General features: G+C 36.6%; 3 protein-coding genes across 3 annotated transcripts in view; 1 reads left to right on the forward strand and 2 right to left on the reverse strand.

The window, feature by feature from the left end:
* The first annotated feature begins 8,103 nt into the window (after positions 1-8,103).
* LOC139128582 (vascular endothelial growth factor receptor 2-like) lies at positions 8,104-16,560 on the forward strand. Its single transcript, XM_070694332.1, has 9 exons — positions 8,104-8,194; positions 8,816-9,090; positions 10,225-10,281; positions 10,763-10,819; positions 12,728-12,959; positions 13,969-14,079; positions 14,461-14,648; positions 15,592-15,709; positions 16,547-16,560. The coding sequence occupies exons 1-9, from the start codon at positions 8,104-8,106 to the stop codon at positions 16,558-16,560; spliced, it is 1,143 nt and encodes a 380-aa protein (XP_070550433.1).
* Positions 16,561-27,742: 11,182 nt separating this feature from the next.
* Positions 27,743-36,216, reverse strand: LOC139128583 (uncharacterized). The gene is made up of 8 exons (XM_070694333.1): positions 36,171-36,216; positions 35,808-35,900; positions 35,348-35,437; positions 34,929-35,057; positions 33,691-33,777; positions 32,865-33,273; positions 31,529-31,713; positions 27,743-28,353 (listed from the first exon to the last, which is right to left on the reverse strand). The coding sequence occupies exons 1-8, from the start codon at positions 36,214-36,216 to the stop codon at positions 27,743-27,745; spliced, it is 1,650 nt and encodes a 549-aa protein (XP_070550434.1).
* Positions 36,217-60,642: 24,426 nt separating this feature from the next.
* Positions 60,643-72,089, reverse strand: part of LOC139128569 (tripartite motif-containing protein 2-like) — a 13,054-nt gene continuing 1,607 nt past the window's right edge. The window contains exon 2 of the mRNA XM_070694325.1: positions 60,643-61,566. Within this exon, the coding sequence (XP_070550426.1) occupies positions 60,779-61,330 (552 nt within the window). The 5' untranslated portion in view covers positions 61,331-61,566 and the 3' untranslated portion in view covers positions 60,643-60,778. The remainder of the gene's footprint in view (positions 61,567-72,089) is intronic.

Here is a 72,089-nt window from a genome sequence, read left to right on the forward strand (position 1 = left end):
TTTCAGCATTCATAACCGGCATTTTAGCAAAAAAAGATGAACAAGAGAAAAATGATAAGGATGATATGTTGTCAGGGAAGACTGAAGTATTGCTAGAACCAGGACCAAATTTTTGCATTGTACATCAATTGAAGAAGGTAAAGAGCTGTTGTCATATGTCATGGAGAATCATCGTAATGATAATGTACTGCAAAGATTGTTTAGTCGGGGAATCTTGATTGGTGCAAAAAAATACAGAGAAATTACAGAGAGAGAGGGGATAGATTTAAAGAGACGATTGCAAATCAACACATACGATGTTGATCTTCCTGCATACTGTATCACTGGTTGGTCAGTTTTATTGTGGAGGGAATGTTCGCCAACCTTATTTCATGTAGGGGAAATATGCATTATAGACAGCAGAGAGAACAATGAATGGTACATGGAATTGGAAAGTATATTTATGTATGGCCCAATCAGTAACAAATACCATTTGTTTATCAATGGCAGTTATTATGTACCACAGTTGAGAAACAGCAGGCAAATTCTGCATGATTGGGTAAAGGTGCCTCAACTGGAAAAGAGAAACTATATCAGAGACTGTGTCCAAGCAGCTAGTCAAATAAAAAGAAAAATTATGTTGTATCCTGATCCAGTTAATCCTACAAACCCAACTTACTATCTTCCAATAGACTCTGAGGCATTTTGGAAAACTGCAGAGCATCAGGTACCATGCTTCCCTGTTGAAGGAGATTTTGTTGAAATTAAGGGCAGTCGGAACACTAGTTGGTATGGCAAAGTTAGGGCCACTGGGGAGAGAATTAAAGTACAGTATGTTCGAAAGCTTCGAAGTAGCAACAGTTTCCAGCTTAGCAATCATACTTTCCTCATTCAATTATGCAGTATCATGAAAATAGTGCACATGAGACAAAACAGAAATAGGTTTTATCAATTGGAAGATTAATGTTAAACATTCCTCTCTATGTATACTCTGAATTATGGCAACACTGTTTATTTGACCTAACACCTCCCTTCAGTACTGAGTATGACTTGCTGGTGCAAATATCATCTATGAATATGTGGAAATTGCATTAATGGTTAATTTATTTTAAAAAATGTACTGTGAGTTACAAATGGCCAATTTTTCTCTCCGACCTTGAGTTCTGTTACACAATATTCTTCAAACAACGCGCACTGTTAAACCTATCAACAGTTTATGTGCTCTGGGTGGGAAATTCTGGCTCTTATATTGCAACGTTGTACAGATTTATAATGTTATAATGATGGCCTATAAAAACAATGATTAGTATTATTGGTGATGAGCACATGTGTAAAAGTTAGGCTTTTCATTGTTACATAACAAGGCATTTGTTTTATTATTATTATTATATTATTATTTATTCTTGTTTTTCTTTATCTTAATTTTGATTTTTCTTGTCAATGACCATTGTGTATAACTCTTCAGCACAAACAAATATGATAAACATTCTTGTTCTAAACTGCTGTGAATTTCATAGTGCTTTTAACAATGAAAAAATTGATTTTGAGAAATGAATGAATTATTAATTGCGTTAGATAATGACCTGCATGTGTATATGTGAATATCTTGTTTGAAAAACTATCGGATGATTTACTTGTGCCAGGCACTCGAGAATATTTATGGATTCTTCTAAATTAGACACACATTCAATCCATTCAGTTATTTGTATAAAATAGGGTGGCCAGAGTAAAGTCTTTGTTTTTGCATCATAATGTACGAACAACAAGAACCAGGAAGGATGGATAGTCACGTGTACATTACGTTTACTTTTTTGTACATGGCACACAAGTTTTGTAGATTACATTGCAGATAAAAAGAAACAACTCATTTGAGTGTCTGGATAGAACACACAGGGGAAGTGCTAAATTACTTGCTCGTTGAGACTGAAGTTAATTTTAAGTAATGTGTATGAGAGTCCACCCTTCCTGGTTTTTGGTTTAGGTTTTGTAAAGAAGGAAACACACTGTGCATTTGAATAGGAAATTACTGCATAGCTCCTTTCCTGAACTCACACCTTTTGCTACAAATTATAATGTACTATAAAACTTTTGTGATTAATTTTCTGTTTGTTTTTTTCAACCACCTAGTGGCATAGTGGATGCAAAACACAGAATTTACTTACTTTGTCAAGAGTTTACAGTAGTAGTACCATACTTAAGTATAGATATTTGATCCTTTTATAAAACATAACACTCAGAGATAGAGATTAATAAGTGTTCATGATTTGTATTTCAAACTCGCCTAATTTTGTAAGCATTTCCTGTATTTTAAGTTTTTTTCTTTCGAAGCAGTATTTTAAGAATTGAATATTTTATCATTGGCATAAGTCCATTTAAACTTTCACTGTAACTTTTAAATTAGTTTCAGTAATAAAGATAGGCTAACTATAACATGGCTTGTGTGTATCATGTCATTGACATCTTAAGTAGAATTATTTGAATGATGTGACATATCAGCAAATTGCGAAACACTCTGTTGGTAGAAATGATTTGCTTGTATGAACACTTGATGAGTGAGCATTCTAGTCCTTGTACTAAATTTCTTGTTGTGTCTGAATCATTTGTACAGAGAGCAACATGACTTTGTGATCTGTTATGATATTCTACACGAAATTTTCCCATTATTTAAAGAAGGCATTTTCCAACTCTATCAGATCAGCTGTAAATTTTGTCTATTTTCCTTACCAGTACTTTTGTTCACATCAGCCACAATTTTGTTCAATAATTTCAAGTGTAATGAAATTTCTTGTACTTGGCCTAACATAGTCTATCCTTGTTGGAAATTTTCTCGTTGAAAATTGAATTCAATGTTAATTAACTTTTCACTGGCTTTTCATGTTTTTTTCTTGAACGCTGATCAATGATTGGTTGTAACTTTTCAACTTGGGGGCTTTTACTTGGGACATCAACATGAATAATTTCAATTTAAATTTTGGTAGATTCCAGAAATTCTGTTAAAGTAGTCATCCCATCTTACGGCAATTATCTTTTCAGAGAATACTGAATACCCAATTAGTATATGACACTTGGCCACAATATCATGAATCATGTGAAATGTTGTGAAAATCATGTGTTACTTTACTTTTGTAACACCACACAACATTTACCCATTCATTGGGAAATGGACCCAATATATATGATGGGCAACATTGGGACAACTAGTAACATACAACATTTCCCATGGTTTCCCAAGTTTCTCATTTGCTATTGAATGTACACATGATATCAACATCATGGGAAACAATGGGTATAAACAAGGTGTAACATGATTTCCCATGGTCTACCAAGATGTCACATTGTTTCACAAACATTGTAACTTGCAAATTTTTTCCTGTGTGTATATATATATATATATATATATATATATATATATATATATATATATATATATATATATATATATATATATATATATATATATATATATATGACCGCAATTGCAGTCGGCTTAGTCCTCCAGACTTACAGTCTGTATCATCTAAATGTAACTATTCAAAGTAAGATATCGATAATGATACAGTGGCAATATTAACAACGTGAACAAGCAAAAACCAATAACTTTTCATGCAAGTAACGACCCCAGGAAGTGTCCGGCTAAAGACCCTTTCAACCCGTGAAAATTGAGGGTGACCATCTCATTTCATGTCCATTTATGCAAGGATTTGCCGTGACGCGATCAGCTTTGATGCAAAGGGGTGAATAAAAAGCCGTCACTCTTGTGAGTGATTATTAACTTTGATGACAAAAATAGACAAGTATCAGTGATAAGGACCAAACTGACGCAAAATTCCTCTCCTTACTAAACCCTTCATGTAAAAAATGCATTGATTACACAAAAAACAACATGAAGGATGAGCGAAACACACCTCTAAACCGAAGCTATCCTATTGTTTCGTATCGCAGGCACATTCTTTTAATTTCGCCGGTATGTAAAATTTTCGAATTTATCACGCACTGCACAACGATTTTAAAGCTTTTGTTCAGCGTCTTGTAAGCAAACGCGGACATTGGATATTTAAGAAATCCTGCCGGTTGTCAGATTATTGATTATTCATCGGAGTTGACGTCATTAGTGTGAAATCAATGTGATAACGATTTAACTATTAAGTTTACAGTACTCTTTTTGGAGGAGGTGGTGGCCCTGAGAAGATACGTTTTGCTAGATTTTCATGGTTTACTCTCGGTTTCTTCGAAGAAAACATCGGACGATGTAAACATATTGCCATCGGAACTGGCGATTCTTAATTTTACGTCTTTTTGAAGTTTCATCATGAGAACTATATCCCAAAACGACATAGCCATACTGTCGCTTCGGCTGCTGGACTTGTTTCCTTCGATTCTCTAAACGAAAACGTCGTTGACCAGAGCATGTGACCGCACGATGCAAGTGAATCTGAGAAACGGGGTAAATTCAATAACAATTATATTGCATACACAAATCAGGGGTAAGCGAATCCCCCTGTCAACGGTTACCGTGACTAGTCTGAGCTCACTAAATAACATTTTTCATTCACCGCCGGGTATGTAATTTTAGTGTCTACTGGCCCAAGATACATTTAAATAAGGCTAGTCCCCAAATCAATCAGCATCGAACGAAATTATAGAGAATCGCAATGACTAAAAGCAAAGCTAAAACTGGGACGGTTAATGAACCCAGCTGACAAAAATACTTTACCAAGGTTCAATATCAAATTACGAATGAAAAGAAGGTAAGAGTTAAGAGAAATTACGGTCTGAATTTAACACGGAAAAAAAGGAAAACAACTATCAAAGAGAACGTTATGCATCTACGTAAATATTAAACGGATTTTGCTCTTGTATTGTGCCGTCCCAGTACGCCTTTCCCGAACGCCTTTGCAGCTTGCAAACACAGAAGACTTTTTTCAAAGATCAAAATAGAAACGATATGGCTGTGAAATCCGTAGCAGTCATCAGTGAAATGTATTGTTATTTGAAGCATTACTTATGAAATCGTCCGTGTTGAGCAAGAAAACGAACGTCTATCGCCATTAAGACGTCCAGTTAGCTTGACTGGCATGTCGAAGGCTAACTGTGGGTCCTCAGCTGTGGTGTTTTCAGACGGGATTCCTGCCTTTTACGGGCTTGTTTTGACTTTTATTTTTAACCCAGCCTGTGGTGGCGGGGTTAAAAGTTGTTAAGACAAGTATTAGAGTTTAAATGTAAAGAATCTTAGGCACATCGTAAAATCTCATTACTGCTTCTCAGAATTCTAAGTTTTAAAATCATTTATTTGCCTGTTAGCAAGGCATCAAAGTTATTGATTTTGTTAGATACAAACATAGAGCTCACACTACTACGTTTTTCATATTCTAATAAAAGACGAGCAACTTTTAGTTTCCTCATGACATTAACAGAATATTACTTCCAAATTGAACAACCATACAATTTATAACAATATGTTTTGAAAACAACACTCTTAACTTCAAAAGTTCATCGAGACAATTTTCTCATAAGCCTATTAGATGATAATGATAATAATCTCATTGGTCGCTCGATATCGTCATCATCATGAAAGTGATCGTTGAGAACAAAACCCAAATGTGTCTTCTTTGTGACAAATACTAATTTAACTTCATTTAGATACACAGAAGGAATGCGACGAATCATAGAAGCATCAGACGTTACACACATACAGTCGGTCTTTCTGCTATTAAATAATATCATAGCATAGTTACTACAAATATTGATCAACTTCTCAGTTCACTTGACAGAAGGACTAATCAGACAAATATCATCAGCATATACATTAAATGATTGTCAAAAATCGATATCCTCCGATATTACGACCTGTTTTGGAATTAGTATAAAACTCAAATGATAAGACAGGCAGAAGTAAAAAGAAATATATATTTCAATAATTAAAACTCACAATGAAGTATTCTAAAAAAAGAAGAGATCATATAAAACGCCATGTAAGTGAACAAGGAAATAAGCGCGTTTTTTCAACAAATATTATTGAGTAATATTATTTATTTAATTAGGTTTTGTTTTGATCGAGATACTGCCTTCCTTTATATTTGTGCAACCAAAGTTTCGGACTGGTCGCTGCGAGTGGAGAACTGTGGCATATTTTCACGTCCTATTTCTCATTCAACGTTGGTTAGATCACCCTGTCGTGGACATAGGAGAACACCGCTACCGGGAAGTGAAGACGGTTGAAGGGAGAACGTACACAGACGATTGCCACGTCGATGCCAACCCTACGGCGACGGTTGAATGGAAGCACTTTACTTCTGTGGTCAGCGATACGAGTCTGTTGGATTTACCGAACGTAAGTCGTGCACAGAGCGGACGGTATGATTGTGTTGGCAGAAACATGCTCTTCAATGGTAACCCAGGCAGCGACAGTCAATATTTTACACTAAATGTGCAGTGTAAGTATTTCTTGGAGCCTATGGAATTGGAAGGCTTTCAAAATTTCGTGTGGGATAAAATGTAATAATTTAAAGTGGGATATTATCATCGTCATGTCGGTTAAATAATACTTTAGACTACCCTAAAGGCAGAGAGGTAGATGCGTTAGCAATTTAAAAGCTCCATAAGTTGTATCTTTTGTTTGAAGGTTTCCCTACACTTTCTTTATTAAATCCCTAAACTGTTATTTAATGCAAAATATTTAGCATATCAACACAACCTGTATGAGTATAATCATTGTTATTGTTGAAATTGTATTCAAGTCCAGACTAGAATTTATTTGTAAACAATAAACAATGATCACTACACACTTACAAGCTGTGTTGACAAAAAGAATACTTGAAATTTCAGCATGACAAACGGATTAGCGTCAGACACGGTATTTGATATACAGAAGCAGAATACTGAAAAACTTGCCACAAGTTACAGCTTATGTCCATTTAAAGTTTATCCCGTTGACAACGTTTATACTCGCGATGTAGATAGAATTTAATTTAGTAATTACTGAAAGTCGTCGTTCAAAGCAGGTGAAGATGGTTTTGATATGTAATTAACCCACATCCTCGATTTAGGTGCGAAAGAGATTAATAAAATCTCATATCCCACACAAGAGGGTATTTTGTCATACAGGAGCTGAAAAAGAGTGTGAGACAAAATATCCGAGTGTGATGAACCTGATGCCATGCAGTTCCTTATTGTGTGACATTCTTTTATAACATGGCCACAAAATGCGTTAATTCACACTGCAAACATTGAATGATTATTGTAACTACATCAATGACTATATCCTACTTTGTGTGCTCCGTCATTAACCTGTATTCCGAGGTTCACTGCTGATACCTGAACTTCTTCTCCCGACAAGGCATTCACCAAAAAAACTGGCGATAACTAGAGTCTTGTTGTTCATTAGTTAGCTTGACAAGTCAATTATTTCGCGTCTTTTGTAAGTCTGCAAACAACGATATACATCGTCGAAACCGACACAGACAAATATGAAATATGTTTAACAGTGATAATGGCAACGCCTTTTGCCACTGTAATTGCACTGAGACCTACTTAGTTTGTAGCTACTCGTCATGCCATTGAATATCATTTTGCGCGTGGAGCGAAAGACCGTTTATTATTCAACCACGGTTATTTTAAAGATATACTGTCACCTGTTCAAATTTTGCCACAGTTACTATGAAAGAGAAAATGTAACCAATCAGAGAGTTTAAGCCGATGACGCTTTTTTAAAACAGCGCCCTTACATGGGCATTTTGAATGCCAAGGAACGTCCCTTTGATCATATATGGGCATATTTAGCTTACAGGAGACTGTAAACCTTTAATGCATACCGCTTTAGTGCATTCGCATTTATACATAGTGCAAGACGATTTCTTACAGAGTAGGGTCGATTTTTTCTCGCACTGTCGATCCGACACTCCGAGTAACTTGGAACGTGACCCGATAACATGATGTGTGTGATTTCACGTAGATCCGCCAACGGTAAGCACAGAGAAGCGTGCAGAAATCGTAGTAGGTCGGAGCTTGACTCTCTCGTGTAGTGTGGCAAGCGGCAATCCAGCCAATGCCAACATCCATTGGATTTTGCTAAACGGTGACAGGCAGCCTGGTACAACCCTTCCACTAACCGATGTTACAAGAGATATGGCCGGAAACTACACCTGCGAGGCGACAAACACCTTCTATGACAACACCCAAGGTGTTGGTAAAAGCACCACCTACCTAGAGGTACACTGTAAGTAATAAATCGAAAACACGGTCATTGCGGCCGTGTACTGTGAACATATGCTCAGGTAAAATCAGATGCCAAAATTAGCATCAGCAGCTTAAACAGATACATTTCTAAATGATTAATATTAGTTTTTGATGAACTTTGAATTGGGTAATCCATAGACTCTCGAGAAAAAACACGAGGGTCTATGGATAATTCTTGTGAATGATAGTCTATCATTATTTCATATTTTGTCCTCAAAGGGACGGCGAAATATTAAGTCTCCCGCCTATTAATTAAACCACAAAACTAAAAGGAAATATTAATCCAAAACGGAGAGTCACAAAAACGTTTTTGTAGGAGAATTTCGATTATGTCAATGGTTACTTACAAGCTATTGTTGCTCAATGGATTCTTGCTCGATATTTTATCTGATAATCACCAATAACGTCTACGGCTGTAATGACAAACTGAAAGCTAGGCCTTTCCAAGATATGGTTTATAGACGGAGCAAAATGGCGAAAAAAGCTAATTTCGCCTCTTCACAACATAAAACGCAGTCATGTAACTTCCACCATATCTATTATCATACCCAGCTCTTGTCCGACAGTGATAAGGTTACATTTTACCGTTTATTATTTTCAGTCGAACCCACCGTTCAGCGATCGCATTTCAGCGACGAGGTCGAGGCAGACATCGGTGTGAACGCAACGCTTGTCTGCGTGATGTCCGCAAGTCCGTCGCCAACCTTCGTATGGCAGAAAGACGGTCAACAAATCACTACCGGCTCGGAGGAGACGATAGAAGGGACTGAGACAACGAGTAAGTTGATCGTGGCTCTCGTCACCAAAGAAGACTACGGAGACTACGTCAGTACTGCTACAAACTACGTGTCTGAAGATCAGTGCAAAATTAAATTGGTAGGGAGAAGAGGGGTTTCTGCTGGAGGTATGCATATCATTAAATGTCTACCGTTGTTTTCAGATCTATCGTGATATTTTTGCCCCTTCATCGTAAGTATATAATCAATCAGGTATACTGCGTTCTTTCATTTCCGAAAATACGAGATACAGTATCTGTATAACGTTTGATAACTCGCATCGCTAAAACGATTGAAGCATTATGACCTGTTCACTGATCGAGAGAACCAACACTCCTCCGTGCTACTGCCAAAGCAATTTATTCGACCTACTTCAAAAGTCGTCGAACCATATTCCCCAAAAAATCCAGAATTATGATAAAGAGCTAATGTACCAACCAAGGGTTTATAGAGTAAAAAATATCATCTTTCAATGGAAAATGTCTCACAGACTATGCACGTATATTTGTTGTCTATCTGACATTACTGTACCTTAAGAATATGTTGTTCCGTTATTTTAAAACTACTGTTTCTTCCAATAGTGAATATTTCACTTTACATTCCGTCTTCGATAGCACTAAGGTTTTAATGTACGATTTATTGTAAACATCACAGTACGAGATTCTGAAAATATTATTACTTTTCGCCTTTCTATAATCATTGAAATTCGTCAGGAATTACTGGGATCGTTTTTGGCCTGCTTATCGTTATCGGCGTTGCTCTTGCTCTCGGATATTACTGGTACAGACGAAGAAAGTATTCACCGGTAAGGGAGACTCAACTGCATTTTCATATACCTTTAGGTGTACTTCTTACGATAGCAAAGAAGTTCAAATTTGATTTTGGAAATCTCTCTCTCTCTCTCTCTCTCTCTCTCTCTCTCTCTCTCTCTCTCTCTCTCTCTCTCTGGTGTCTCTATATCTGTCCCCCCTTCAATTTCTCTATCTCCGAGCTAACACTTGTGTTCATTGATCCGTTGGTCCAGTCATCTATTGTAGTATCTATCCTACCCGTGTATTAGCTGTGGAAACGCAGCTATCTGTCGGTGGGGTAGCGTGCGTCGCTATGCGGGTCAAAGGTCAAGCAAGCCACGGATATGTGTCTACGTACGCAAACATTAGCTTGAGGTCGCAATTATTATATTTACAGTATTAATCAGATGAATTATTCAACTCTGTTTTTGTTTGTTATGTAGGAACAAACCGAAGAACAAGGGACCTCTTTAGGATCAGAATTAAAACATATTGGAAAGGTAGGTCTTTGTTTGTGTGTGAGAGAGTCTGAGAGAGAGAGAGAGAGAGAGAGAGAGAGAGAGAGAGAGAGAGAGAGGAGAGAGAGGAGAATGAACAAGCTTACTTTTTCGCTGAGTATGTGATTTTCTGTAAAATTTTCAAAAACAATTGTTCAAATTTGTTCAAACTGTTTTTAAATATATTAAACGTATCACTCTTACTGAGAGAATGAACAATGGAAGTTTATTAATTAATCATTGGCTAAGCTCTTGTTGCGCTTTTACGAAGAGTCCGAGGATTGCATACATTTAGAAAGGACACCGTCGTCGTAATATATGTCCATAAAACTACGCTTCTATATATATTGAAAATCATACTATTATTAAGGTAACAAACATTACTTCACTTTAGTCAAACATGTACTAGAATTCCATTTTCAGAAAGGTAGCCCAAAAATTGATGTCTATGTTTAAAGCTGTGACATTATATTATCGCCACCAGGACAACGACGAAGACAAAGGCCATTATCAGGATTTGGAGTTTACTGAGTCAGAGAAGGTCAGATCAAAATATATTGATCGATAATCTAAAAATCTGCAAACTTGAACATCGACGTATTGAACAGTGTTTTTCATTCTACCATCAGTGATAAGCAGATGTAAAATGGAACAATTTTCGAACAAAACTTACGGCAACAGTCTTCAATTCATTGTTTTATAAGACAACACATGGTGAATGTGTTTAAGGTAAAGGCCGACGAATTCGGACGCGCACACGCTTTAGAACGTTTCTGCGCAGATTTAACTCCAGCCTGTCGCAAATGGGTTACTTTGTAGCGCATGTATTTAACATCACCTGTCATTGTTGTAATTGCGCTTTTACCTAATTTTTTGACCCAGTCTCTTAGAAATACATGTGATCTATAACCTTGTCATATTTTGACCCCCTAGGAAGCTGGTTTTTATTCAATATGAGCGAAAAATTAACATTTCTCTGCCATTTACATGGCGCATATTACTCATTCACCTGGGGATATTGTAAAAAGTAGCGTGGTGACACCCTTTTATTAAAAGTGTAAACTAAATGGTATTATGTCAGGATTTTATTCACCAAGTTTGGTCAAAATGACACCATTCAAAACGACAGGAAGAAAGTTCGAAAATTATGTAGTGATATAATTTCGATATCGTCATTTTGTAATCGATACTTATGTTAAAAATTCTGTAAAAACATCATGAAAACTATACATTCGATAGATATGGATCTTAAGTCTTGGTATTTATTAAAATTAACTCATTTGCTAAGCTTTTTATAATTGTTTTCTTTAGTTTAAGTGAATTATATCATTTTAATTTATTTCTAACGACGCAATTTTAACGTCCATTTCCATGGAAACGAGCGTGGTGACCCCCATTTTTATTTTATTTTTGAACTTGCACAACTTCCAAGAATATTTGTGCAAAGTTTCAAGAAAATGACACCACAACTTAATTTTGACGTAATTCACCTTAAATAGCTTTAAAAGGGGCGGTGACTATTCAGTGTAATTTTTAATGTAGATATATAGTTTTCTTTCGGGGTTGCATGGGTGTACCTTTTTCATCATGGCAACAAAACCCATTTTAGATCACCATGTGCGGCAATTCTCCTGTGCCGCTCGAAACCTATCACTTCATCGAAATGATCCAATTGATGCCAGCTAATTATATCCCAGCACTATATATACAGAAACCAAAGCGTTAACCTTCTCTACAGTTTGTGCCATCGACTCCCTGGCTATTCATGATTATCGCTGAAACTTGACCCAAGGGAACGCACAATCATTATGAGCTTCAAGCTTCGAGCTTCATATTTACAAACCTGTCCTTGGGGGAGGGTCACATCTGACTGTTGCTAACCATGTAATTGATACAAATTTTTACTGTGGTTTATACAAAATTTCAAAGAAAAAAACTTTCCACAATAATCACTTAAAGAGAATTGCAATAGCTTACCCAACGAATATACAATACATGAAGTTGGTGAAATACATGAATGTGCCCATTATCAATTACACAGTTGACACTAGTTAGATTCATTCGCATACACCCTAAGGTGGAACTAATAAAGGCTATACGCACACGCATTACGTTAGCTGCTATGCGTTTAATTTCAAATATGTAATCAATTGAACTTGACTAGAGAGGGATCACTGAAAGTACATGCGTGTACAGGAAATGTAATATTTCGAGGTTGCGTAGGGGCAGGCTTTAAAGAAAAGAGGGGGTCACATTAATCTTAACATGTACTTGATTTCCCCTCGCCTGTGATCCTCGTAATAACTGAAAGCCCCCCCCCTCCCAAGCATATGGAAAATCGAAACTGATAGAATATACTATTTTGCTATCTATATACATAGCGAAGGACAGTATTTCAGAAATAATGCCGATGATACTGATAGTCTGTCTTGTATCGTCACATCCTCAGGAAAGCAATTACACGTCTTTAGAATCGCAGTACACATCTCTTCGCCAGCCTGCTACGGATACAGCTGACATCTACATGAAACTCGGCGCACGCTCCAACGATTTTCCACGCCAGCATATCAAAGTGCATGAACTCATTGGCACTGGGTCGTACGGGCAGATAAACCGGGCCACGGCGACTGAAATTGCTGGCAAAAGCGGCAAGACAGTGGTAGCTGTGAAGTCTGTAAAAGGTAAGACATTCCCAATATAATTTAGGATCATTTTGTTGTCTATCTGAGGCGATCTGTTTTTTTTTTTTCTGGTCTTCTATATTTGCCAGCCTTATTCCAGTCTCTCGGCATGTGTTTCCATGAATAGCAAATTGATTAATGAATCACCATAAATCCTTCCTATCTATCTATCTATCTATCTATCTATCTATCTATCTATCTATCTATCTATCTATCTATCTATCTATCTATCTATCTATCTATCTATCTATCTATCTAACTAGTCACCCATGATTAATGTAAAGAAATGTAAGCATCCACTTACCAAGGCTTGCAACCGTATTACAGACAAGATAATGTTGCCTAGTCTGGTCCACTGGCCATTTCTACCGCTGGCTGCGCTGCTCCCGAAAATAGAGTCAGGTACGGGCTAAGCCCAGGCTACCATGGCTGGCTATTAATGACACAGTCGCCTGACAAGATCATGTGATCAGCACATCTGTATAATGGTAAGCTTGGAAATTACACGATGAAACATCGATCGTTGAATTTATTTGAACGGCTTCACTTTTAAGTCTTCGACTTTGTACTTGCATGATGGCATTTAGTTTTGAAATGACGATTATCGTCTATGATTTTTGTCTCAGACGTAACATACTGTCACTCCTTTTTCATGTATTGAAGTAACAAAAATAAGTGATTTTTACGTTTTTAATTCAATGTCGACATAGGATGCTTGGTTCTGATAACAATGGAGGTAAAATTTCTCCATTGGCATACAAAATCTAAATTCAAAGATAACTTTAAGTTGGAAATGAATTCAACTCAGTCACTGCGTTCGTACTGTAAACCAATGGCAGCCATGCTTACAATAGCCCATAACTGACCCTATTTTCGTTTGCAGCGTAGCCAGAGGTAGAAATGGGTCAGGGGACCAGACTAAACTTTGCTCTTACATTGGCATTCTACGTGCAGGGCGTTAGCGCCCTCAGTTATAGACATCTGAATTGCCCCTTCTGTATCTTTATAGACAGTGCTTCTGATGATGATAAACGGAGACTGACGGTAGAATTGAACATACTACAGGGTATTGAACCACACAGAAATATAGTGCTCCTCCTCGGTTGCTGTACTGAGAAAGGTAAGTTGGTTTACGGCGAACTTTCTTTGTAAGCTAGGTTTAAATTTGCTATCAATAGTCTGTAAGGAGACCGTTGATAACGAAGTCACGTACATGAATGCAACTCATTCCGTTTTACCTCAACCCCCCCCCCAAAAAAAAAACAAACAAAAAAACAACAACAACAAAAAACAGAAAGAAAGAAAAAGGGTTTGGACTAAATGCAGAATTTCGACAAAGGAGTTACGATTTTAACCCCTCTCAGTGAGTGAGCAGTTTCCTTGTCGTAATCGCCGTTCCCCTGAGTGCAATGACGTCCGCTTTCCTTGCTCTGAGTTTGATTATCCAATACCCGAGTGTTCATAACATTTCAAAATTCGTGTGTTAAAAACGTCATTCCAGAACCCGTTTACGTCATCATGGAGTTCATGGGTCAAGGGAATCTATTGAAGAACCTTCGAGATTATCGACGAGATAAGACGAGCGACTACGCGAACGCAGCTCGACTGAAGTGGGTTCTCAAGAGTAAGGATCTTGTCTCTATGGGAAAGCAGATTGCCGCAGGAATGCAGTACCTAGCCTCCAAGTCGGTGAGGGCGCTATTCTGTGGCCTATCTCTTGCAAACTGCTATCAGCGTTGTTTTCATTAGAGTGTAATTGCATTCATTCCCAAATACCTCCTCCGATGCACCTTTGCACGAATTCAATTTGTGCTGAACCTTAAATCACAACAAATGTGTTATCCATAACCGACAACAGCAACATCACATCCAATGTCAAATAAGGTGTTGATAGATAAGGCCTATGGGCATTTACACTTAGGTTTTTGTTTGTTTTGTTTTATTTATTTTTTGGGGGTTTGCTTTGTTTTTTATTGACACTTATGTAAATGCCACTTACTTGAGGAAAAGGTTCACGGCACAGAACATACTATGCAATAAAACAACGAGGTATTGGCTATTTATGACTCCTGCATTGTAATTGGTTTTGTCTCGAGTCGAATTTTCTAGTTATGTGAAATGCGTCATGCATGTTTAGTTTACATTCCTTCCCGTTTGACATTGACATAGTATGTGCACGGCGAACTTGCTGCAAAAACAGTTCTTCTATCAAAAGACCGGCGAACTTGTAAATTATCAAATATTGGTCTCAGAGGTGATGTGGAAATTGAAGCGATCAGAGTTAAAGAGGTAACATTACATTCTGTGATATTTCCTTTGTTTTACTCTACTCTTTGTTTTACTCTACTGCGATCAAACGAAAGACGTTGAAAGATTTGTTTTGCTGCGTACTTTCTGAAACTCCGCCCATAAAATGCAGAGTTCAATGCTATCATAGCGAATGTTAGGAAGCAAAGGCAACCTTTACCACCCTATTATTAAGAAAACTAAAGTAGTTTAGTTTAATTTACCATCATAGAAAAGTTACACAAACTAAAGTAGTTAATTTACCATCATAGTGCTGAACTACATTGCATGACAATTTACTGATTACCATGGAGATTCTTAAATTGTGTTTGTTGTTTGTTCTTAGCATCACACCCGCCAGCCAATACGTTGGTTTTCACCAGAAACGGTCAGTTCAGGGGAATATTCAACAATGAGCGACGTCTGGTCCTTTGGTGTCGTACTGTGGGAGATCACTACGTTAGGTAAGTGCAGCTCGCAAAAGTACCAACCAAACATTTCAACTTGCCGGGCGTTATCCGGTCTTCCAAATCTGTTATCCTGCTAGCGACTACGGGCACACGGAAACGTTGTCATACGTCTTCTTGTATCGCGGCTGTTTTCCTTTTGATGTTCAATTATCCATCAACTTTAAATATTTTGTTTTGTTTTTACGATTAAATAAGGTAAGACACCGTATCCAACTGCCAAAAACGTGACCAAAGTAAGGGAGTTCATTTCAAAGGGATTTCGAATGAAGAGACCAGCCTATTGTGACGCTAAATTGTAAGTAATGGCAAACAAAGCTACCTCTATCTAATGTACTGTACGCCTTGGTTGGGCTGATGAACAGACAATAGTTTATTGCGATGTGAATATAATATTCACCACGATAAGTTATAAACACTTAAATGGAAGTGGCAGTTCTCGTGCACACAGTGAAAGCTACAAAAACAGAAGCCAATTTGAAATTTTGTTGATAAATCACTGGCATTAAAATCATTAAATAACTGTGAATGTGCACGGAAATACCAGTTTGTATGTTTTTTTTTACTGATTTAATATTTTCTTAAACGAACGTTACTCGGAAACTCCATGAGGAATTCCTCACTTTTGCTGAACTGGAAACCTATGTTTTTTTGCGGTCAAATGCAGGCACATTGCTACGTAAATACCCTGCTGTATTTTGATAAGGCAGACAGATTGTGTTTTGCACATATGGCCATGGACATACATATTTCGAAAATGTGGTCTCATATCAGCAAAAGAGCGATAACCAGACATTGAAATTATCATGACATTGACCTTACCTCCACCAACAGGTACTCCGTCATGACGAGGTGCTGGTCGGAAAACAAACCGAGCGACCGTCCTTCTCCAAACTCGTCATTGAACTTGAAGGCATGGCTAAAAGCAGCGAGGTAACTATTTGTTTTTTTTTCACTGCTAAATATGAGCGGTTCACTTGTGTCGACAATCGTCCCGTTCTTTATGGCTTTCCGATTTGAGTAAAGGCAGTTTTATCCTGTAAGGGAGATCACTGGTTGATGTTACTGGTCTCTAGTACATTAACTCTGATGCGACAATTTGATAGCAACTTAACAACTGTTTTTTTATTAATTTGCAAATAGGAAAACTGTTCATGGTTTTGTCCCTCAGTAGTAGGAGCTATGACAAACCAGAGGAAGTATCAACAACATTTTGTCATTCCTTGCATTCCAGGTTTTCATAGACGTCAAAAAGGCGTGTGCCGACACTCCAGACTATAAGAAGGCAGCGAATGAAAAGTGTTATGAAACAAAGTGATGGCACTGTGCGATTGGTAACCGATGGACGCTGAGTTTCTTCGGCAGAGATCAGTGTGTACGTGACAATGCAAAGACAGACATTTGAACGTCAGATCAGAAACTGCATAGTCAATATTCTTACAGACCATACCTGCATGATGGATTCATCTCACATAAAATATTTTTGGATATAAAATTGTCAATACAGTGCTAACAAGCTATTCACATCCAATAATGCAAGCACGAGGGATTAAGGAGAAAGTAGAAAGTTTACTTTCTGGTCTTCAGATTAAATTCGAAAGACAGAGAATACGTATACACACACACATACACACATACATACATACACACATACATACGTACATACATACATACATACACACATACATACATACACACACATACATACGTACATACATACATACATACATACACACATACATACATACACACATACATACATACATACATACATACATACATACATACATACATACATACATACATACATACATACGTACGTACGTACGTACATACATACATACATACATACATACATACATACATACATACATACATACATACATACATACATACATACATACATACATACATACATACATACATACATACATACATACATACATACACACGTACACACGTACATACATACATACATACATACATACATACATACATACATACATACATACATACATACATACATACGTACGTACGTACGTACGTACGTACGTACGTACGTACGTACGTGTACGTACGTACGTACATACATACATACATACATACATACATACATACATACATACATACATACATACATACATACATACATACATACACACACACACACACACACACACACACACACATACATACATACATACATACATACATACATACATACATACATACGCAATTTACATAATCTCTCAAAATTAATCACTCATGTGACGTCATCAATGACGAGAGAGAACTTCTGGCAGACAATATATTTAGCACATTCATAGACCCACTTTTTTGTAATACAAAACTGCTTTCAAGAGTGTAGTAAGCACGTCCTTTTAATGTTTCAGTGTGGCGCGATGAGGTTGTGCAGTTGTAGTTGTTTAGGGTAACCGACGCACGGTCATCTCACAACTATGTCTAGAACACACTTTCTGTAAAAAAGATGAATATGTCTGTGTGTCATTATCAAACGCTAATAGAAGGACAATGATCTATTGACGTCAGATACACAATTCTATGCTGACCTGACTACACCTTGCTTATTAAATCATTATTCATGTACAATATCTGCAAACGATGTGCACCGAAGTCGGAAGATTGTCCCCCGATAAATAATCTAGACTTGAGTTCAACATTACAATATGAATAAAATTGCTATTAAAATGACTCTTTTCTTGTCGGGTTTCTCACAACAAATTACACATAACAATCTCTGCAACAATATGACCACTCCTTATCTTGTACGATGCGCTCACATTTACAAGACCGAAAACTGGAATACTTATCTCCAGTTTCGGCGTGCATATCACTGTTGGTTGTAACCTGTCACACTGGCGACGTTTGTTCAATACTCACAAGCACGGTACAGAAGCAAGGCGTCGAAAGCGCGCTGTAAAGAAGTCGACAGAGACAGTCCTGCTAGATCAGCAACAGTGATAAAGACCTTTGCAAAATCAACTGAAAGTAGCAACTGAAATCCTGTACTGGAAATTCGTCGGTTTTACAGCATCGTTCACAATTACATCTCTGTTCTTTGAAGTCATTTGACATGAAGTTTAGGTATGCCTATCTGAAAATGGAGCGTTTCACATTGGCGACTCTACCTGTGAATATAGTATATACTGTGACCGGGTTGTTGACAAATAGGCTTGGACAAAGCTAGCTGATTTTGTTCGATTTCATAAAATAAATAAATCCTGAAAGAATAAACCAAACCTTTGAGGCACAATTTTGAAAAACAAATAACATTTTACCGCTTACGTTGTACCTTGTTTTCATTTTTTTATAATATCAATTACCTACTCATGAACCCCCTGCTCGAGTTTTTTCATCAAGTATTTATATTGTTGAAAATTAATTTACGTGAAAACTGTGCTTTATTAGTCCCCACGGACACCGTCCGGGGAGACTTAAAGGTTTGGTCACGTCCGTGCGTGCGTGCGTCCGTCCGTCCGTCCGTTCACGCAGATATCACAAAGACGCCTGGAGCAATTTCGTTCAAAATTGGTAAAAGGATAGTACCCTACCTCATACAGATGCACGTCGATTTGCTTCACAATGCGATCAAATTTGGCCGTGTTAGAGGACTGTTTAGTTTTCATCTCCATAGACTCCCATGTATAAGGCAGTCCATAGACTCCCATGTATAAGGCCAAGAAAAATAAACATTTAGTTTCTCATCTTATCCATATTGCAAAACGGATGCAGTGACACAGTTTTTAGTCCCCACAGATAAAGTCCAGGGGGCTTATCGATTGGGTCATGTCCGTCCGTGAGTCCATCCGTGAGTCCATCCGCTCACGCAGATATCTCAGACACTTTGACAAAATGTCACGTGACCTTGATGACCTTTGACCTCGAATATACATATTTGTCCATAACTCAGTAACCACAAGTGCCAAACCTTTCATATATGGTATGATGAGACACCCTATGACGCCACATATTGTACCTCATTAATATGTACATATCTAATTTTGAGCGAGCCAATAGAGCTGGAGGTCTGATTTTTGGTATAGGCCTATATGGATAACTTAGCAATACAATTTTTAACAAAATGTCACGTTACCTTGTGACCTTTGACCTCAAATATACATATTTGTCCATAACTCAGTAACCACAAGTGCTACACCCTTCATATTTGGTATGATGGGACACTTATAACGCCACATATTGTTCCTCATTAATTATGTGTATATCTAATTTTGAGCGAGCCAATAGTGCTGGAGGTCTGATTTTTGGTATATAGGGATAAATTATCAATTCAATTTTTTGACAAAATATCACGGACCTCAATGTCCTTTTGACCTCAAATATACATATTTGTCCATAACTCAGTAACCACAAGTGCTACACCCTTCATGTTTGGTATGATAGGACACCTTATGACGCCACATATTGTACCTCATTAATTATGCACATATCTAATTTTGAGCGAGCCAATAGAGCTAGAGGTCTGATTTTTGGTATGTGACCTCGGTGACCTTTGCCCGCAAATTTACATATTTGTAAATAACTCAGGAACCACAAGGGCTACACCTTCATATTTTGTATGAATGGACATCTTATGACGCCACATATTGTACCTCATTAATCATGTGCATATCTAATTTTGAGTTAGCCAGTAGAGCTAGATGTATGATTTTTGGTATATAGGGATAGACTATAGGATAGAAATTTTTTGACAAAATGTTGTGTGACCTCGATAACCTTTACCTAAAATACACGATTATGTCAATAAATAAGTAACCACGAGTGCTATGTCCTTTATATTTAGTAGGATGGGAGACCTTATGACAACACATGCTTTACCTCGTTAACTATGCCCATATCTAATTCTGGGCAAGCCAATAGAGCTGGAGGTCTGAATTTTGGCATATAGGGATTAATTAGCAATACATTTTTTTTTCAAAATGTCATGTTACCTTGATGACCTTTGACCTTGATTATACATATATATGCATAACTCAGTAACCACAAGTTCTATACGCTACCATTTTGATAGGATATTAGACCTTAAGATGTCACATCTTGTATCTCATCTATTATGCACATATGTATTTCTTGGCTGGCCAATACAGCTAGAGGTCTGATCTTTTTTCCCGATTTAGAATCATAACTTAGACATGCCACAGTACAATAAATTACCCACAATTCTCTTTGATTTGTATCCATGAAGGTTACTTTTCTAAAAACTTTTTCAGTTCTGCATGTAAGCATTAATGTTCAGCATCAGAATAATGTTAAATAATATCCGTAAAAGTACGTTTAGAAATTTCAGCAAAAGTTTCAAAATAACCATTAAACAACCATGGAAGTCATGTTCTGTAGGTACTACAAATGCCATACTTTTTAGGCAGCAAGTTATGACGCACTGAAGGGGTCATTCTCTGAGAAAACTTAGAATGCAAATTTCTTTTGTCATTTCCATTGGAAAAAAATCAATATCCTTTTGTTTCAAAAAACCAGGTGCAACTGGTCTCCCTACTTACCATCACATTATTCTGTATGGCTGAAGACACAATCAGTGGAAAATGTTACAAAAATGCTATCTCCTCTCTCAATCTTGCATAATTTTCCAAATCATTTAAAATGAGAATTGAGAAGAATGGTGTTCTTAAAAGTACGTTTTCAGAATTTTTACAACTAGTCTATGAATTTGTTTACACATGGGAGACCTGTTAGACTTCTCTGGGGAATCTCTGAGGATACAAATCGCAATGAATTATGGGAAATTTACTGTACTGTGCATGCCTCCTGTTTCAAATTGGGAGCAATGACATAGACCTATGTGTGGATAGATCTGAACATATACACTCCAGTGTTACTTCTTAATGACTACATTTCCCTGCCCCATCAAGACTAATACTCCTATTACAAGTGGGGACTATGTCATTGTCAATGACTTGTTACATATGTACCACAGTTTACTTGCATCGAAGCGCGCGCATACTACCGGTATTTGCACTGCAGTGCAATACCAAAAACATTATGCCATTCCTTTATGTTAATGAGTATTTAACATTTTTGACCCAGAAATATTTTGGTTTGTAAATACAAAAATTGTCTTCTACAAGATTTCATTTCATTTTGGTTCTAAAGTAGTTATCGTAAAATGGATGATATTACCGATAAAAGAAAAAAGAAAAAGAAAATTGCACATACTTATCGTAGTGTGAGGATGATGTTATTATCCGGGAGAGCAGTTTGTCGTCAGCGAAGCAAAAACATTCAAAACGGGCCGCCATCCTGGTGTTAACACTATGGGGATAATAGAGTTTTGATTGAGCAGATGACTTGAGTCAAACGCGACTGTCTTTGTTTGATCTCTGACCTATTATAAAGTCTGCACTTATTTGCATTTCACCTTAGACGTCATAGACCTTAAGACACTGACGTTTTGACAAGTCGATTTTGACTTTGACACCTCGCTCATCACCTCGCATTTCCAGTGGCAAGTCAATCTTGGCTGATAGCCTTACAATATTCCGTAAAACGTGACAAGGTTTAACGTCTGCTCTCCCAAACCTGTTGGTTTGCATGTGACCGCTGACATATACAATTGATAAGCAATATTTCAATTTGCAAACGTCAAATGCGATAATGATAATACATTTACTCATTATTCACGTGCTGGAATACAAGTCAAGTTTGTTTTATCTTAGGTCTTTGTGGGTTCCAGGAATTCAATGATGAGTACTGCGAGTTCTTAACATGGATATATAGTAAGATTCTCTTAATTGATTTTTAGTCCCCACGTACACCGTCCGGGGGACTTATAGGTTTGGTCATATCCGTGCGTGCGTGCGTGCGTGCGTCTGTGCGTCCGTCCGTTCACGCAGATATCTCAGAGATGCCTGAAGCCATTTCATTCAAACTTGGTACAAGGATTACTTCATATGTCATACAGATGCACGTTGATTTGTTTTGTGATACGATCCAATATGGCTGCCAGGCGGCCATTTTATTATGAGTTTTCATGTACAGAGCCATAATTCAGGCATGTTGCAACTGATTTCATTCAAAGCTGGTACAAGGACATTGACCAATATCATAGATATGCACGTCAATTCTTTTTGTGATACAATCCAATATGGCCGCCGTGCGGCCATTTTGTTACGATTTTTTCATGTACAGAGCCATAACTCAGGCATATCTCAACCGATTTTATTCAAAGTTGGTACAAGGACATTGACCTATGTCATACATATGCACGTCAATTTGTTTTGTGATACGATCCAATATGGCCGCCAGGCGGCCATTTTATTACGATTTTTTCATGTACAGAGCCATTACTCAGGCATGTTTCTACAGATTTTATTCAAAGTTGGTACAAGGACATTGACCAATGTCATAGCTATGCACATCAATTTGTTTTGTGATATGATCCAATATGGCCGCCGTGCGGTCATTTTGTTATGATTTTTTCATGTACAGAGCATAACTCAGGCATATCTCAACCAATTTTATTCAAACTTGGTACAAGGACATCGACCAATATCATACATATGCACATTGACTTGTTTTGTGATACAATCCAATATGGCCGCCGTGTGGCCAGTTTATTACGTTTTTTCATGTCCAGAACCATAACTCAGACATGTATCAAGCAAATTTATTCAAAGTTGGTACAAGGAGATTGACCAATGTCATACATATGCATGTTAATTTGTTTTGTGATACGATCCAATATGGCTGCTGTGCAGCCATTTTGTTATGATTTTTTCATGTACCGTACAAAGCCATAACTCAGGCATATTTCAACCGATTTTAATCAAAGTTGGTACAAGGACATTGACCTGTGTCATACATATGCACATTGATTTTTTTTTAATTCGATCCAATATGGCCACCATGTGGCCAGTTTATTACGATTTTTTCATGTCCTGAACTACAACTCAGACATGTATCAAGCAAATTTATTCAAAAGTATTTTTATCACAAACCTAATGAAGAGGACTCTATCCTCTCTGAGGACCTGTTATCAAAATACCCTTTAACAAGTGGGGACTGTGTCATCAACGATGACTTGTTATTCATGTGTTGATATACTATTGTTTACATAGGATTCGTCAGCCTGTATCATAAAGCTCTGTCCAACTCTTCCACTAGACATTTGAATATATTGTATCGCGACTCTTTTCGTATGAAGTGGTCCTATTTTACATCAACTTTGATTATTTACTCTGATTGAAAAGGTAACACACCGTGCAGGACAGCCAAAAACGTGACTAAAGGATTCGGGATGTAGAGACAAGCTTACTGTAACGCGGAGTTGTGAGTAACGACCGACAATGTTGCATCTAATGAATAGATCGACACTAGTAAGACATTCATATAATATGGAAATCGCGTGACTGTGGTTTATTAATATAATGTACATGTTTGCAGAATAAACAAATAATGGACAAACAAGCAAACAAATGGACAAACAAAAACATCAATCAAACAAACACACATTTGTGCTTTATTATTGTTGGCCACAGTCCCTCAACTGAGTGTAGGTACTGTGTATTGGCATATGTTCACACAAAAGTGACCAGTCCCCCTTGCGGCATTGTTTCTACGAGGTCCAAGTTTTGTAATCTCTCTCAAGTTTATTGTTGACTACACATATCGGATGTGAAGCTCTTGGTCCGAAAACAAAGAAAATGATAACGTGCTAATGCAAGAACTAGACCTTGAAAACACACGTGTGCTTGCATCATGGTCAACTTTCATATAAGCTTAAAGATGTATACATACATACATACATACATACATACATACATACATACATACATACATACATACATACATACATACATACATACATACATACATACATACATACATACATACATACATACATACATACATACATAATACATACATACTACATACATACATACATACATACATACATACATATACATACATACATACATACATACCCCTCATACATTTTTCTATTGGGAAGACATACAATCTTGCTTTAAAGGGCGAAGTAATCTAGACCTTTCTTCTGTCAGTGTTGTGGTATAAATTACGGTCACCTATATAACATTTATCAGATAAACACAAAACCACAAGAACATTACCACAAATTGATTTTGCTTAAATCTTTTGTTACTTCATTGGAATACAATAAACTTATCTGCATGTGCTACTAGCAGACTTTACAATAAAAATCTTGCAAGTGTATGTAAAATAGCATTCTCAAAACGCTAAAATTACACTTTGGGTAAAACAAAACACACACATGAACATGACCCTCTAAACAGGAAGAATAATCAGATAACAATCGATACTGACAGAAAGTAAAATGTTTCTAAGAGAATCGATCGCTGATCTGAATATCTAATATATGACGTACTGTAAGAGCATAATAAGAAGTTCAATTCCAGAAAGATAAAATAGTACATCTTCATCAAGGAGATGTAGATCTGAAATATATGACTATTGTAAACAGGTGACTGTTGGTCAAGTTTTCAAATTGAAATACCTAACCGCATTCTGAAGTCACGAGTAATACTACAAATATCGGTCAAAACCATACGTATTACCATGATTAAAAGTTACAATACAGTGAAAAATAGTATGCGAGATTTAGAAATGTCTTAACACGATAGATAGCAGTTCACAAAATCATTTAGAGCAGCAAAGAAAATACATGCAAGTCAAAAATTACAATATTTTGAAATAGAACATGTTTGTTTGAAAGAATCGTTATATTGGGACAATTCTTAATACTTTGTTCAGTTGATTAAACTAATCATACAAAACATCATCGTCTGAAAATATCTATATCTATAATAGAGTGACCAGAAATACCGTAAAAATTGGCATCACAGATACGATTAACGGCCGACAAATTAAATAGTACATAAAAAAAAACAAAAAAATATTCAATATTTCATACAGCAAAATTCAAGTATAAACAATGTTAAGCTGTAAAATATTGGGTACACAGAATAAATAATAATAAACGATTGGAACTAATTTGTGACAATTGGATTTTCATAATATTTAAGTTTTCAAAAGTTTTAGTTGCGAGATAGTTTAATGTTGCAAAGATATAAATTACTTATAAAAACAAGTGTGTAATGTAAAAAGAAAAGCAGATGAGATCACATTTGTAGATTAAATCAACACTATTTTACCATCCAATCATCCCAAATAGTTCCAGTCGTGTTTGTTAGTTCTTGAATCCATCAGTGAATTTTAATATTGAATGCGTATACTGTGTTTAAAACAATGAACATAGCTAGGTGTGCTACACAATATTTGGCAAGCGTAGAAGGAAAACGTAAATTGAAATAAAACCCCAAAAATCAACAATCCAATAAAATGCCTTGATGTACACTCTTGTTAATGTATCTTTTAAACCGCGTTAAAACTGTGGAACTCAGAAATAGAGTCCATCACAAATACAAATAAGTTAAGTGTACTTTTGCCCTGAAGCGAATATAAAACCAACCTGACCAGCCTGACAGAAGAAATTGCAAGAGCGCTACCTATCATGGGCCATTTTACAAGCGTAAGAGTTTACAGTAATGTCAGTAAGTCTGTTGTACATCTCATAAAAAAGGGGAAAAAATTCAAAAAATTGAAATAACTGCAAACGTCCTGAAGTACATTACCAGTTTCTTAATAAGTAACATTACATCAATGGTTTCACAAATGTGCAACTTAGAACGGCGACATTTCTCACGACTACTTTGTCTACGGTGAAAGCTACTAAATGATCGAAGCATTAGCCTTCAGTCAAAACAACATCTGACGGATTGCCAGCAGAAGTCTGTAGATGTAGATGTAGATGTAGTCCTGAAATTTTATAAATGTGACGGAGTTATAAGAAATTGGAAAAAAAAATTATCCTGACCAAGATGAATATCACAGTGTGTATATTGTGAAGATAAGATCTGATGAGTTTCTTTCTGGAATCGAAACAAATATGAGAAGATTTCACAGCGATGCTTTGATGAATGTTTACAGTGAATAAAACAGCCATTGCAATGCTGTACAGAATTATTGATTATATTCTCTAAAAATATGAAAATTTCAACGGATCATTTTGATTTCTACTTTATGAACTTAGATACACCGGAACGTGGAATGGTCAGGAAAATGTGAACATTTCTTTGAAAAATGAAAGTGTTTGAAATCTCTGTGTCACTTACAATGGCATCGATACAAACTGAATAATAATTTACAAAATGTTGACTTTGAAAACTATACAAAATGTTAAGCTATAGTTTCATTTAGGGGATTTTTAATTTTCTTACATGAAGAAAAGAAATTCGAACCAAATGTGACCCATAAATGTTAAGTACTTTTCAGAAAATAATTGGAACTCTAACAAGTTAATCGATTGCTTCTATACAAACTATGATACAATTTCTTACATTTTCAACAAAATATAAACCAAAATGTCAATCAATGACTTTAATTCTAACATTCTGAATTCTGTACATCAAGATAAGATATTCTTACCCAAAACTTTGCTAGGAAAATGTGAACATTTTCTGAGAAAAAATAAGTAATTTACATTGTTAATGTCAAACAATTACAGCAAAACAAATTAGATTACAGTTTCTTCAAATTTTACAAAATTATTCACTCTTAAAAATGCACAACTTCATCCAAGGGCTTCAATTTCACTTTGAGTTATTTCCTGACATCATAACGAGAAATTCTAACCCAAACTTTGTTGAACATTATCGAATTTCGATGAGGAATGAGGAAAATTGTGTCATTTTGGTGATGATGTGTTTGTAGGTTTTGCAGTTTTAGCTGCAGTATTTGCATTTACTGTCTTCTCAGATTTTTTTCTTGTAAATGACCTTGACAGTGCCATTGTCATCTGAATAAACTATTCTGCCGTCTGTAAACACTGCAATGTAGTAAGGGATTCCATCTACAGTTACGGTTTCCTGGTATTCACCCTGTCTATCAAATTTCACTATCTTCCAATTATCTGCCACATAAATATTGTCTGCATTGTCAACTGTAACTCCCCATGGGTAATTCTAAGTGATCACTTCCAAAATTATTCAATATTTCAAGATTACTGTCCAAAACATAGATACAGTTTTCATCACCCTGACATGACACGATGAGTTGATTTTTGCTATTCATCGTCAAAGAGAAGGGCTGACTGAGGTCTCGACTTGAAATAATATCCTCATTTCCATTTAATTTGATTACACATTGTGCATTATAGTCTGCTATGAAAACATTTCTGTCTTTGTCAACAAATACACCAGTGGGATGTTCCAGTTTACCCATTGCTATTTCTTTTTTCACTCTACTCTTTGCATCACTCACTACAATGCATTTGTTGTCTACATCAGCTGTGTAATAGTCACCATTGTCTGCCATTGCTGTGTCTTGTGGTGTAAATATCTTTGGTAAGCCATGAACTGTGACAGATGTTAGAATCTGTGCAGTGTCTGCTGTTACTGTCTTCACACTGCCAGGCTGGTCATCAGGTCCATGGTCACAGACAACTACATGTTCATTCTGGTTTATTGTCAAGCCCTTTGGCGCAAAGACTGATAATCCCTTGCCATCGCTTGACAATAAAACCATAGCAGTGTTGTACAGTGGTTTACCTGTAACACAAAAAATCCCAAATTAGCTGAATGGTCAACAGTTCATTAAAACGTGGTTTTTTGACATGAAAGTAACGATTTCTTAGAATATAGTGTTCTGTAGGTCATTTCTCCCACCTATGACCTGAGTTTAATCAGTCCCGAATATTCTTAAGACTATTTACGGTCATTCGCCTCCATGTCCTTGAATTAAATTAGTCGTGTTTACTAAAAGTAAAGATATTTTAGAAAAGCAATAAAAGTTACACGTTGTTCTTGTCACACGTTAGATGATACTTATTTTAAACTCACTTTTTCACAATAAATTTCACTTTTAGACCCACAAATTATATATTTTCTGTTAGCCCTATATCTCAACATTATGAAAAATATGTTTATTTTACGAAATCACAGTGTTTGTGACCATTTCTCTCAAAAATATGCGTTTTTGAGTGTTTTTTACCCCAAAAAAATTAGGTGTTACAGGTCTATGGCGACTTGAGATCTTTTAACAGAAATCAACAATGGAGTAGTCTGGGGAAAAAACGGTGTCCCAGATTTTCGGTAAAATTGATAGAACAAGAGAAATTCTTGCTGAAGTGAATGAAACCCGGAAATTTATTCAAAAACCCAGAGTTGTTACTTTCACACCTTATTGTGCTGAAACAAAAGGGAATAGAAAAAATCTGGGACACGGTTTTTCCCCAGACTACTCTATTGTTGATTTCTGTTAAAATATCTCAAGTCGCCATAGTCCTGTAACACCTATTTTTTTTAGGTAAAAAAACTCAAAAACGCATATTTTTGAGACAAATGGTCACAAACACTGTGATTTCGGAAAATAAACATATTTTTCATAATGTTGAGATATAGGGCTAACAGAAAATATATAATTTGTGGGGTCTAAAAGTGAAATTTATTGAGAAAAAGTGAGTTTAAAATAAGTATCATCTAACGTGTGTCTCTACCTTAAGTATAAATAAGGGGCGGTACAGATGTTTAGACGGACTGTTCGGGATCACGTCACAGAGTTTACTGAAAGACCTTTACTCCCATGTTGGATTTATTCTGTGAGCTTTGCGCGGAGAAACCTCAAGCCTGCAAGCCAATGGACTTCTCAATCATAAGACTGTCTGACTCAACTCTGGAGCGTTGTGTCGTCCCAGCTGAGACAAGTAGCCTGTAAACATAACACTTTGTATTTATTACACAACTTTGTTGTAAATTTTTTGTAAATTGTACTCAAAAAATCACGGACCAGAGAGATTTTCTGACGTAAAGGAAATAAGGGGCTCGTCCAGGAGAGAGCACTCGACACTATCTAGCCAGCTTTTGCCAAATTACTGTACATTTTGAAGTCAGCAAGTTTTCATTGTGGCAGAATTAAAGCCATACGAATTTATGGAGGACCATGATCAGAACACATTTGCTTCTCTCAGAAAGGATAACCTAATTAAATTGGCCAATTTCCTCAAGGTAGAAGTTCAGGTCTTAAGCACAGGAAGGAAATTCGGTACAATATTTTGAAACATTTAATTAATTTTGGCAAATTTGAGAAAGAGCTTTAAAAGAACATGTGTCTGAGTCTGCCTTTGAACTCTACAAAGTACTTACTGATCAACGACTTTATTTGACCTAGTAACAGTAACTGGAGTTTGCTATACATACTTGTGCCAAAAACTAGTGCAAAGCTACCTCATGTATGTGTACTGACTACAGTAAAATGAAGTCTCACAAAGACAAACACTTTCCCTGTCCTTAGGATTGATGACTTTATCGATCGAGTCCGAAAAGGCAAGTATGTGACAAAATTTGATCTACTAAAGGGATTTTTGCAAGTCCCTCTGACTGATCGTGCTCGTGAAATATATTCGCCTTTGTTACAATAGGCAGATTGTTCCAGTACAAGGTAATACCATTTAGAATGAAGAATTCGCCCAAAACTTTTCAACGAATGATAAACAACCTCACATCCGGATTAAAAGGACGTAAAGCTTACATCGATGACGCTGTCCTTCACAACGACACGTGAGAGGAACACATCAAAGTCACGCGGAAATTGTTTTAGAGCACTGAGCAAAGCAATGTAGACCTAACGTCGCCTAATATGAGTTTTGTTGGGCAAGGGTGACCTACCTTGGAAAAATTGTAGGAGAGGATGAGGTAAAACTGTCAATGCAAAAATCAGTGCCGATACTAGTTTTCCAATATAAAATTGCAAGAGACAACTGATACGCTTTCTCTTTATGGTGGGCTACAAAAGGAAATTTTGTCAAAGTTTCTCCACCATTACTGACCTTTAGAATAACTTACTTTAAAAAGTTATAAAGTTTATTTGCTCAGAACAATGACAACAGGCATTTGATAGACTTAAAGCATACTTAAAAGTGCTCAAGTCTTGTTTGCACCAGATTTCAATTTGGCATTCAAATTAGCTGTAGATGTTAGAGATATGGGTGCTGGTGCTGTTTTATTGCAACAGGATATCCGTAGGAAAGATCATCCTGTCTTCTTTTTTCAACTCAAGTTTAAAATATAGCAGAACAAGTACTCTACAATCTAAAAAGTGTTTGTCTTTGATAGTAGCTTTACATCATTTTTAGGCTAATGTTACTTCTTCAATCAGAATATAGTGGTTTATGTTGATCACATCACTGTTGATTTTCTGCAGAAATTAAAAGGCAAACATAACAGATTTTTATGATCGACTTTAATGTTACAGGAGTTAAACCTTGACATCAGACATTTCAAGGGCAGAGACAATTGGATTACAGCGTGCTGTCTCCTTCGTATTTAGAGTCTGTTGTTGTTCACACTTTGAATACCACTTGTGTTCAAAGAGACACTTCTCTTTGAACACAAGAAATATATTGAAATATATTAAAATATATACAAAGATTATCAGCATTTACATATTGTACAGAACAAACCGATTTGCTTTGTGGTTACGATTAAATAAACTGTTTGACTCAACTCACCAGATACCAAGGAAATGTCAATGTATTTATGATAAACTGAAAACCAATGGGATTGTAACAGCAAGAGGCGTCATGACCCCATTACCGGTAATTTTTGTGCCAAATTCTCTTTGATACATCTCGATAGTATGTTTTAGTTTTTCCACAGTGAAGGAATAAAGCGAGGTACACATGTTCTAACTGCTCAAATATATAAACTGTATCATGTATCTCCATACCTCTTTGGACCTGCCTCAACTGATGATAGACTTCCTTCTGTTCTTCAGGAATGTCACCGTCATCAACGACTGCCTGGATACGCTCCTTTAGATTCTTATAATTTGAAGTCAAACTCTCTTTAGCAGTCGTTTTCCTTGACCTTTCCTTATCAAATTTCTGAATCGCTCTATTATGTTGTTTGTCCCTTTGGTAGGAATGGCATAGTCATGAACGATGTTCGTTACATAACCAACGAGTACATCGCCCTCTATCACCAGCGTTTGGTGAGGCTTGCCAGACTTTCTTGGACATAGAGGCGGGAACTTCTGGAAAGCCATCATCAATTCTTGTTTTGTTGCTAAGGCAATTTCTTCTTCATCGATTATGGCCCTAGTATCTTTGACGAACTCTACCTGATCAAAAACCAATCCGTGATTGGTATTAAGTTGTAATTCTGTCTTTATTTGAATCCAGTCATTCGCAACTTCATGAATTTCAGATGTTCTACCTTTCTCTTGTTTCTCTGACATTCCTCTTAGAATATCTCTGTCTCTAGCTTTTTCTCTTGTCCTGGCCCGCTCTATGGTGACAGCGGCCTTTTTCTCAGAATATCGGATTTGATTTTCTCATTTATCTCTTTGATGGATTCAATAGACAGTTGGTGTATGTGTTCACCTGAATACAGAAATAAATGATAATAGTAAATTATAGCCAATTTAATGACAACATTAAAACCAGTTGTTTAATGATGAACCCCTTAAAATGCCAAGTTCAATAGGAGGATTGTAATGTCATAGTCATATATTTTGACATTACCAACTACTGGTCTTTTTGTAATATCAGAGATGAGTCTTTGCACTAGAACAGGGGTAAGATCCTACAATGAACAATAAGAATCGACGACAAATTTATTATAGATAATTTTTAATTGATCACCATTAATAATCTTAACTCGTTGCCATAAATCGTATTGAGTTTGGTCTATAGTGCATTTTCAATGCCAAAAGAAATTGAGGCACATCATCTCGGTCAATATTTAAGAGGTAGATCGATTAATTCAGAATATTTCCTTTGAAGTTTTCTATAATATGAAAAAAATATTCTATAACAATATTTATTATAAAATATATAAAAAATTATAATATTTCTATCGACACATCTGCACATAATGCAATACATAATCTATAAAATACGAACTAGAACATTTTAACATAAACGCTCATCCACATATCTAATTCTCAGACAACATTTCAAATGCCTCATGCACAAAGGTGGAGAAAAGAAAGTGACCCGTCTCTCGAGTACAGCCTTCAAGTACAACAGGGATGTTTTACTCGTTTGACAACCAAGCCATACGAATCCATACTGTTGAACATACCTTCGATATCTGCCAATTCCTCCTTACATAGCAGATACTCTTCATAGTCTATCGATGCTCCTAGGGACAGGTAGAGAGCTCCGATTTCATCCAGCAGACTCTCAGAGAGGAATGTACTCTTCACCATCCTGTGAAGACTTCTACTTGAATAGTCACCCATCAAAGACTCCAGGGCTTCCGATGACTGGCAATCCATGATATAGGAAATGCTTCCTTTACGTGTATCATGTAACGCCATATGTTTATGGCGTTGGTCTAGTTGTTTCCCAACCAGTACAGTGTTTTCTTTTGTTTGTTTGTTGGAGTAGAAGGCAGTAGTAACTTCCCTCACAGTTTTCCCTTCCTGCGGAATAACACCGTCTGGTCTAACTTTTATTTCTATCTGGCCTGAAACGACAAACAAGAGATATCTCGAACTTATCTTTCACGCACTCATTTATTTAATAGGTACTTACAGCTACTGCCTGTATCAAAATGAAATATATCGAATTAAAACAACGTGGGCAATTCAGCCATTCAGTTTAAAGGGCTTCTACACTGAAAGTAATGATAAAACATTGTCGAACTACCAATCATTTGTTTTTCTCACTAATAGATTTAATACAGTCAAGAGATCCGTCCTACCTTGTTTTTATTGGATGAAATTTCTTCATTAAATTTGGCACTTTGAATTCACATATATGATTATCTGAAAGTCGACATATTCATTAAGTTGTGTTCAGTGTATTCCATTTGTCTCAATAGGACTGTTTCTTGTTGTTTAGTTATATTTCAAATGACACTAGCATAATGTTATTTACTTACATGGTAAGCGCCTTCTCTTGTTTTTCTTTAACCAAAGGCGGTGAAAAGGAGAATCTCTTGACCGTCTTTTCTTGACATCTTGTTTGCCTGTTGAAAATATTCCATGTTTATGACAGAAACATAGACTCAACCATTGAAATATGTCAGTCAGAATTGCTGTAAATCACAGAGTTTGACTTTCTAGGAGATAGTTCGCTTGTGTTACTAAACTTTGCAAGATCTGAACAGGATCTGACTAGAAAGGTTCCTTGTTGAAATTGTCTCTGCAGTTAACTTATGCATTTTAAGAAACAACCGATGTGATCAGAGAATTCACCAAATCAGAGAGTAGACTGCGATTATAATTGATATTGGAAAAAAAACATTAACAAGAAATTTCTATTCATGAACGTAAATATAGGTATGACTTTATTTCATTGCATTTAATGTAATCTGAATGATTATGTTACTCTACACAATATATTATGTTGCATGTATATCGTTATTCTTCGATGGTACCCAGATGATTGGCACATGTTTGCACTGGCAAAACTCCCCTTTGTAGCGCCAATATGTACTTGTCCGAGGATGTTTTTCTCAGTAATGAAATATTAATCTACCACAAAGATACCATTGGATTACACTTCAGCCTCGTATATTCATCACGATCGCTGTGAAGTAGATTGCATCCTACAAAGTCACTCACTCCGTTTATGTACAGAACACGATAATATTATATTGACCATGTCAAGTTATAGGCGTTTGCCCTCTAAGAACAATATTACGTCGGAAAACAGATCATCAGTGCTTAACAATCAGTGACAAATTGCGTCCACCCCTTCTGATGTCGTGATTGTTGATATATCGTATTCTAAAACACTTGTTTTGACATTTTCGATTTGAAATGTCGATGATCTAAGTCGTCTTAGACTTAGGTCATCGACATTTCAAATGGAAATGTCAAAACAAGTGTCTTAAAATACGATATATTAAGAATCACGACATCAGAAGGGGTGGACGCAATTTGTCACGGATTGTTAACAGTGACTAAAGAAGAAATGTATTGAAAGCTGATTTTCAGCAAAAAAAACTTTACACCCTCGAGACTTTCAACAAATTTGAATGAAAAAATAGACTGAAAGAAGTGTGAATAATGCGCACATTTACATATTATGTATACAAACTTTAAAGTTGAAATAATCCGATTTTCTGCAGGCGTTCCATGATTTACGAAAAAGCATTCAGCATAGCATATTTACCGGTATTATATTCTGTGTCTTTCCTTCCTTTCTTTACGTCATGATCATTGCTTGATTGTTTTTTATTTTTAAGTGCAGACGAATTGTATCCCTCATTGTTTGCACCATTTGAAGAAGTCCAAATTTCACCTGTGAAAATAGTGCATCTTTTAGTTTTGGTTTGAAGTCTATGTATGGCAGACTGAAACACAAATACTCTCTCTCTCTCTCTCTCTCTCTCTCTCTCTCTCTCTCTCTCTCTCTCTCTCTCTCTCTCTCTCTCTCTCCCCCTCCCTCCCTCCCTCCCTCCCTCCCTCCCTCCCTCTCTCTCTCTCTCTCTCTCTCTCTCTCTCTCTCTCTCTCTCTCTCTCTCTCTCTCTCTCTCTCTCTCTCTCTCTCTCTCTCTCTCTCTCTCTCTCTCTCTCCTCTCTCTCACTCACCTTGCCGTCGTTTTCGTCCAGTACTTGCTTTTATATTACCGGATGATACGCCATCATTTTTTCCATCGCCTGTGTGCCTTCTTTCTTTTCCTGTACAATAAAATGAATTACATATACTGCTATCCGGTACTTATGCTAACAAAAGAATAGTCGTCATTCGCTCATGAAAATACTAGGCTCAGATATTATCCTATGAGATTTGAACAATGTCATTATCGTGAAGGTACAAAAGTAACGGAAGTTAGCAAGTAATGCTAACAGCAAAACGTTATGACTGTGTTGTTTTGCACAATTAAAACATTTTCTCTTTAAGAAAGATATGCATCTTAAATATCTTTACACTGAAGCAATTTATTATGATGCTTGATAAACAGCAGGAAAATTTTAAAACAGAAAAGTTAAAGTTATAATGTCGTTCGAAATGACTATTTTGTAGACAGCATTACAATTTGGGGCATACCTGTGTATAGTTTATCCTCTATCATTTCTTCTTTGGTTCTTCCGTCAGTCGTGCTTGACTTCTGGTCATCAACTTGACTCTCTTCGCCTTGCACTTGGGAGAGACGTGAAACTTAGTTTAACTTACTTTAAAATGAAATAACAGGCACAACAGCCCGTAAAAATATGCATGTCTATTATATATATGCATGTTAATTATATATATATAATAATAATCTCACATTCCTTTTCTTGATTGCCAGACGTACTAGGAATACTTTCTGTATTGCCTGCTGTTTCTGTTACGTGTTCTACGTTGACGACTCAAGATCTGCTCGGACGAGAATATATTCACATCAACGTGATTGTGACTGTCATTCTATACTCTCATTGTCTGTAATATTCTCTTTTAACGTCGCATTTTCCTGCATTTCCAAATATCTTTGAATGTACAATCATTCGATAAGTCTTTCTTTCTACATGTATTTTTTTCCGTCCCTCTCCTTTGCCTGTTATATTTTATCTAATTTAAAAATGTAGACAATATATGCACGCTCATATCACAAAAGCTTATTTATTTACTCATGCACTCAAAAGGCTGTGTCCTATATGCGTACCTTTTTGCTCAACAGCAATCTTTTCTTCCTCATGGTTTCATTCTTTTCAGTGGAGGCGTCTTGCATGTCGGTGGTTAAAGCTGTAATAAAAGCTTCATTAGCAACTTTTAGATCTCCTGCAACCTGTTCTATGATATGCTGTCTTATCTTTGTCGCACGTTGCAATGCCGTTTGATTTTTCCTTTTGACGGACGTTATTCGTTTGGCAATCTCTGCCGGATCTCTCTCCATCTCTATGGCACATTCTTGTGCTTCGATGATACCAAAGTGTTTATTTACTATCTCCTGACTGTGGGATCTTCGAGGATAGACAATGGGTATCGCTGCGCACATAGCTGCAAGAGTGAGATTTGCATAACTCGTTGATGAAGGCGGAATTAGCACAAGATGAGAAGAGAACAGTTCGCGATTAAATTCTTCAGTAGTTGTCACGTACGTAGGCGTGATCTTCAATGCAGGGCTTCTCTGCAGCTTTTCCACGATTTCTTCCTCTTTACTTGGTGGTATTCCAATAATTTTCCATGCCGGTGGCGTTTCGTCAAACTGGTCGAGATTTTCAGCGACTGTGTTAATGGCACTAATGATGACATCTAGTTTCTTTGGATCTTCAAATTCGTATTCTTGGACGATGGATAAAATTTGGAATGCTTCGTGTTCAAGAATTGGTAGCTTTTCTGATCTTGAGGATGATAAATACTCCTCAAACACCGTTGGAGAAAGCAGCTCTTGCTTTGAGTCACGATAAAGTCCCCTATACCTTGCGTAAACTCCTTCTCGGACTGAAAATGAACACTTTGCATTCTTAAATTCATCTGACATGATTCGTTTTCGAAATTCCACTTCCTCCTTACTACAGCCGACAATCAAAGGCGTTATGTCATCTTTATCAAAGAGGTTGATCAGATAACAGGATGCCTTTGGAAACACCTTACACGTGATTTGAAAGGCAGCTTCTGAGGTGAACGGACTGAAGCCAAACACGAATTTGACATTTGCTAATTCTTCTAGCTTTGGATAGTGTACGTTATGGTACATCAACCAATCACGATGCGGCTCTCGAAATTTAAATGCGCCTGTTTTTGTTGGAAGATGAAGTGTTACGCCAAGTTCCTCGGCTTCGCGTTCCTCTTCTTCTGTTGCTTGTAGAGCTGTACAATGGACAGATATTCCCATGTCTTGTAGTAGTCTGATTACCAGATGAAGACCATCGGAGACTCCTCCTTGAATTGGTGGGCCCCATCGATCACATACGATCAATGCCTTGTTTACCATACTCCTTTGAGTAAAACAAGTATATTTGACAATGGTAGGTATTCATAAACACCGTTGTGTGTATATACTTACACGTCATGTTTGCTTGTTTATTAATTAAACACCTTTGCCTAGTGGCTCAAAAGTATCAGACCCGTGGACACGTTGTTCACTATTCACGATAGAGTCATTATCTGAATGACGAAAATAATCATATTTGTAATGCAATTTGTCTCCCTAAGGCAGTCTTTTTATGGGCCTTAAACTTTGATACCTTTAATACAGCGAGATAATTAAGGTGGGTCAAATTACATATATTCCTCTCGAATATTGTGTGATCCTAAAGGCATGTGATGTCACATTTTATGTTTCTAAAAACTTACACTTTAAAGGCTAAAGCTTTCTGGGGTCAGTAGGGTACGACGCATCATCAGGAAAGTAAGGTTTTATGCATGTGTCATGTTATAGCGTCTGTCAAATTTGTATATCCATGGAGATTTTTTGAGTCAGTGGTACATTGGTAATATCGGAAAAAGCTAATGGATATACTGTTCAGGTCAAATGGAAATGGCGCCCTTATTAATTTACAGAAAGGCCAGAATATATATTTGTTTCAAAGAATCGATAACACCTTGCGTACATCTGGTCTGGTCTCTTGCCCCATTTCTACCACTGGCTGCGCTGCTCACGAAAATAGATTTAGGTATCGGCTAAGGTAACATTCCTGTCATTGGTCAATTACATTTATTTCCAGAGTGCAGCAATCTTCGAACTTAGACTTTGTTTGCCCATTGAGGAAATTTTACCTCCATGGTGTGCCCGACCAAGTATGTTTTTTTCGACATTGAATGGAAAACGGAAATTTTGTGGAATAACGGCCTCTATGCTAATGTCTGTTCGCCTATCGAGGTCGTTGCAGGAAACTGCACTAGCTAGAGTGCACAACGATGTGTTTGGTGCCTTTGATGAGAGTTGTAATGTCATTCTAATTCTTGTTGATCTTCCTGCAGCCCTAAACACCATCGACCATGGTATCTCTATACACAGACTACGTGGGTTTTAAAATTGATGGTACTGTACTCAATTGGATTATCTCATATAGTTATATTTTAGCGACAGAACAATGACAGCATGTGTTTGGTCGATGATGTCGGATGTTAAGTTGCTTGCTTCTAGTGTTCTACATAGTTCAGTCCTTAGCCCTGTGCTTTTCAGTCTGTATATTGCACCCATTGGGGACACCATAACAACGCATGGTTTAGATGCTATGTTTTACGCTTATGATTCCCAGCTTTATGTCACTTGTTCTCGTGTCCCGTGACTCGGACCCATTATACAAATTGAGAACCGAAAAGGTGATTCGACATTGGATATGCAACAATATGTTTGTCCTTAATAGCAGCAAAAAACGGAAGTGGAACGTTTTTCCTCAAAGTTTAGTGATGGGGCCGTTCACGTCCCTGTGATATACAAGTTGGCAGTGTCAGCGTTCATTCACCACGTACGTGTTGTTGTTTGTAATCCTCGTGTCGCCTAGATACGTTAAGCAGCTATGTCTGCTCATGTCGCAGGTTTGTCTAAATCAGCTCCGTTTACTCTTCGGAGAAATCGTAAAATATGCAAACTTCTTGAGCAAAGGACGACTGAAAAATTAGTTTATGCTTTCGTAACATCAAGAATGGATTACTGTAACAGCTTGTTTTCTCTCAGCTTACCCATTGGTCAATTTAAGAACCTACAGTTGATTCAAAACTCTGCCGCACGTCTGATATCAAAAACCAAGAAATCAGATCATATTCAGCCAGTCCTGAGTAACTTGCATTGCTTACTGTTCGCAATCGAATCGAGTAAAATGTATAAATTTCAAGGTTGAAGCAATAATGTTGTTTAAAGAGGTCTTCTTCATTCGCACTCATGGTCATACCCTTCGACCCCCTTCTGAAAATGTCAAGGTTGAAACAATACTGCACCATGTTGTTTAAAGAGCTCTTATTCATTCGCACTCCTGGTCATACCCTTCGATCCCCTTCTGTAGGTGCACTCAGTCTGCACCAGCCAATGGACAATACGTCGCTTTATGGTTGCATATCTTTCTCTTCTTGCGCCCAACGGCTATGGAATAGTCTTAAGCAGAAAATCCGGTGACTTGACAATTGTATTACATTTAACGATGACGAGTTGTATAATGCATAGCACCTACATAGTTCTAAGGTTAGGAGAATATATTCTACAATCAACTTGACCCTACCATAATAATAAGCCATGCAAGATATTGACTTCACTCATCGAAAACTTAAAACAAGACTGCAAATTACTTTACTGTGACCTTTACAAATCAAGATAGCTGCACAATGAAATGATTGAATTCGTGGGGAGTACCTGTTCGATTTACATTGCACATTACAGGGCACTAGTGTCACCTCAAATATTATATGTATACATATATTATTATTATTATTATTATTAAAGTTTATTTCAGACAATGTGTCCATATCAGCATTACACATAACACAAACAATTTTTGAAAAAATAAACTGAAATGATCAGAAACAAAGAAAAACACAGAAAGAAAAACAGAGAGAATGAGAAACACACACACACACACACACACACACACACACATATATATATATATATATATATATATATATATATATATATATATATATATATATATATATATATATTGCCCAACAAAATTGTTTCAGTGTTTAGGTGTTTCTCGGTTTTTATAGTATTTTTTAGACCTTCAGCGCTGTAAGAGGGCTTTTAACAGACACACTGTTCTTGTGGAAATTGTTGTCTGTTGTGAGAAATTTGGGGCCACATTTCGCGGTATAGAGTGCATAGCCTTGCTAGCTTTCTCTACTGGGCGTCCGCTTGCTGGTCCTTGGAGCTTACCTTTTTCTCTTCTTTGCCGTGGTACTGCCTCGTCTGCAGCCATTACCACTTAGGCGTTCAACAGATACACTTCTCCTGCCGTCAGAAGTACTTGATCTTACGTCAGAGCTTGCCATATCTGCTCCTGGTCTGAGAAAATCAAGGTCAAAGACGACTCAGGCCTACTCGTATGACGTGACTCTAAATAAGGATAACCTAGAATGGTGGCTGGTAAAAACAAACTTTAACAGTCTCAGAGCTTAAGAACTCCGAACACACAAAAAAATTCTAACAGCGGCGGTACCTTGTTGTCAAGTGTCATGCACGCAAGTGCCGAGCGGGCTGTACTGTGAATATTTAGGGGCGGCCGAGGGGTAAGAGGACCTGAATAAGCATTTAAATAGGATTTGATGTGAGAGGAGGGCTAAAGGGTTGCGTTATTTTCATGATAATAATACTTAATGATACAGAGAGACTATAGATAAACTGTTATGGAATCCTAAAAGCGAAACAGAACCCTAGGTGAATAATAAACTCCCTTCTAGATCTACCAGTGTACAAATAGCGAAATGGGTGACGTCGTAATCAGGTGCAGCCAACGAACAATTCACTTTGAAAGGGGTCCTCACTGTAATAAGATATATTGTTCACGATAAGCAAAGTGAACTGACTAATTTTAAGTCAATAAGGTAATTAATTAGCTGTTCATGATTTGCCCTCCCACTAAAACAATCGACCTACCCTCCCGCACTCAAACTTCATTTTTACCCACTCCCCACTTATTTTTGCCTGTTTCCCCTCCCTACTATGAATTTTGGAAGCTCCCCTGCCCTCTGGCGAAAAAAAGAAACTTGCCGATTTCCCCTGCCCTCGAAAAAAATTCCCCTCAAAATTTTGTCATTCCTTTTCCCCTGAAGGCACGAAAAGTACTTGCCCTGTGTCCAAATCCTCGGAAACGCCAAAGCCCAACTTCCCCTGTAGCTTTCCCTCTCCTCGTTTTTCGCCAAGCCCTGTTCCCAGGACAATCAACCAATATCTGCCCTGCCCTACAAAACAAACACTAAAATTTGCTCCCCTGCCACTTAAAAACATGTCGCCTGCCCGAGCAAATTTAAAATTTCCCCTGCCCTCAAAAATTGCCCCTGGAACAGCTTTTTCGATGAATAGCTCCGTTGGCTGCACCTGCGTAATGTTCTATGATGCATTGTATCGGCAACATAAAAGCTGAGACGAACCGCGGACAACAAGACCCAGTAAGTCAGCAAGAGGTAGTCAAATTTTGACACTAACGCCGCACCCTTCCTTCTCGTCAAGCGGCAATGTAAGACTCTTCATGTTCACAGCGAAATGTACAAGAACCTTTGCCATATATTGGACTTGCTAACGTTTCTATTGCTTGTATTCACAGTTCCTCTTGAACATGTGTGCACTATGAAAATATCTTTCTTGACGCAACGAGCATAAAACGAAAACTATTTACGATAGAGGCGTTCGTCGCTCTTGCTGACAACGCACCTTCTTCTGAAGCAAACTTGTGGAATTTAAAGAACGTATCTACACCGTGAGCGGGGTCTCGGTGTCACCGGCTTATCTGGGGTCGCCGTGTTTGCCGCGTTTTATTGATTATCTGACCTACAGCGCAGATCGTCTCGGCCAGATTTAGACACGATATATGAAACCGTGAATTAATGGCCAAGACCATTAATTCATTTTCGCGATGGTTTCAATTATCTGAAAGCGGTATCGAATATAAGCATGGTCACCCATTCATTCAGTATCTTTAAACATTTCAAACATTATATAAATAATATCTCGTATCAAACAAAATCCATGAAAAAAATTGGCGACATTGTGCCTTTAAGTTGGTAGAATAAATGCATTGTATAGAGTTTGTTAAGGACACACTTTGAAACAAAATATCTAAGACGTGAGATAAAGTGACAACTCCAAGTTCCTACGAGATTTTCAACCCACACCACACACACACACACACACACACACACACACACACACACCACACACACACAACACACACACACATATATATATATATTATATATATATATATACAATCTGATGACTTATACAACTGGGTTTGTTCAAAGTCCGTCTTGCTTCCAATCCCGAGTAGCAATAAAATAGCGACGTTTCGGTACGACTAGCGTACCTTCATCAAGCTTTAGAACAACACGAATACAAGTATATATATATATATATATATATATATATATATATATATATATATATTATATATATATATATATATATATATATATATATATATATACTTAATTTGATATTTTGTATTTTATATTCACATGTATAGACATTTTCATCCTCGTACTTCCAGCACTTCGCCATACTTGAACCGTCACTTTACTTGGTCAGCTGTGTTCCTGTGTTGTCAACTTAACAGCAATGCTTGGTCTCGGGCGAATTTTTCGCCATATCCGATTTCTCCGATGTCTGTTATCTGTATATTGGACCTCAAGTGACAAGAATACCCGATTAAGACGACAGAGACACAAAGTTGATATATGTAATATCATGACGAGTGCTGTATGAGCGAATTGTACCAAACTCAAGTGAATAACGACTGCGGCGGGGGTTATTGCCTAATTGCAGCACAGCCACCCTCCCCTCCCCATGATAGATCTATCATCGGACCATAATTATCACCGGACCATAATTTCAGGCTTTGACATACATATTCTTTCCTCCTCCATGCTGTTGCTGCACAGCGCTGTTTTTGTGCAATGCAGAGAAAAGGATGGCGAGTTTGTTGCTCAGTTAAAATCTGCTGAATAAAGTTTTTTTTCGAATTTTAAAACAAATGATCAGCATTGTGAATATTCCATAATCGGCTGTCACGTATGTCTACTCATTTCACATACAAAGTACAAAAAGAAGTGTTTCGTGATTACAGTTACCACCATTACATTGTTCCCGACGAACAAGTCGGAGTTTAGGTAGCGTACTCACTTGGCCTGAAGGCGAAGCAACTAGTTACTTTCAGATTAGTACATCGTCTTCACTTCACTCTCACATTTTCAGGCGAATGCTCAGAAATACAGTAAATATATTGCAAGCAGTCAATTAACCGCAACCTTTTCTACGGTATTTACCTTGCGTGCTTTGATATTTATCACCCTTATATTGTTCTTTTACTTTACACAATTTAACGTAAAATGCGAATGCCGTTAGCAGTCCAGTTTGTATAACGACCCGTATCCAACATTAGTTCACAAAATGGATCGCCCTGTGATGTTTATCGGTTCCAGTCTGGGAGTTTTTTTTTCTCGCATGTTAAAACTGAATGCATGTGTAAATATCTCAGTGTCCCATCATCCGTTCTGATGGTGGATAGACCGGTGACCTGAACGAGGTCATTCGTATCAATCACAACACGGCCATTACCGCTATCCAAACTAGATCGCTGTCAGCAATCAGCCGGCAGCTTCTGTACTATATACAAAGTTCGAAAATTAACAAGAATTGTCAATAAAATTAAAATAAGTACATTTATCGGTGGTAATTTTCAACTTACTTAAGTGAATTGTAGCCACTCGGATTAAAATGTAAACTGAAGGGTTTTGCGGTGACGATAATAAACGAATTGCTGAAGCATTACACTGTTGTTAGCTATAGACTGTGTTAGAGGAAAACCAGGTTAACCTCAAATATCAACAATATCTTTCAGTGCAAGAATTCGAACGGTTACTTATTTTACTTTTTATTGTTCACACGGCTCTCTTCTGAGTTGGTTGTGTTACCCGGTAAAACTAAAATCGTTGTTTTTCAAAGTTTGCTGTCTTTGACTTCTCATAGAAATTGAGTTTAATTTTCATTATGTGTGTACCGATAAAAGCACCTTGTAGTGAAGAACACTGACATTTCAGACACACGTGTTTACATGTCGTAGTTTCAAAATTGTAGTTCGTCGAGAGATCTTTCAAACGGCTTGTAACACTCAATGCAGCAGCACAAAACGTGAATAGCAGACTTCTAACATGCATGTGAACTCACATCTGTCTCAAAACTTGACAACTCAGTTATTAGCGTTAAGGATAGCAATTCTTGAAGGAGCAATTGATATATTCATCATTTGCAACTTTATGGGCAATAAACACATAAGTATCAACACAAGATACATTTAATGGTTGTCAGGTTTAGTGTGACCGTAAAAATGAACCAGTCGGCCACGTTGACCCCTTCAATCGAAACATCACGATTATCTACCGCATAATCCTGTCTATGATTCCTGGCATCATGTTGTCTCATTACAAATACAGATATATGAACTATGGATCAACGGATGGCATACATGTATTCATTTTATACCCCCTTTGTTTCCTTAGCATTCTAGCCCCTCCAGTATTTTGGAATTTAGCCAACGTGCTCTGAAGGAGGTGCTAACATTTGCAATGACGATCATAAACGAATAAATGAAGCTTTAACCTCAAATGTGAAGTACGCCATCTAGGGTCATGAATGGTTGTTTACTGTACTTTTTTATTGTACACAGGGCTTTCTACTTGAGTCAATAGTGTTATAAACTAAAACTTAAATCTGTTGCCTTTGAAATGTGCTGTCTTTGATTTCTCATTGAGTTTAATTTTCATTATGTATGTACCGATAAAAGCACATTGTAATTAAAAACATTTATTGTTTTAGACATGCATTCCAACTTTTCCCCACACAGAAACTGGGCAGTTTAGATTATTCATAGCTATCTTAATCCTACTGTTCGTAATGTTTATGTTTTAAACACATCTATCGCACACTTTTAACACATTTCCCGGGTTCTTGAACCCGGTTGGTCAAAATTGGCTGTTCTGGCCTTTTTGATCACCCCTCTTAAAATGCTTGGATAGTTGACTTGGAAAACAATTAACATTAAAAGTTTCATTATCAATTAAGCCAAACACGAAAACACAGAAAACATGGCTCATTACGCGTTCTCAGTAGGTGAAAAAGTTGAGGCCCTCGATGACTGTTACTGGTGGACAAAGGGTGCAGTGAAAAAAATAGTTGAAGTTGAAGAAGGACCGTGTCAGTATCTTGTCGGGTTCAACGGTTGGTCACCAAAATGGGACAGAATTGTCGATGAAAATCATAGACTTTAAAAACGTTTTTAAAGTCTATGTGAAAATGAAATAAGGCCGCCAACAAAAGTAATTAGCACCTGACACTTTCAAAACGGTATTTATGGTGGAATTCTGGAGCACAGGCTAATTTTCCAAATCTACACACATTTAAGAAACTGCTCGCGGTCACCCATATAATGTGCTATGGACGTTGTAGAGATGTAGTAGTATATGCGCGTGGTGAGATAGTGTGCATGAATGAATGTGTTTTCGCCGTTGGGAAACGACGCGGTCACATTTCAATTGGACATGTGTACACCCCATATCCGAACGACTGATCGAGGCACAGCACAGGCTGGTGTTACACTCGCCCTGCGTACAATGCAGAATCCCGTAAACAGAAATCACTCTGTTTCCATGTACATAAGACCTGACTTTTCCCACTGCGAACGCACGTACGCGTACAGAACACATGGCATAGTACGCATAGTCAGGTGGCTTAACAAAAATATCGTTACACGAATGACAAAAGTGCCAAATTTGCTACAGATGTTCGCATATATGTGTAGATCAAAATTAGCTATTGCTCCAAAAATTTGGGCCACCGGAAAGGCTCGATGACGTCATAAATTCAAAATGGCCGCCATTATATTGCTTAAAATGGTAAAATACGGTTTATTCGGCCAGTTTTCAAACTTTTTCGAATAAACTGACATAAACCATTTTTAATTATAAATAAAAAATTAAATTGATGCAAATCAATTACTGTGATGACGTCATAAAGCCAAAATGGCCGACCAAATTCAAAATATCCCCATAATATCGTGTGATAATGTTCAAATACTATTAATTAAGCCTGTGTCCAGCATTTTAGTGACTGAACTGAAATTCAAACTCCAAATTACGGACAACACATATAATTGATGCAAATTAATTATTGTGATGACGTCACAAAACCAAAATGGCAACCGAAAATTACAAAATGGCCTATTATGAAGTCCACTATGCTTTGTACAATAGGACAAAATAATAGTTTAAAGGTAATGTACAATTGTCTTGATGATCCATAAACTCAAATAAATGATAAATGTCCTAAAATTACCCATAAGTTCAACAGAAATTACAAACTATTATGCAGAAGCAGAAGGAACAAGCAGAGGGAACAATCATAATCCAACGTCTCAATAGAAATGGCTGCTCAAGCCGGGCCCACTAAACCAAATCTCGGAATTTTAGACTTTGTCATAAAACCAATCGTGCAAACTCAGGGACACAAAAACTTCATTAACTAGTTAGAATCAATAAAAATACAAGGAAACTCTATTCTGGTAACATTAGAAATGGTATCAATGTAGAAAAACATGCCAAAAATGAAGCCATAAATGCAGCGATCGTAGCGATGGACTCTGAAACAGTAGTACCAGCCAACTGATACAATACAAAAAACCCACACACAAAGTACATGAAAGCCTTACTGTCGATTATTCTGAAACGCAGCATATTTTAATTCAACTGAGAAAATACAAACAAATCTATGGATGCAGCATGGGCTCACCAGAAATAGCTGATATCACATACCATGAAACGGAGAAAGTTATATTAATCCCAATCCGGTCAAATATTCGTATGGGAACGTTTAAAAGGTGACATTTTCATAATTTACTCAGGAACAGAACATAAGCTTATAACATTCAGAACATTTGTCGAGGAGTGCAACACCCTGTACCCTACGTTCAACTTGGGAATTCATAATGAAACATATTCTATCGACAAAATCTCATACCCACTGACCTTGTGGTCTTCAAATGCCAGAGACGCAATCGAGAGAGATGACTCGACCGTAAAACCCACACCAAATCATCTGACGATATTTTTCTGCCACCAACCTTCAAATGATTCATTAAAGGTGAATTACTCAGATATGTTGGCATATGCAACAACAATATGGACTTCATAAAGATGTTCAATTTCTCAACGCAAAATTCAACTACGATATTACAAAAAGAAAGACATAGCTTGTATCAAAAAGAAGTTAATGTAACAAAACGTCAGCCTTCTTCATCAACAAAAATAAGAGTAATGATGTAACAAAAAACTTGTCAGCACAACCTCATCAAAACCAGCCTAATCAAACAATGTGATAAGAAAATGGAAAATAATGCCATGGTTTTCCAGAAAACCTATCAATAAGGTATAAAAGGAAGAAAAAACATACAAGATATCCTCCTTCAAGCAAAATTCAAACACAAGGAGAGTACAAATGAACGGTCTTAGCAACAATTCACGCAACAATCAGACCACAACATAATGATCTTAGCATCTCTCTTTGATGGCTACCATCAAACTAAGCATGTTGGAATACAAGACCATTCAAGTGACTGAAGAAGGGACCCAACTTTGGCCCGAAACACCGCTAGGAGGAATCACCAACATAAAACCTTTTTTCTGGGACCAAGGTCACATTACAAGAATCAAAGCACTATGATTCCCTAGTTTCTCACCATGTGTCCCTATCACGAAACCACATTGATCTACTCACTATACATATCATAAACAACTTGAAGGTTGAACCAGTGTGTGAAATTGCCTTCATTTCCTTTTATATCGATTCGATTTTTCAAACACAGATCATCGTTTAATAATAAATAATCTCATAAGAGTTTGTTACTTGTGTTGAACTTATTGGCTAAGTTTTGGTACATTTATCTTTTATTTTGAGTTTTATGGAATATTAATACAAATTGTACATTACCTTGAAACTATCATTTTGTCACGTAAATGGGCTATTGTACCAAGCACAGTTAACTTTATAATCGGCCATTTTGTAACTTTCGGTTGCCATTTTGGTTTATGACGTCATCACAATAATCAATTTGCATCAATTATATGTTTTGTTTATAATTTGGGGTGTTAATTTCAGTTCAGGCGATAAAATGCAGAAACAAGCTAAATTAACAGTGCTTTAACAATTTAGAAAATGTTACGGCGGACATTTTGAATTTGGTCGGCCATTTTGGCTTTATGACATCATCATTATAATTGATTTGCGTCAATTTAATGTTTTATTTATAATTGAGAATGTTCATGTCAGTTTATTCAAAATAATATTGAAAACTGGCCGAATAAACCGTATTTTACCATTTTTAAGCAATATAATGGCGGCCATTTTGAATTTATGACGTCATCGAGCCTTTCCGGTAGCCCAAATTTTTGGAGCAATAGCTAATTTTGATCTACACATATATGTGAACCTCTGTAGCAAATTTGGCACTTTTGTCATCCGTGTAACGATCTTGCTGTTTTTTGTTGCTAAGCCACCTGACTAGCAGGGCTATAGGGCCTGGCATAGTACGCAGGGCTATAGGGCCTTAGCCCTACGTACAGGTCGGTGTGTTCACGGCGTTGCACGTCCGCGGCCTCCACCACAGCGTTGCAGCGCCGTGAACACACATACCTGTACGCAGAGCTAGGCTGTAGGGTTACACCTTCGGTACACGAAACAGACACGGTTTTGACACCGGTCCGTACTATCACTACACAGTGGCCTTAAATATCCTCTTTCAAGTTTCAACAAAACTGTGTGCATGTTTCATTCACAGCGTTACCGACGAACATATCACTGCACACGGGCACGAGCTTTAATAGGCGGCTTCAAATTGTCCCTTTCCAATGAACGTTAGTGTTGTATTTGTAGTGACATGTGTGGAACCAACTAATTGTCATGCTTTGTAAAGAGTAAGTGACATGTATGGAACCAACAAATTTGTCCGCATGCTTTGTAAAGAGTAATTTTAATTCATTGCTCTTGTGTGGGGGTTCTCAACCTGATGAAATCGCAAATCCTCAGATTTCCATCTGATATAAGTATGTACTAAACAAGAAAAGTAAACTCATGATTTTTTATAGACGTGGTGGCTATGACCAATTTCAGCCTAGATTGGTCACAGCCACCACGTCTAAGTCTGTGTGGGGAAAGGTTATCATGATGTGTTTCATGTCGTAATTTTTAAAGATCTAGTTTGACGAGAGATCGTTCACACGGCTTGTCACACTTAGTGCAGCAGCACAAAACGTGATTAGCCGACTTCTAACATGCATGAACGCTCATCTGTCTCAAAACTTGACAACTCGGTTATGAGCGTAAAGGATAGCAATTCTTGAAGGAGCAATTGATATTCATGATTTGTAACTTTATTGGCAATAGATCACAGTATCAGTACAAGACACATTCTATGAGCGTCAGGTTTGTGTGGCCGTTAAATGAACAACTTGGCTACGTTTGACCCCTATGGTCAGAACTTCATGAAAATCTACCGTCAAATCGTTTCTATGATTCCTGGCATCAGGTTGTCGCATAAAAATACCAACATGTTAACAAAAAGATCCGTTAAGTTGGATGACATACATGTATTCATTTTATACCCCGTTGGTTTCCTTAACATTCTAGCCCCTCCAGTATTTTGGAATTTAGCCAACGTGCTCTGAAGCAGCTTCAAACATTTGCAATGACGATCATAAACGAATTAATAGAGCTTTAGCCTCAAATGTGAAGTACGCCATCTAGGGTCATTAATGGTTGTTAATTTTACTTTTATTGTACACACACCTCTCTACTTGAGTTGCTCAGTTGTTTTACCCAGTAAAACTAAAATCTTTGCTTTTGAAATTTGCTGTCTTTTGACATAGAACATGAGTTTAATTTTCATTATGTATGAGCCGATAAAAGCCTATTGTAATTAAAGCCCCCACTCAATTATAAGATTATCTAATATAAATATTATTTCTTTGATAAAATATTCAATGGAAAACAAAAGAATGACAAACTGTTAATGGGCTGTTGACACATTTGCTAATGCGAAAACCAGGGATTGAGAAGGGCGCCTTTAAGAACATTGACTTTTCAAACACGTGTTTGAATATCGTAATTTAAAAACTATAGTTCGACGAGAGATCGTTCACATGGCTTGTCACACTCAACGCGGCAGCAAAAAATCCGAAACCAGATTTCTAACACGCATGAACGCACATCTGTCTCAAAACTTGACAACTCGGTTATGATCAATAAGGGTAGACGTTTCTTGAAGGAGCAATTGATATTCATGATTTGTAACTTTATTGGCAATAGATAAGCTTAGATCACAGTATCAATGCATACTATGGTTATAAGGTTTTGTTTGGCCTTGAAAGGGAACCTTTTTGCCACGTTTGACCCCTTTGATCGGAACTTCATGAAAATCTGCCGTCCAATCGTTTGATGAATTCCGGCATTATGATGCCGTATAAAAAAACACCGACATGTTGACACTGGATCCATCCGGTATCACATATTCAATTTTATGCCCCCTAGTTTCCTAAGCCTCCTAGCCCCTCAGTATGCAGAATACAGCCTACTGGCTTAGAAGTAGAAATGCCGATGACTTGAAGTACTGTACTTGCTGCATCTTTAAACAAAACAAAACAAAACAAAAGAACAGAAAACAAAACAGACAGACTGACTGACAGAGACAGACAGGCAGGCAGGTAGGCAGACAGACAGACAGACAGACAGACAGACAAACATATTGATGCATGACTTCGGAAATAACTAAATGTGATGTCATTAATGTGAATCATTAGCAACATCATGAATATTCCCTGTTCTGTATAATTCTGGTTTGTAAATAAATTTTCTCAGCAACATCATCATTTATTCCCTCTACATGCCATTATTTTTCATCACTATGGCAAAGAATTTTCTTATCAATTTTAAAGGGCATTCACAATCGTATGACGGTTATTTTTTTCACCCAATATTTTCTTTAAGAAGTCATGTAGGGGACGTCTGCTTTTGTATTAACATATCTATACAAGTAAATATTGTGGTCTGACAAGAATCCGCTTTCTAAGAGGAAAATATAAAAGACAATAGGTTCACTGGTACGATATGGCCGGCAAGGCACGTTGTTTCGCGATTGATGTCGCGTAATGTTTCAACGTGCCAATAACTCCAGCTAGTAAGAAAAAGTGCCGATCAGTGAGTATCGATAGTAGAATCAACAGATTATGATAGAGTCAGCCATTATACCTATATCACGAAATTATGATATATACGAATACAATGTGAAACTCGCATAATTACATTTTTCTCCTACCCATGGCGTCAGTTTTAGAGATCCTTGTTGAGGTAAATTTGTATTTATTTTGTAAGACTTGTAGTCCATATCGTCATGATATGCCTATTTATGGCAATCAGCAGGTAATATTACCCCCGCCTTCTGAACGGGGTGTAACCTCTTACAGGTAGTCTTGTATATTAAAACACATGTCACAACAAGGTTTGCATTAAAATATGAAAACAATCTTCCCAGTACGAAAGCGATAGAAAGACAGACTGTAATATTGCGGTAGTTAGGTTAACTCAGTTGCGCTAACGCACGTAACAAAGTAACCAGAGGTGACTTTATTTCTGATCCCGGTTATAATAATGTTTGGGTAAGACAACGATGAGTGTCATCGTTGTCTTACCCAAATAATATTAACCGGAGATATTTCAAGATCCCATTGAACATCTTCTTCCATGAAATATAAAATGATGACTAGAGTTTATTTGCTACGGTACATCATTTATATGCAATTTTTCGTTCTCGGTACATCATTTACAATACGTAGTAAATACTCTATGCTCCATGGAGGTTCAAGTAGGTGAAGAAAACAAAACGTTGGGCCCAGAGCATCTAGGATATTTATTATTTTATTAAATGCCATTTCATTTTACTAAACGCAATAAAGAATAATTTCATCATCGGATCATGGAGAATCCTTGGGAGCAGAGTCTGAGCAATTAGACTGGAAGCGTTAACTGTATTACAGTCGTAGATACATTTAAACTTTCCCTTTACAAATTCATTCAACTCACTTTTCCATCTGAAAGATCACAAGTTCACGATGATAAATTAATCGACAAATTTCAACAGAGTCCTCCAATAATAAATAAACGCTTTCTTATCAGTACGTATCGGTGTTAAAGTGGCGGTGTGTTTAGCACTGGACCATTTCGGATCAGGTAATTGAGACGAGACAGAACACGAAATGAACCCATGTCAAACAGCCCGCCACTTGAAATGCTGCATGAACAACGATGTGGCCTTGAGAAATTGAATGGCCTACTCAGAGCTGACGGTTTATCGTGCACACTAAACAATGTCAGAAGAACTGGAAATGTAGTTTGGTTTTACATTGTTTTGTGTTTTGATGTAGATTCTATATTGTGTAGTACAGTAGGCGTCATAGACGACTCATTTACAACTTCAATTCCCAACATGCAGTATTTTTTCAATATTCTCTCAGCTTCTCTCAAATAATCGATACACTAGTATGCCGGTGTTCAAAGAGGTGGAGTTAGTGATTTCGGTAATAAAACCCTTAAATTTGTGTCAAGGGTATGATAATTAATGTTACTTGGCTTGGTGCTTATTGAAACATCTTGCCACGCGTTTTTATATATCGCAAAACATCGCTACATTGTTTGGTGTGTACCCAGCCAGTGTCGCACCAGCACTGCACCAGCATTGTTTTGGCATACATGTGGTTCAGTGCATTAATACAATCATATAAAGTTATTACGAAAAAACCGCAAAGAATGCTTCGAATGGATGCGATTAGCCCTGCGTTCAAATCTGTGTGTTCCCGGCGTTGTGGTGGAGGGCGTATAACGCCGGGAACACACAGAATTGTACGCAGGGCTAGGATGCGATGCGCGGCGCCAATGTCCGATTGCATCCGCATCCCATGCGGTCTTTTCGTAATAACCTTATTATTATACATCTTACATTCGTGACTTGGGCATCAAATTGTCAGAGTAATGACCGTTTTTGTGCAATGTCAATAATTTATCTTCCAATTTATAGCATAACTGTGGAACGCTATTTCGGTCACACTTCTGCAAGTTCTGGATAGTGTGTGTGTACTGCATTGCACACCTACGTACAGAGCGCATGCGAGACATGTTCTGGCACGAATTGTCCAAAGAGTCCCTTGAAACCGTTCAACAGTGAACGCACAGATAAAGCCGCAGGGGATGGGGCGCCTTGAAACCGTACGGGAAATACCTTCGGAACGCCACAGAATGCCCTCCAAGGCTATGCGGTTCTGTTTTTATTACCGATGTTCTCCAATTTTGTCGATCGCCGTCGAAAAAAAACCCAGCTAATAATAATCGCGACACGGCCTGATAGCGTATAGATTCTATAATGTGCGAAATGAACTTTTCATCAACGGTGAGCTCACTGATTGGCTAAAGGAAACTTTGTACTATTCATATGCAAATATTTTGATGCAGCGTACCGATTTCACATTAGGCCGAACAAAAAAAATTGTAACCCGACCTACCCTAGTTTTTACCTACCGACCCTAAACTCTTAACAGCTACGGAAACACAGAATTAAAAAAGAAAGGGAAAAAACCGTAAAACCATGCGTTCGTTACTTGGCATTTGAATTTTGCTTGAACGATGATGTCTTTTATGTTTTTTTGTTCCTTTTATTATGGATGGTATATTTTACTTGAAATGTCGTTACCAGTGTTTGACCGCCCGGAGACCCTGAATAATTCATATTTAAAAATAAAAATATGTAGGAAAAAAATCCTGCCGACCTTTCTACCCTATTTTGAAAACCATGTTATCGGAATAGCAAAATTGTTTTTTTTAGGCCTTACTGTATTTCCATCTCGACTAAGACAACAAAACAGACACAACCAAAGACGTTCATGACAGATATCTGAAATATTTTTGATACAAAAAATTGGTATTTAGAGTAACAAGATCAACTGTAGTAAAAATTGGAATGTTTTTTATTAGGCCGAAGGTAAACGCGGTTCTCTGCATTTTTGCAGAGATGCAGACAAGGCAAGATAATTGTTTCCCTTTTTACCAGAAATATCTCAGAAAAGAAACACTGATACTGGTAACTGAATTCACTACTATATTTCCCAACAATAACATAGTGTTTGCACAACATATTCTGAGTATTTCAACATTCTCTCAGAATAAAACTGAAATGTACAGCAAATCACTGAAATCCAACAATTCAGTATTGTCCTTTAATAATTCCTGGTGGGACCTGGCATCTGAGTTTTTTCATTTTACTTTGGCCCCATGTTTTGGCCTCTTTACCACTGTCTCTAAACATTTACACAATGGTCTAACAACACTGTACTGTGATCGGAGTGAAGTTATATAGTCATCATTCAGAAGGCTGTCATGTACTCCACAATAGAAACAGCAAGCTTCAAATGATACTTTAACATCGACGCAACCATGTATTTTGTCATTGCCGTAAATTTTTACACTTTCGATGCAATTTTCATTCAATCGGATGCACCGTTATCTGCTGTTAAATCGCCGAACGTATTATCAGGACAAACACTGAATAGCGTCTTTGGAATTGGCCATCACGTCGAATGTTGGCGATCAAATTAATACTCATGATGTGACATGTACTAACCTTTTCAAAATGAGGAAATTTCTGGGCAAATCGACTCACTTTGCGCCGTGATTCGCCAAATTCAGACGTCACAACAACGTTTTGGCGGTCAGCTATTAAAGTCCAAACACGTCGGAAGTCTCATTCAAAATCCCGTGCCCGCGAAAACCCGACAATGTGTAGGGCGCCACCAGCGGCAGTACTAAAATTATTTGTAATGCGGAAGTAAGAATTTGCCGCGATCAAAAAAAAAATTCCAAATATGCCAAAGTAGAAGCGGCGATTCCGATGAACAATTTATTTTTTCTTCCTGGCCTAAGAGTTGTTTCCCATGGCCGCGATGTTGAATGTGAAATTGAAGACTCCTCCGGTGATTACTCGCGTTGCTGGCCATGGCCCCGGCGGTGGCAGTCCCCGGGTTGGTGGGTACCCATGCTTGTTACCCAAGTTTGAAAAGTACCTCCTTTCCTAGAATATTTCTGAGAAAACACACCCTATTTGTGGCAAATCTGGGAGAAATTAGCTGTAAAAAACATACCCTTATTTTCGAAATCTAGGAGGTTAGTATGTTGACTTCCAGGGTTGACCCTGGAGGTTGACTTTGTATACATGTACATACATCACAAATGTTTGTCCTCACATGATTTTAGTCACATTCATACACAATCATCTTCCTTATCCGTTTGGATCTTGAGTTCTATGCTGGCTCTTTTGTGACAATACACCTACTCTGAAAGTTACTCTGAAAAGTACCCTTTTTCTCGATTTCACGGACCTAGAATCTCCGAGATGACTGAAGAAAAACACCCCCTTCTCAGTGAATTTGGTAACGCGCATGGGTACCCACCAACACGGGGACTGCCACCACAGGGCCATGGCTTAAGACAGCTGTGGGTCCATAGCTGTGTGGTGTTTTCAGACGGGATTCCTGCCTTTTACGGCCTGGTTTTGACTTTACGACTTTTAACCCTGCCACCACAAAGTCGTAAAAGTCAAAAGCAGCCCTAAAAGGCAGGCATCCAGTCTGTAAAGACCACAGCTATGACCCACAGCTTGACAAATGACATTCGTCTTTGTCATCATGGCCAACACTCGTGTTGCACTATCGCTAGTCGATGTGCTTGGTCACGGGTTGAATTTTTATCAACCCAACTCAATATTACTCATTTGCCGTTCACCCAGTCGCTGAAAACAACAACTTCGCGACGCTTTTTTCATAACGGTGATTTAGTTTTGTTTTGTTTTTTTGCAACCTGAAGAGAGCTTTGACGTCTTCGGCCGAGACCGCAGCAAATCTTACAGATGTCGACGGCTTATAGCTTTCACCGGTACCGTTTCCATCGTAGTCACAGTTTTTTGTTCCGTCCACTGCATGCCGAGATATTAGTTTCATTTTGATGATAAAATTCTGATTCAAAATGTTCGAAATAAATACAGTTTTGCCAATCGTAATAATATTTTCCTCCACAGATGTAAATCCGCTTCAATATTTATTGTTGTTCAGAAGCTGCTAGCCACTAGACAATATTTACCAATAGAAAGTAGAACGGGATAATAACTTATTTGCATAATTTAGTGTGAAATAATTTCTTAACCATGGTTTTCTATGTATACGTTATTTAATGGCACGTCACCTGGTTTCAAAATGCTTTGCAGTTGGCAAAATACGTAAAATATTTTGCTGAACACAAACAATCAGTAAAACTTGGAATAGCAGTAATAATTAGCTCAATCAAAAGCTAAAATACTTAGAAAAGTTTCACAGTTTTTCAGAAAATGAAAATGCCAACTTTATTTCGCTGCCAACAGATTGGTAATTTGTAGTACGTGGTGCGTTTATACAGTGGTGACACGATGCATCGATGTATGTATTTGCTTTCACCAATGAGGGCGCACTCAATCAGCCTCACGTTTTTCTCATCGACTGCCACTATAACACGACGCGTCTAGGAATTACATTGTACCTATATAATGAAGATTGCGGGGAATATTTTGAATTTTGAAAAGTCGTGAAGTTATTTTGGAAACGTTTTAACGGATTTCCATTCATCGGCAGCCCCTGAACCTCTTACCTATTGACAGAGAGTAAACCGTCTTAATTACAGTGTCCGTTTTTTGCAATGGAGGGACTGTGACTGAAAGAAATGCACCCATCTCTCAAGTCAAGTCAGAGACACATCGTTTTCAAAAACTGCATTTTATGATGGATACGTTAATCCAACCTTCTTAGGGAACAATTCAATTGCCCGATAATCATTAAAGACTTTTGATCGTCGACCATTCATATTGTTACTTCTGTCATGAAAACTTATGGCTCATGAAAATGGCCTTATACTTTCACATGACTTAGATATGCTTAACTAACGAAATAAGTACGTAGACTCTAATCTCCAACTACAGCTTTATGAATCAATAAGTTTTTAACAGCTCTTCCTGACACGGGTCTGCGAAACAACTTATGCGACTTCCACATATCTTTCCTAGTAAGAAAATCGTCACAAAGCCTTTGGAATGACGACCGTCTTTATTTTGTGATTGAAGAATGTTACCATATTTATAGGCAACTTACACATTACAGAAAGACAAGACAAGACACAAAGACATATATTTATTATGACGAACACCAAGCTACAAGAAAATTGACAAAAAATTGAATTTTGGTTTTAATCTTTTATTACTTCATTGGAATTCAACAAGCCAATCTCCATGCGCTACTAATGGACTTTACGGTAACAATCTAGCGAGTGTATAAAAAGCGTTCTCAAACCGTACTTCAATCGATAATGACACACACCAAACATCTGACTTGTCTTATCTGTGCACGGTAAGCATTAATATTAATTTTACAGTCACGGCATGGTGAAATATGTCATGAAAAACAATAATCATTTTGGAATGTGAAAAACATTTAGTTTTTTTTTTCTGAAATGCAGATTAATCGGGAAGTTCAGTCAAGACATTAATCTACTGTATGTGTTTGCTAAAATGCACAACTTGTGTAAAAAACACCATGAACGTGAAACTCCTGACAGGAAGAAAAGAATTTGATAACAATCAATACTGACACCAAGTAAAATGTTTCTATGCGTATCGAGGGCTGATCTGATACGACGTACTGCTTTAAGAAGCAATTAAATGAGTTCAAATCCAGAAAGTTACAAGTGTACATTGTTTTAAAGAAGATAGAGCTCTGAAAGATCTGACGATCATAAAAAATGTAGCGGTTGGTTTCATTTCAATGCTTTTAAATACCTAACCGTATTCTTAAGTCAAGAGTAATACCATGAAAGAAAAGTGCGTTTGACTTGTGAGGCATATAAAACCACAGAAAGATATTGGTGAAAACCATACGTATTACCATGATTAAAAGTACAATACGACGAAAAATAAAATGAAAGATTCAAAAACGTCTTAACACGATAGATAACACTTCATCAAATCATTTACGATAGCAACTTGGCCGAAGAAACCATAGGGCTGGCTTCAGAATACAGCCCAGAAAAATACATGCAAGCCAAAAACTAAAATATTCGGAAATAATATACTATTTTTTGTAAAGAGTCGTTATATTTGGACAATTCTGAATACTTTGTATAGTTTTCAAACTAATCCTACAATACATCATGATCTGAAAATATCTATATCTATGATAGAGTGACAAGAAATAGTGTGAAAAATGGCATTAGGTGGCAAGAAAAAGAGAGTAAACAAAACATCACCAAAGTCTCAATATTTCTTGATTTAACCATCATGCACCTATGGTGTTTCGGGTACACACATGATAACAACTATTAGTTCTCGAATGCATCAGTGAATGATAATCCTGCATGCATATAGGCTACTGTGATCAAAACAATGAACACAGCTAGCTGTGCAACACAATAGGCTTTGGCTTGCTTGGCAAGCGTACAAGGAAATAGTAAATTGAAAAAAAAGCATAACGTCTACAATCCAATTAAATGTCTTAATATATACAATCTTTTCACGATATTTTTTAAATTGCGATAAAACTATCAAACTCTCAGAAATACAGTCCATTACAGATACTAATATGTTACGTGTACCTCTGCGCTGAAGCCGACATAACGTCAACCTGACCAGTCTGACGGCAGACATTGAAATAGCGCCACCTATCATCCGCTAATGAACTAGTGTAAGAATTTATACTAATGTGAGTCGGTCGGATATACATCTCATAAAAAAACACATCCTTTTCAAAAACGGAAATAATTACAAAGGTATTGACGTCTATCATCTCTTTGTGAATCAATAACGTAACATCCAGGTGTCTTATGTTTGCAATTTTGAACTATTGGAGTTTGTCTGGCACTACTTTTTACGGTGGAAGCTATCTAATGAGTAAAGCGTTCGCCTTCAGTCAAAACATAACAGCTGACAGGTTGCCAGCTGAAGTCATGTGTGGATTTACTCCTGGAATTTTATAAATCTGACGATGTTACAAGAAATCGGAAGGCATTATTCTGACCAGGATGAGTCTCAGAGTGTGTGGACATTGTTCAGGTAAGATCTGATGAGTGTCTTTCTTGAAATCAAAACAAATATGAGAAGATTTCACAGCGATGCTTTGATGAATGTTTACAGTGAATACAACTGTCATTGCAATGCTGTACAGAATTAACAAATGTATTCTGTAAAAAATATGAAAATTTCAACCGATCACTTTGATTTTCACTTAATGAACCTAATTATATAAGGTCGTGGAATTCGAACCAAAACATGACCAGAAAAATCTGGACATTAACTCAGAAATCTAGAAATCATGTTGAAATTTGATTGAATGTTGAATGGAAGTCATGTCAACACTGGACATTCTGCAGAAATATCAAAATATATCTTTATAAAAAAAACATTAAAATTTCAACCGATGACTTTAATATTATGATTTTTGAATTCTTTACATCAAGACGTAAAATTCTAACCCCAACATGGCCAGGAAAATATGAACATTTCTCAGAAAAATGAAATTATTTGTATTTTCTACATGTCAAAACAGTTGCATTAAAGTATTTAAACTAATCACAATTTCTCTACAGTGTTCAAATATTACTCTGAAAAAATTATAAAATTTCAACTGATGTCTTAAATTTTATGATTTTTGAATTCTTCACATCAAGAGGTAAAATTCTAACCCCAACATGGCCAGGAAAATATGAACATTTCTCAGAAAAATCAAATTATTTGTATTCTCTGTGTCAAAACAATTGCATCAAAACAAACCTGATCACAATTTCTTCACATTTTACAAAAAGTTGACTCTGAAAATAATACAAAATTTCAACCAATGACTTTAATTTTTACATTATTGGATTCCATACATCAAGATGAGAAATTCTAACCCCAACATGACTAGGAAATTATGAATAGTTTCTGAGAAAAATGAAATTATTGACATTGTTCATGGCATCAAAACAAAACGGATTACAATTTCTTCACATTTTACAACAAAATTCACTCTGAAAAAAATACAAAATTTCATCCAAGGGTTTCAATTCCACTTGGAGTCATTTCCTGACATCATAACGAGAAATTCTAACCCAAACTTGGCTGAGAAAATATTGAGTTTTGATGAGAAAATCAGGAAAATTGTGTCAGTCATGGTGGTGATGTGTTTGTAGGTTGTTCAGTTGTACAGTTGTATTCGCTGCAATATTTGCATTGACTGTCTTCTCAGATTTCTTACTTGTAAATGACCTTGACAGTGAAATCATCTGAATAAACTATTCTACCGTCTGTAAACACTGCAATGTAGACAGGGTCTCCATCTACAGTTACAGTTTCCTGGTATTCACCCTGTCTATCAAATTTCACTATCTTCCCAGTATCATCTGCCACATAAATATTGTCTGCATTGTCAACTGTAACTCCCCATGGATACTCTAAGTGATCACTTCCAAATTGATTCAATATTTCAAGATTACTGTCCAAAACATAGATACACTTTACATCACCATCACATGACACTATGAGTTGATATTTGCTATTCATGGTCAGAGAGTAGGGCTTACTGAGTTGTCGTCTTGAAATAATGTCCCCATCTCCATTACATTTGATTACACAGTGTGCACTGTAGTCTGCTATGAAAACATTTCTGTCTTTATCAACAAATACACCAGTGGGGTATTTCAGTTTACCCATTGCTATTATTTGTTTCACTTCACTCTTTGCATCACTCACTACAATGCATTTGTTGACGCTATCCGCTGTGTAATAGTCACCATTGTCTGCCATTGCTGTGTCTTGTGGTCTGAAATTGTGAGGTAAGCCATGAACTGTGACAGATGTTAGAATCTGTGCAGTGTCTGCTGTTACTGTCTTCACACTGCCAGGGTCATCACCATGTCCATAGTCACAGACAAGTACATGTCCATTCTTGTTTATTGTCAATCCATATGGGTTAAAGTCTTCTCCTGCTGATTTTTCATCGTCTGACAATAAAACCCTGACAGTGTTGGACAGTGGTGTACCTTTGGGTGTAAGGTAACAATTTGCAGATGTAGGTCAAAGGTCAACAGCTGATAAAACAATAGTACTGGCATTGAAACATGATTTTTTGACATGAAGGTGACAATTTCTTCAAAAAATCTAATTAATTAAAAAATTTAAACGGTTAAAATGTTACTAATTTGCATAATTAATTAAATTTTACCGATAAACAAATCGTTAAGGCTGGTAATTGTACTTTTTCACCTCTTTTTAAATGCCAGTAGTTGTTTAATTGAGTAATGACAGTGGTTTTTTTACATTCTTAAGATTTTGGTAATAATTAAAAATTGCCCCTGATCAAGTAATTTGCATAATTAATGAATTTAGGTAATTAGGCTTTATCTCCATAATGGATTTGAGTAAAATGCTAAAATTTTGTGGAATTGTTTCTTAAGCCATGGCCGTGTCATTGCATTTGGTCCAGTGAATTTTATCTGTGTAGTAATTATGTATTTGCATAATTAATGAATTTAGGTAATTAGGCTGTATCTCAATAATGGTTCTATGTAATATGCTAGAATTTTGTGGAATTTTCACTGAAGTCATTGCCGTGTTATTGCCCTTGGTCCAGTGAATTTTATCTCCAATATAATTAACAATTTGCATAATTAATGAATTTAGGTAATTAGGCTGTAGCTCAATTATGGTTTGGTGTAATATGCTGCAATGTTGTGAAATTTTTTCTGAAGTCATGGCAATCCCATTGCCTTTGGTCCAGTGAATTTTATCTCTAATGTAAGTAATAATTTGCATAATTAATGAATTTAGGTAATTAGGCAGTTATCAACAATAGTTCAGTGTAATATGGTAGAATTTTGTGGTAATGTTACCGAAGCTTTTGCTGTGTCATCACAGTTTGTCCTGTGAATTGTATCACTAATTATTAATTTGCATAATTGATGATTGTAATGCAATATTAGAATTTTTTTTGTTATATTCTGCAAATTTGTTTAATTGTTGATGTTTGTTGCAGTGGTATTTTTTAGTCTATGAGCCAGGCCTTGCAAAAGTGTTTAGAAATGGCATTAAGTTGTCATGGGTCTTCTGCTCAAACTGATTTCAAGAGAAAATGATACATTATGAGGTGTCAAGATATATTTAGGAAGGTAATATTAGCTTTTCAATGTGTGGCATGATAAAAAGTTTCATTTTTCGGGTAATTCCACCCAAAATGTAAAAGAACAGTATAAAATTGAAGTTCAGCATACTGTTTCCAGTAAACCATAGGAAATTGTTTAAATTATAAATATACACATTTTATATGCCATTTACCAATTATGAGTACATAGAGTAAATTTAGCCATAAAATAATGGCATTTTTTGAGGTTTTTCCATAAAATAATGGCAGTGACTTTCAGTTACACTGACAGACAATTCAGTTTCACTCACATTGTACAATGTAACATCAATGAACACTGAATTTATGAGAAAGCGATATAAACATTTTATTTCTTATACTCAAGAATGTGACAGAAAACTTCCATGTTTACCACGTTTTACCCCAAACTATGCATAAATGATATTATGGGTGTATGGTTCTTTTCTGAAATATGGAAAAGTTTAGAACTACACACTGAACATGATAGAACATTATTTATGTTTAAAGATGACAAAGTTTCAATGAATATGAGCAAAAAATATTCAAATTCATGTTTTTGGCCCCAAATCTTCTGAACTGAAATGCTTCATGTGATGTAGAATGCAAATCTCTGGGTGATGATTGCAATGATACATTCAAATATACAAATGAACCTATTTCATTCATAGAGATTAGTTATGGTGTTTTGTCAAGAAGACATTGATATTATCAAGCCATTTGAGTGAAAGAATGTCATCAACAGGTGTTAAAACAGAATATTGAGTTGTAAAATTCAGAATAGCTGATTTGACCTGTCAAGGTGGTTTTTCTGAAAATTTCAGTGTTACTGGCCATGCAGATTTGAAACTGCTATAAACTGTACAAAAGATAGCTAGAGTATGTATGTTTATTGTCATACAGTGTCTATTCAGTATCACTTTCATCGCTTGAAGTAGCTGCTATTTTATCATCTTCCGCCTCAGCTTTGTTTCCACAAGATACACACTCACAGAGCTCTGTACACAGCATTGATGCACTTTGGCAAGAACATCTGGAGGTCTCACAGGATGATTTCTGGCATTTACATCTGATGAACTTTATCACTGAATCTTGAGCTGGAGGCAAAGTCATCCACTGTATGGTGAGAGTGGAATCAGAACACAGCCATCCATGACCATGTGGGTTTGGCGCATTGACTGTTTGTAGTAGACATCGCCTGTGAACAGCAGCCTGGTAAGGTCCATCTCGCGTGTTGTACCAAGCTGTCCTTGTTTGGAGGGAGGGCACTGTCATTCAGGTCAAGTTGAAAGCAGCTTTATCTTGCACCATTGATGTTGTTACATTGATTTTGGTGCGACACTTGACAAACAAATCTTTCAATTCACTGCAGCAATTGATCTGTGATTTCTCACTCCATACCAAACTGCAGAAATGTTGCAATGTGGCTTTCTTCACTCAACATTATTTTCACCAGCTTCTTCTTACCCTTTCCTCTGAAAGCACTGACTGTGTCGCAGCCTGAAAATACATTGATACCAACAATGGCCTGTGCAGCTTTCTCCTACAAACTACCTACCTGTTAATGTTTCTTCTCCAAAGTCATTGTTGTCCCATACAAGAGTTGTAAACACTCCTTCCTCAAAGCCTGGTGGAATCCCATTTCCTTGCAGCTGTTGAATAGCCAATGCAGTGTCATGTTGTAAAATCTGTAAATGTGATGTACAATGACCCAAACCATTCAACAGTCCTAACATTGACGATGAATCTGTTGTACAACAAACTGCCATTCTCCAAGAGCAACATGTTTTTGTGTAGCTTTCCTTCCTTTGGAAGACAAGTAGATTAGGTCTTTACCAGTTGACAAGAGTTTATTCTGTGCATGAGACTTTGGCATAGTTTTCTGAACAATAGACTGCAGAAGCTTCTGTACACCAGGCGAGGAAATTAAATTCACCAGCACCACTTCTTGGCATCGCTGCAAAGTGACATCTTCTGCTTTTGGTGGCCACTCGCTGACAAAGTCTGCACTCTGGATGACATCATGCAGCTGCATGGCAACATGGAAAATATCACACACTTCACTGCTGCTGCTTGCTGTTGACTCAACTTGCACACATTGCTCAATTTCATCGTCACTTTCAGACTCAGCTGTTATTTAATACCTGGCTTGTTGATGCACTACCTCTTCTTTGAGCATGCAAGCACCAATTCACATTTATGAAAGTGAGGGCAAATGAATTGTAGCCTGTCACCATATTTTTTCACAAGTCTTTTTTTGAATGCAGTGTTTCTGTAGGTTCTGTATCACTTATGATTTTCATAAACAGATTCTTCAATGATGTCATTCTAAAGACTTCACCCTATCAAAGATTCTTTTCTCAATGACGTCTGTACAAAAAATCTTGATTGGTGGAGTGTACATAACATCACTCTTAGCTTCATCTTTCTTCTCATATGGTTTTTCTAAGCAACGAGTGTAATTTCTATAACATGACTTGTGATATTTTACTTCAATGCTGACTAAGTCTTGACCTCTGATTTGAACCAAAAGTTCCTCATCCTGCCTGAGCTCTGCAGCTTTTACAAGACTTTCACCAGTTTCGCATGACATCAGTTTCTCTACTGTTCGTTTACCTATCTTCCTGTCATACATGTGTTTCACACTTCTGCATATCAAACTTATTGGTAGTAAAACATTCACACTTCTACGTTTACCCCAGTAACACTGTGGAAACAGTAGCTGACCTTAAAGTTGACATTACAGGTGGTTAAGTTTCCTTATCAATGCTATCAATGCATTAATCTTCTACTACATGTGTACTGGTAATCTTGGCCTACCTTTTTCAATTTGTGTCTCAGCTTGAGCAATACGGCATTTGTCTGAGAAACGTCTGTACGTCTGTAACACTTGACGTGAAAACCAATGTTGTCTTGTCATTCTGGACTGAAGTTCGTAGCAACTTCTTCTTTTTCTAAACCATCAAGGGACTTCCATTTCTCAACGCATTCAATGAATTTGGCCCAGGATGCTTCAGAAATGGTCAAATGAGTTCATTTTGTATGTCCAACACATGACACACACATACAATGTTGTTGACCTTGGCCATGGTTGTTTCTTACATAACCCGCTTTCTGATTGGACAATAAGCCATAGAACCAATAGTCATGTATGTTACAAAATCTAATTATCTTCCGGATGAGGTCCAGGGGGACTTATGGTTTGGGTTCTGTCCATCCATCCATCCGTCCAGGAGGATATCTCGAACATGTCTGAGCCAATTTCTTTCAAACTTAGTACAAGGATATTACACAATGGCATACATATGCACGTCCATTGTTTTTGGTGTTGCATGAATAATTAGTGCTAATTTGCATAATTAGTTATTTTTGAAAAAGAGCTCTGTTTCTTAAGAGACTGCACCAAGTTTAATGAAACTTTGTACACATGTTAATCACACACAGCTCTAATAGCACATATAGACTTTCGTCAGTATTTGGCCAACTGATTGCTAATTTGCATAAATTATTAATTTTCATAATTCTGTCAATATTTTGATAAAAACTGACTCAAATTTAATGAAACTTCTTACAGATGTATACATACCAGAGCTGTAGCTTGGTGCAAAGGCATTTGGCAGGATCATGTCAATAAATAGCTAGTTTGCATATTTGATGAATTTTTGTAATTAGGGTGCTATGCCAAGAAATACACACTCAAAGTTGATGAAACATGGTACAGATGCTGATATACCAGAGCTGTATTAGTATGGATCATGTAATGAAATTGTTAATTTGCATATTTTATGAATTTCTGTAATTAAGGAAATATGTCTAGAAATACCATAGTAAATTTGATGAAACCTGGTACAGATGTTCATCTCAAATTGTTTTGATAGCAAACAACGACATTCAGCAGTATCTTGTCAATTATTTGCTAATTTGCATATAAAATGAACTTTATTAATTGGTGAGCTATGTCCAGAAATATTGCACCAAATTTTATGAAACTGTACAGATGTTTATCTTAAAGTGGTGTAGTAGCATGCCAAGACATTTATCATAATCATGCCAATTAATTGCGTATTTGCATATTTAATGATTTTCAAAATGAAGTTGATACATCAAGAGACATCATCAAGATTTGTTGAAACTCAATATAGATGTTGAGCTAATCTTGCTTTAACGGTGTATAAGGATATTTATCAGTATCATGTTAATTAATTTCTAATTTGCATATTTAATGACTTTTCCTTATTAGTGTGATACGTCCAGAAATCCTGCATCAAATTTTATTGATCTTCCACTGCCAGTAGTGTAAACTGAAAAGTGACATCCTGTTATAAATTATTTTGTGACTTCTTTAATGACTTTGTGTGGTTAGGATGGCACCCCAGATTGGCTGAATAGGGAAACAATGTTTGTAATGAGAGATCTATATTCTGAATGACTGCACTAGATCTGATGACACGTGCTGCAGATGTTGATCATATGAAGATTTACCAGTCAAGAAAGGAGTTTTAATTCAGCATTATCAATATCGAGCTAATTATAGGAAGTTACATGAGGACATTTTTGGTTCACATCTGGTGCTCTGATTCTTCATGTCAAGAACCATTACTCAGACATGCCTGGACCAGTTTCTTGCATATGGATTTTTGACTTCTGGTATGTAGAAAATGCTCAAAATCTTTCAACTCTCTCACTTGTTAACCAATTTAGATGACTTGTGTAGTATTATTGAAGTCATACATGAGAATATGGATGGGCATGCGTTTCTGAAAATTCTAGACAGTTTATGAGATATCGCCGTAAAACCCTTAAAAATCTCACAAATGACACGGTAGATATTTTTCTGTTCAAAAATCGTTTGTACTTGAACAGATAACCTAATCCGTGCTAGGGGCTCTAAACAGGTATCTCATGTGTTACATTCTGAAATTTTGGAAAATTTTGTGCAATTTGTAGGAGCTGAAACGTTTTAAAATAGAGCTGTGAAAATTTGTATATGTGTGATGTCACGGGTCAATCAAGTGACAATCTGCATTTTTTTGAATTGTATGGTTCTAGAAATCATTATTATGCAAAGAAAACCATGAAAACTTAGCATTTTGATTGATTTTGGAAATTACCCCTAGCAACTGTTGCTTAGCAATTTAAATCCTTCGGTATGATCTTAAGTTGAGCAGAAAACCAATGTCAACAAAGTGACACAAAAACTTGGTCGGCCCACAGACTAATTGTTTTTCTCTCTAATTTATGTCCATTGTGTTTACTAATTTTCATTATGAGTAAATGTAGCTAGGTAAACAGTAACTCAAGATTAGGAGTTTGATAATGCACAAATCTATGAAATCATTTTAAACCCCATATTCTAAATTTTGTTTGTATTTGTAACGTGATGTATGGATGTATGTTTTTGCATGAATGTATGTATGTAAGTATATGACCCTAAATTGGCACAAAATATCGTCCATGCACCTAATTAAACCTTGATTCAAAACTTGACTAAAGTGCTGTTAAAGGTGTCTTTCTGATCACAGCTAAGAAGTTGATGTAAACTTTAGTTAAACATTAATACAGAAAGATGATCTGTATAGGAGAATAGTTATGTAGCTGATTCATGGCATACTTTTTAGTATTTTTGTTCTGTATTCAGTTTTATGGGCTGTTCACTAAGCCCGTACAATACCATGGTTTGAATTCAACTCCACTGTTTCCTATGGTTAAGTTTGGAAATACACGGAAACTTGGGTCAAAGGTTGAACATATATAAATGACAAGTTTTCAGCTTTACACTCCAAATACACTATGGCCACATTTAATTCAACTGTCGAAATCAATATAGCAATTTGCGTATGGCAAAAAGCAGCCAAGTAAGCTTTATGGCGTGAAACAGAGGATTTGAAAACCATCAGAATGTCAGAGCCACAAAGTGTACAGCTGTTGTCACTTTCACTTCCTGATGTTTTTAGTTCTTAATATATAATTCTATTCCATGTTTAGATTTATACCATTTATAGTGGGAATGAAATCTAAAGTCTCTTTTTACTCTAGATGTTTGCAGGTGCTTAATTAACTTATTTTGAATATTTTATGAAATGTATAAAATGAACTTTCAGTCTTTCTTGTACATGATTGTGTTGACAGTCTATACCAAATGCCGCAGCCTTCAGCAAACAGTCTTCTACCCATAGAGGGCACTGTGCAAGTAACAACCCCCCTCCCCCTCAAAATCAAAGTCAACATCCACTGTACACAAGTTGTATTTATGTTAAACTGAGTAGGGTACCTGTATTTCACAAGCTATCAGCATTGAAGAAACATTGAAAAATAAGAAATTATTATTGTTAATAATTATTTTTAGGATCAAAAACAACATTTGCTGAAGGCTAAGCCAGCTGGTATTTTTAGTGTTTTTTATGATAAGATTGCAGCAGAAATAGTTTTCAGCAAAAAAAAGAGGAGAAGTTTGAGTATAGGGGTCAGTGAGAAACTGGCTCAGACATGAATGACTATGTTCAAATTATAATGAATGATTTATATGGGGCATTTTAAGTAGGGCTTTTTTCTTATTTTGTCAAAAATCATAATTTAAAACACTCATATGTTAGCATTGAAATTTGTATACTGCTTCCATCATGACTCATTAAACTGCTCAAATATGGGTGTGTTCATACAATACTTTTTAGATGTAATTAGTTGAAAATATTAAAACTGTGCAATAGAACTGAGAACAAGCCATACAAGCTGCAAATAATTTTATGTATATTTTCATAATTTTATTGCCAAATCAAAGTTGGTTTGTGTAACTATGCTAACTGAAGGATGTGTATTGAAGTATCACTGCTCGCTGATTAAGACCCTGCTTACATATATGAACAGGTCATATAACAAACAGGTGTCCCCCACATGATAGTATAAAAATACAGTGTTTCCTACACATTCACATCGTGATCATCCAAGAAACAAGCATGATGCCATTTACTTGAATGCACAACACAGGATTAGTTTTGGCTGGAAATCTGAAATTATTTTAAAAGTTGTAAATTTCTATGCCACTTTCAACATTGTTTTTCTGTTTTTTTATGGGTCTTATTCAAAGAAAACTGGATAGCAAAAGATATTTTTAGATTGGTTTATCAGTTTGATTACTAAAAGCATTATGAGATAATGTGTGAGTGAGAAAATCTTTTACTTTTAAGCCTTTCATAGGATTTTAAGGAAGTTCAATAGATATTTCCATTTCTCTACAAAAGTATTTGTAGCACAGTTTTCAAATGTGTTGTATAGGCTGTCAGGGATACACACTTCATTGTAATGGAATGACGTGACATTGACACATTTTAATGTAATTTTTTTACAATAATTTTTTTTATGAAAAGACTTCCTTGAAGAAATGGAGAATAATAGTTTACTGCTTGAAGACTTTGAATTTTACGTTCATAAAGCTGCATGTACTGTGTTTAGGTAGCTTTTATGTAAACTATATTTTCATTGATATCTTTCAGGAAGTGATAAGGACTGATAGCAGTACAGAGAAGATGACTTCAGTGAGATAATCTTTCACAGTTATACTTGTAATGATGAATCTGCAGTGGAATTCTACTTGGACTGTGAGGGCAGTGTTGATGACGGTAACTGTGACAGATGCCAGTTTAGAAACTGATAGCGATGGAAATTCTGATCAGGACACTGACAAGCACAAACATTCCACTCTTGATGGCTGTAATATTGGTGACAATTGTGTACTACAGAATGAATGACAGTTGCCAAGTTTGACACATGTACACTCACACTCACTTCAGAGATGCCACTCTTGATTTGATGACTCTAATGATGGTGACATTTGTGACCAAAACCACAGTTTTGAAGGAAATAATAATAAAGTTACATAGCCAAATGGGATTGATTAATTCTCCATTTCATAGAGACTATGTATGCCATGATAGAGAGTAAAGAAATTGAACACATGTAAACATACAGGATGTAGAAATGATGTGACTGGTACAGGACTGTGATCATGAAGTGATATAGTTCTATGTGTAATGTATGTCAGTACTATCATTTACAGTACATTTTTGATTTCCTTTTATCACTTTTTCCAGTTTTTTCTGCTTTCTTCAGTCTTACTGTGTCAAAGCTTTTCTCTGTTAAATCATTTGCAATACATGATACATTTCAGAAAATACAGATTTTCTCTATGTTTAATGTAAGATGAACTATTAACTATCAGGGCTCATGTACACTCTAAAACCTAGTGAAGATATACTGGAGCATGTGAATATATCAAATGCATGATAATTTTATGTTAGGGTTAGGGATAGAAATTAAACTATTAGTTATGCAGTTAAGATAATTTATGAAATATTGCATATTTATTGTGTTTTCATCAATTTTAAATTTCCTGTAAATATGGAATCTGAACTATTCTGATAGATTAGATAAAATATATATGTATAATTCACATGTAATAAATTATGTTATCCTTTCAATGTCGGTAAGAAGGTTGTATTATGGTTCTGAACTTTTGATGTTTTATTCAATTTTAATGGTTAGAGATATTTGCATTCTCCATTATGATACAAAAAGCTCAGAGTCTGTCAATAAATATGACACTGGATGTAAGTACTGAGTTACAAGTCAGTGACTTTATTAAGGAATTACCGCCACAATGAGTTTCTGTAAAATGTACAATGTCATGTATGTATATATGTATGTATGTATGTGCGTATGTGTGTATGTACCGTATGTATGTCGGTAGTATGTATATAGGTATGTAGGTGAGTAGGTATGTATGCATGTATGTATATATAATGTATGTATGTATGTGTGTCTGTATATATGTATGTATGAATATGTATGTATGTAGGTGTGTGTATGTATGTGTGTGTGCTTGCATGCATGAATGTATGTATGTATGAATGCATAGAAGCATAAGGGCATGGATGTATGTCTGTCTGTCTGCTTGTCAATGTCTGTCTGCCTGTATGTATGTATGTATGTATGTATGTATGTATTTGAACGATGTATGTATGTATATATGTAAGTATGTATGCATGCATATATGTATGTATTGAATGTAGGTAGGTAGGTTATAATGCATGCATATATGTTTGTATTATGTATTGTATTTATATGAAAAAATGTATGCATATATATATATATATATATATATATATACACACACACACACACACACACACACACACACACACAATATATATATATATATATATATATATATATATATATATATACATGGATGCATGCATGCATGCATGTATGTATGTATATATTCTATGTATCTATGTATCTAAGAATGAACCTATGTATGTATTTACGTATCTATGTGTATATTTATGTATGTATGTATTGAATGTATGTACGTATATCTGTATTGCATGTATGCATTATATGTATGTATGT

Source organism: Ptychodera flava, unplaced genomic scaffold (assembly GCF_041260155.1).
Source record: "Ptychodera flava strain L36383 unplaced genomic scaffold, AS_Pfla_20210202 Scaffold_60__1_contigs__length_796720_pilon, whole genome shotgun sequence".
In the NCBI taxonomy this organism is placed as follows: Eukaryota; Metazoa; Hemichordata; class Enteropneusta; family Ptychoderidae; genus Ptychodera; species Ptychodera flava.

What these genes read in the sequence shown, in the direction of transcription:
- LOC139128582 (XM_070694332.1), top strand. Translation starts at nt 8,104, where the DNA reads ATGGCCGGAAACTACACCTGCGAGGCGACAAACACCTTCTATGACAAC. An exon ending in CACCTACCTAGAGGTACACT is followed by an intron (nt 8,195 to 8,815) that starts GTAAGTAATAAA and finishes TATTATTTTCAG; the next exon opens with TCGAACCCACCGTTCAGCGA. An exon ending in ATCAGTGCAAAATTAAATTG is followed by an intron (nt 9,091 to 10,224) that starts GTAGGGAGAAGA and finishes TTTGTTATGTAG; the next exon opens with GAACAAACCGAAGAACAAGG.
- LOC139128583 (XM_070694333.1), bottom strand. Translation starts at nt 36,216, where the DNA reads ATGCAGGAAAATGCGACGTTAAAAGAGAATATTACAGACAATGAGA. An exon ending in TGGACGAAAACGACGGCAAG is followed by an intron (nt 35,058 to 35,347) that starts GTGAGTGAGAGA and finishes CTATTTTCACAG; the next exon opens with GTGAAATTTGGACTTCTTCA. An exon ending in GTTGAGGCAGGTCCAAAGAG is followed by an intron (nt 28,354 to 31,528) that starts GTATGGAGATAC and finishes TTTGTGTTACAG; the next exon opens with GTAAACCACTGTACAACACT.